Raw genomic sequence first — 72,089 nt, forward strand, 5'->3', positions numbered from 1 at the left:
AAATTAGGCAGCTGATCTGTGTTCCAGACATAGTTGAATTATAGCCTCAAAGAAACCTGGCAGTGTAATTACACTGGCAATGGTAGACCTCAGAGTCAGAGTTTTCTGGATCACGGAGTAACCTGGGCCTCAGCAGGCAAATCCTAGTCACCTAAAAATACCAGTGTGGTCCTTCTATACGGTGAAACATTTCCGAAACACAATGAGCCCACACCGTTACCCTTGTTATCTCAACCTACACCCACCCTGCTCGGGTTCATCATGTCCACATCAGCCTTTTGTCCAAAGTTGATGTTCAAATAAAAGTAGTTTCCCTAGCAACTTTATCCTTCTTCAAGTGTTCAAGACATTCCCTCAGCCAGGACCTCTCAGTGAGCTTCACCTGCCCAAAATTATGCCTAGTCACACTTACAATGTGGCCTCTCTGAAGGACGTGAAGGCATTAAAAATGATGCAGATTCATGAGAATGGTTCCAGTGATGAGGAATTTAAACTTTATAGTGAAGTCAGGACTCATTTCCTTGGCGAAGATTAAGAAGAGATTTGATAGAGGAGTCCAGAATCATGTGGTGACATGAGTAGACAGAAAGAAACTGATCTCATTGGTGAGAGGATTGAGAACCAGAGGGCACACATTCAGGAGATTGAGAAAAGGAACAAAGCCAACATTCCTTTTTTTTAATAGAGACCATGGTTAGTATCTGGAATGCATTATCTGGGAATGTGATGGAAGCTGACTCAATCATGAATTGGACAAATACCTGAGGAGGAAAGAATTGGCAGGGTTATAGGGAGAAGGGACAAGGTGAATTGCTCTTGCAGACAGCTAGCACAAACGTGATGGCCCATATGTCCTCCTTCTGTGCTGTAACCATTCTATGATGTATGTCCCACCCTTACAAGCAGGCCAGAAGTAATGGATATTCTGTCATATCCCAGTAGCATCTATGTTATCGCTACATAGTTACTGTAGATCAGACTTGGAGGTGTTCCCAGGGAGTAGTAACATATTGTGCAGATAAATGTGTTTATATAATAACAAAACAAAGAACTGCAGATGCTGGAAATCTGAAACAAAAACAGAATCTCAGCAGGTCTGGCAGCATCGGTGGAGGGAAAGTAGAGTTAACGTTTTTGGGTCCAATGACTCTTCTTCAGAAATGTATGCTTATGTCTGACTCCATAACTGGTTTCTTTTCTGGAACAATTCACCCATCATCCAGAGGCTACAGTTCTAGGGACATCAGTCTGTATAAATATAGCTGACGTGAAGACTTTTGCAGTTCTTACCAATTACTATTGCATATTGGAGAGTTTTACAGGCTGATCATTGACCTGTCCAGCAACATCGCCAATGCACTTTCCATTGTCATCATGTTCTGGATTGGGACTCAAATGCCTAGGGTGGCTCAGTGGTTAGCACTGCTGCCTCACTGCACTGTAAGACCTTTACAGCAAATGAGTAGACCTCCACTAATCTTCGGAGCTGCAAATGATAATTGCTTAACCACTTCTTTTGGCATGTTAAGGAAAGGATAGAAATTAAGGATTTAGTCACTACTTGGACATCTCTCAAGGGGAGCTGCACACATAGGAAGCCTGTGTCTGACTCAGGGCTGTGACATCTGAACACCAATACGCCGACACAGGCACCTTTCAATTGTGGCTCCTCCTTCTATTGCTGGATCAGTGTTTGCCCGCATGTGTTCATTAAAGTAGTTGATCAATGAGTAATGATAACTCTGGGCCCATCTGCATGTGCTCCTGTTTCACAATCTGATTACATCCACTTCCAAACTCAAAACTTGCTACACTGCCTCCAGATCTTGCCGCTAACATGCAGAAACAACTTATTACTGGTTTTCCAGATATAAACTTGTTATTCCACACTCAATCTCAAGTGCTTTAGCGTGTCGTCCTCCCCTCCCACCCACCATCAGTCCGACAGGTGCAATGAGCAAACTGCCTCTGTTATAATTTCATCGGCATCAATTCTGCCATTAGAGTAAAGTCAGCAATTCCTTCACAGGAGTTATTACATATAGAAGTGCCTCTTTGTACGTAATTAATTAAAACATGGTATTTATCTGGTGAATGTACCAAACAAACCAATAAAACAAAGGAAGGAAGGGAAAAGAAATCACATATTAGCAATGTAAGGGAAATAAATTTATTTTAATCCCTTGGAGATTTAATTTGATACATACATTACTGCTAGGCATTCACATAAAGCATTGTTATACAATAATTGGTACAGCTGATTAGAGAATGGTACATACTGTTGAAGTTATTTTTGCTAATACCGTCAATCTTGAAATAACCTTTATTTTTTCTTCCCTGCCAATAAATATATCATTTTAAAAGTGACATGTTAACGCAAGTGGATTGGTTTGGCATTTTCCTAACAATATTTAACTACTTCACACAATATGAACATTCCACAAACACTATATTAACAATAATTTGAATGAAGTGAGAGAGTTGAATTAGTTTAATACATACTTTTTCCACATGCTTAACCTTAGAGTGCTCCACCAAGATAAATATAGATATTTCACAGGTTTCAATAATTTCATATATTTTAATAAAGTATATTTTAGTGCAGTGGTACAGTCTCCAACTGCTCTTTCTTTTTAGGTCATTTGATTTTCAACAAAATACAGCAATCTGAATTTAGGATTTGAAAAAAAATAATCATTTCTTAGTGAAAATATTAAATTGAGATTAAAGTGCCACATAGAGAGATATATGTTCAAATCTGTACTCAGTTCCCTTAGTATGATCTCAAACATTCCTCATTGTACTAGACAGCACTTAAAGTGTCATTGGCCAACAGTGCAGGGAGAGATTTGAGGATTCAATTCTCAAATGGGGTATTGACAGATCAAATCAGATATCAGAGTAAAAGAACCCTCTTCCACATGGAGCAATTTCATGCTTACAACCTCCAGGTTGCATTCTTTAAAAATATCTTCATTTTTATATACACACAACCGAGGCTGCATTCCAGACTAGGATTCAGAGTACATATTTTATATATTAGGCAAAAATATTCAGTTATTTTATACATTTTCACAACTACAAGGTTTCTTCAGCAAGGAAGAATTAGAAACTTCTAATTAGCTTCATATTTTTGGGCTCAAAGTGCAGAGTTTGGATAAGAATGGGTAAACCAGATTAGGCCTCCATCTTGCATTTTCTAGTGATTGGTTGCATAGACTAATATAGATCTGGGAACTGAATTACAACTCCTATCCATCTTGTCCAGAGAAGGGGAGTAAAAGGAGAAAGCATTTTGGCATGAAATCTCCAGTTTACTAAACTGAAGGGGATGATTTTTAATCTGCTTTCCAGGAGAATGGGTTATAGTATGGTACTACTGTGATTATGTATCATGATGAAAATTGCCCAAGTTTCATTTCTTTTGAACCCAACAGGATTGAAACAAGGACAGTTTCTGTAATTTGAAGTCAATTCCAGATGGCAGTCGTACCCCAGGTCATCAGGTTGCCAACCTCCCCTGATATATCTGAATGTTGATTCTTATAGCTTTGGGAGAATAAAGTGGTCATCCTTATCAAACGCTATATACCGAACCTCCTAGCTTTCTACTTTGGACACCATATGTCCATTGAACTTCCTACCACTTCATCTGGGATTAGCATGAGTAGTGATGCATAGCACCACCAAGTGGTAAACAAACAGGTTTGCATCAGTGAGTTCCCCAGACCCCTGGTTGCTGTTCAGAGCAGGTCCAATGGTGCAGAGGCTAAGTGGGTTCCAAAATGAGCAAGGAAAGAAAGAAAACTGGACCATTCCATCAGATGGCCTGTGCAACTTCACAAAGAAGTGGTTTTTCCATGTTAGTCATTGAGAAAGTACTACTTGCATTAGAATTGTGGGGAGGGGGTGGTCTTGGGGGGGAATCGAACAGTAACAATAACTTGGATCTGCATTGCACCAATTTTGAAAAAAAGTCTAAGATGCCTTCAGATACACAAAGAAAACACAAACAAACTTGCATTTATTTAGACTGAAGCAGAATATGCTGGGAATACTCAACAGGTCAGGCAGCATCTGTGGAGCTCCATCTGAGCTAATAATGGAAGGCCACAGAGCTGAAACATTAACTCAGTTTCTCTCTCCATCAATGCTGCCTCACCTGCTGAGAGTTTTTCACTCCTTTACTGTCTTGCATGTGCTCAGGATATTCCAAAAGTATTCTACAGCCAGTGAATTACTTTAGAACTGCAGTCACTGTTGTTAGTGGGAAATCAGAGCTGCCAATCTGTGCACAGAAATATCTTGCAAACATCAAATGAGTAGTCATGATTCGGAGATGCCGGTGTTGGACTGGGGTGTACAAAGTTAAAAATCACACAACATCAGGTTATAGTCCAACTGGTTGAATTGGAAGCACTAGCTTTCGAAGCGCTGCTCCTTCACAACCACCTGATGAAGGAGCGGTGCTCCGAAAGCTAGTGCTTCCAATTAAGCCTGTTGGACTATAACCTGGTGTTGTGTGATCAAATGAGTAGTTATGCAGTTTTGGTTGAATTGTGAAATGTTGGCCAGGGCACTGGGATAGATTGCAAAAGATAAATAAACTCTTTTGGAGAATTGACAAAGGTACAAAGGTAAAATTATTTCCTTCCGTACTGTCAGCTTGAAGCTGAATAGTGTGCTTAAATTCTGGAAAATTCTCATACAGTACAGAAATGTGTGTTGAACCGGTAAATGGCATTGTAGATTTAAGATCATTCATGTTTATGTCACCAGTGCATCGTTCTAACACTCAACATTAACCCTCACCTTCAGGGGATATTCCCAGAGATTCATGCCATATTAAGAATGTCTTCAGTTCCAGATCAGAAGAGCTAATGTTGCAATAAGCAGCCAGGCAAGAACATTAATAGAGATCAGAATGTGGTGGGATATTAGGCTGATGGAAACAGGAGCCTCAGAGAGACTGAAATAAAACAAGGAGCTACCAATGCTGGAGATTTGAAATGAGAACAGAAACAAAAAATAAAAACTGAAACACAGTTTCTCCAGCAACTGCCTTAGAGTGTCTAATCTATTGGACCAAAAGAATTTTAAAAATATTTTTGTTCAGTTGTGATTCTGCCATTCAGATGAATTCCTTGCACAAACTAACTGAAGCACAAGCTCATGTTCGGCTGCTTTCTAACAGTGACTGCACTTCACTGGTCTGGAAAGTGCTTTGGGTCCTCTGGAAGTCATGACAGGTGCTATATAAAGGCAAAGTCTTTCTTTTTTCTCATGATCTGGGCAGTGAATGCAAACTTTATTTCAGTTCAGGCACAGATGTTGGAAAAGATATTTATCCTCCCAATCTGGGCTTCAACCCAAATTCCAAACAGGAATTGTCAACGACCCAACTCATAGCACCACCTGCCATTCAGCCCCACACACCTTCAGACCTCCTGTGCCATTCAGTGCTGTGGTACCACTGATTGTCGCACATTTTATCCATACAGTGTTGGCATATTTCATTGCATTGGCATAAACCATAGGACCACGCCAAATAGTATATTTACCCATCATTGAAGAGTCAGAGATGCATAAATTCTTGACAGTTACTTGATGTCAAAGTTAAGAGCATCATAAATGGATTTACCTCAAATATGATTGTCTCTGAATGGGAGGCTCAAAATCAGAAACAAAACATAAATTTGGGAAAAGTCTTACACCAGTAAACAAATTGACCATTTTACAGACATTTCATTCAAAGATCCACAATTGTCACAAGGGAATACAGAAAAAAAACTCGAACACGTTCACAATAATGGCCCACAATGAAGAGATGGGGACACATTTTACGCTGCGTTTCTTTCTGGTAAGTGAAGTAAAAAGCAATTATTACAATTTCAGCATAAGCTATTTCACAGTGTGCTGCTGTTGCTAAATAAGGGCATTCAGTTTCTGCTTTATTTTCTGAACAGGTATAGAACACAGTTGATAGATGTTGCATTCTCTCCTCTGCAAACACATTAGCATTTGGCTGCCTTGCACACATAATGAATCTGAAGACATGAACAGAGACCATAACATATTGCACAACGTGCTCATGCTTGGTAATTTGCAGTATTTATATTCTGTTACCGCAATTCATCAATGCTCAGCGTGTGTCAGCCCTCCTATCTCCCACCACCCAGCTGGCTAGCAAGTCATTTACAAACCTGTCACAAACCCTCCTCTCAGTCTGAGACAAGTTTTACCCCCCCCCCCCCCCCACCACATTCGCCATTTGTGTGGCTTCCCTTCTAGTCCTCCTTATATTCGGAATCCTCTGTCTGTCTTCTGAAATTTTAAATGTGTACTCACTTTCAAGATCATGTTAGCTCTCCAAAGTGAAAGACCACATTTGGTAGAGGGTACATTTGAAACCCCAGCCTGCCCATCCCTCGGAGTGGAAGTAGCTACAAGATCACAGCGCTCTCTCCCTGTCTATCCTCTCCATTTCACCTCCAGAACATGACAGAACATCTCACAAAACAAATGCCATTTTTTAAAAAATCTGTTCCGAGGATAAAGCACCCAGCATTATGTAAGTGGTTCAAATGTTGCCGGCACATTTATATAGACTTTTCAGATCAGAAGATTTCTTTCCCTGCAAGTGCTGCAAATGCGGTAGATAACCAGGTTGCATGTCCTGGAAGAAGCCCAGAAGCAAGAGTCTGGCTCCTTTAACCAAAGGGATTAAAAGATTAAGAACAAAACTGAGGAATCATGGAAAAGGAAGTGCAGCAAATTTATCAAATCAGGCCCTGAAGAAAAGATGAAATGTAAGGGTGGATTAACAGACAGAATAAATTGGCAAACTATTTTTGTTTTTTAAATTTTGCAGCCACTTAAATCTCCAACAAGAATTTGCTATCTGTGGGAATGAGACGTGACAGTACTGGGTCAGAGGCTGAGAGTATTGCAGAAGCATACATTTCCAAGGTATGCGCTGGGGGGGGGGGGGGGGGGTGTCTCTAGAGCACGTCTTGTTGAGGGATCCACCAGTGGGAAGATGGGAGTTCGCAGAGAGTCACTCTCCCACCCTTATTGCTGATCCCTTCCCTCTCCCTGTAACTCCCCCCTACTTCCCTTCCCTGTGCTTAGCTCCCTCCTTGGCCAAGCTTTTGGCTGGTGTGGTACAGGCAGAAGACACCAGCTCCCCACTGCTGATGTTGGCTATAAAAACAACTTCAACCTTTGACTACAAAATCAGCCACTTCCCACTTGGGCTCGATTTTGAATCAGGAGGAGCAAGTTGAAGCCCACCCGGTTTACTTGGTTTGGGGCCTGGGCAGGGAGAGTGGGCATTGTACCTCAAAGTTCCCCTTTCCACATTGGGCATTCCACTACCCCTCCCTCAAAGTCTGCCACCCCCTGTGGAGGCCGTCAGCCCATCTCCAACCCCCTCAGCTCAGTCTCTCAATGGAGACCCAGAATCCTGTGGTCCTCTCCTTTGGGCCTCACTCCCTTCCCGGCCAGGAAAGCCCCCGACCGGGTCTGCCCTGATCTCCGGGGACCCAGCCCTGGCCATTGGAGCTGCCGAAGCTGAGGCAGAGTGCGTGCCAGACAAGTCCTGCCTGCAATCAACTAACACTTTTTGTAGTGTTAAATGGCATGGCCACAGGGGAGCTGTGATCAGTGGGGGGATTCCTTCTCTGCCACATCTTTGGTTGGTGGGGGCAAACATTTCTGCCATCTGAAAAATCCTGCCCAAGTGGCACAAGACACAATGAGCTTGCAGTAGGCAGCCCAGACACCCATCCACTTGGTAACAGCTAATTGAGGTGGAGTATGGGTTGAATGGGAAATAAATCTTCCTCCACTCTACTATTCCTTTAAAAGAGCTCGATCTAATTGCATCGGTTTTTATTTTCACTTCCCCCACTTGCATTCTCCACTTGGAATTCTGAACTGCTTTGTACTCAAGTCCCAGGCCCCTGGATTGAGATTGCCAAATTTTCAGAGCCTGACGAGCTCTCTCGAGGAGAAAGCTGCTCACTTAGTTGTGCCAGTTTTCGACTCACATGCTGGAGGTGAAAGGACAGTTTTACTGCATTGTGCCCTTCAGCATCTATAATACTACACCGCACAATCAAACAGCAGTAAAGGAAAATATACACACTGTACAGCTGAACTGTAATTTTGTTTCAAGATAATGGTCGTTCTCACGTAAAACTTTAAATGTGAAGTCAATGATTTCTTACCATGAGATGCATCTTTCAAAGGTTTTTAAAAACAGAATCACCAACCCATTGCGGCTGATTGATTCATGAGACTTGTACCACCTGAAATGAAATGCGAACCATTTATTTAATGTGGGGAGTGTAACTCCTCCCATATGTACGCTTAAAGGAGTGCCCCCAAATTTCAAAGTCTACGTCTTCCTTCTTTACCAAAGAATAACTGTACACACATACACACGGATCGTAAATAAACATTGAGGACCACCAACGATTGCAGTTAACGCTCATATTTAGCCCGACGTGAGCTCTGGACCTTTAAAAAATTTTGCTGTGCTCTCCACAAGCACTTGGCGAACTACCAAGCAGTGGAGAGCACTTTGTCAGAACTCATGGGCGTCACTGTGTGTGACTTGGGCACCTTCCTTAAATCTGACTCGTTTGCATGCAGCCATTTGGTTCAGCCAATCTCTGTGTCATGCATGTATCTGGAAATCGACTCTTCTCTTGCTTCTGTTCAGTTGTATCTTCAACACCATTAGGCTTGCATGAGCACAGAACTTTCTGGAAACTCTTCTTGAAGTTGTCTGACAGGAACCCATAGAGCACAGGATTGGCGCAACTGTTGGCATAGGAGAGGACCACCACAAAGAAATATATTCCCACAGAAACGGGTTCCTCTGGCAAGGTGAAAATTAGATTAATAATATTCAGGATGTAAAATGGGAGCCAGCAAATTACAAACACAACTACGATGACGATCACCATTCTGGTGACCTTTCTCTCAGACTTTCTTCGTTTGGTTGATCCAACACGTAAACCAGAAGATTTAACTTTGATTATAATGAGTAGGTAACAGAGGCATATTATTAACAGTGGGCCAAAGAAGCCCAGAACTGCTGTGTATATGATAAAGGCTGCACTCCAAACTGACTTGGGCTCTGGCCAGTTAATGTTGCAAGTGTTAATGTCAGTTTGGACCTCGGAGTATATGATAACTGGAAGAACGACCACGATGGATGATATCCACACTGAAGCATTAATCATCTTGGCAATCCGTGGACAGCGCCATTTGGTGGATCTGATCGGGTGCACTACCGCAAGGTAGCGATCAATGCTCATGACGGTCAGGCAGAAGATGCTGGTGAACTGGTTAATGCCATCGACAGTCAGGACCAGCCTGCACATAAAGGATCCAAACGGCCAATAGCTCAAGGCATTTTGAGCAGCAATAAACGGCAGTCCAAGCATAAAGAGTTCATCTGCCACAGCTAGGTTCAGGATATAGATATTGGTCACTGTCTTCATCTTGGCATAGCATACAACAACATAGATAACTAGAGTATTCCCACTGAGACCTATTACACAAACAATGAAGTAAATTACAGGAAGCACAATGGTGCTGACACTCGACATGAATGGTTCTCCATGCGTCCCATTATGGGATTCATTCCTAAATGCCGAACCATTGATCTTCTCAGTGCTTTGTTCCCAGAGGGGGACAGTGGATATCTTTAGAGGCTCCATCTCTTGCAGTGTAGTCCTCAAGGTTTCACTCTGGACAAAACTGTACTCATGTCCAATGTGCCCCTAGGAAAAGAATGAAAGGAAATGTTGAAGGTTTGAAAGATGGAGAAAAAAACATTCCCTCTGGTGGAGGACATTCAGGACAAGGTAATATTCAGATCTAATTGATTGAATAGACTCAACTCACTGAATGGTCTATGTAAGAATTTTCCATTCGTTAAATGTTAACGTGAAGTGTATTTAATTCAATCCATACAGGATGTTGATTTAGTATATAATGCATGAGTGGCAAAGCTCCATACATCTATATCAAGTCTTCCTGGTGTTCAAAACATGCAATGGCTTTTGTTTTGATGGTGGAAACTTTTGTAAGTTTTTGGTGATCTAAACCCGAGGAAATGGGAGGTGACTTGTGACATTTGACTTTCGGGAAGAGAAGAGACTGACTGATGGGGAATGAAATAACGCTCCTGTCAAGTGATTGATTGCAAAACGCATATAGTTAAACTAACCGCATGTGGAGGAGAGGTCACTGTGCTGTCAGTTCACTCTCTATGTTCTGAACTGTACTCCTCATGTTGCATTCTGTTCATTCTCACAGCTCCTGGAGTTTCTTTGTGGAATCCTGAACGTATCCATTTTATGAGGTTGGACGCAATGGGATAACATTGGCAACCTCGTCAACCATGACTCGTGGACTCAAAACTCATTGCCACACCCTTGAGTATAACACCTAGGCCAATGTTCCAGTGCTGTACTGAGGCAATGCTATACAATGTGAAGTGCTGCCTTTCAGCTGAGATGTTAAACAAATGTTGAGAGATGTAAAAGATAACACATATTAAAACAATATGTGTGTGTAAATGGAGTCTGATCCAGGAGGTCAACTGCCTCCAGAGGGAAGTTGATAGATTCTCCCTGAAACAGGAAGAAGGAGTCAAACTCAGCTTTGAATTTGCCCACTGATGCACAGTTTACAGTATGTGGGTTTAACATTAACAAGAAGCTCAAATTAGGGCTACCACATCTCTATGGTATTGATCTAGAGATGACATTCCATGCTATGCATTCCATGATGTTGATGGGTAATGATTCCCAATGAGGAATTAATGATTCCGACAGTGATTTAATTTTCAATAAATTAGCAGTCATTACTGAGAATCTCTGAAGGCAGCAGTAAAGTAATCTGATCATTAGCTTATTTTTCAACTCATAACATTGTTTTAATCAGGAAATATCGCTATGAATAATTCAATACATGTAGCAAGTCTGTATGATTATCGATGGATCTGTCTTAAACAATGGGTCACTGTTTTGTACCGAATGAACCAGACATGGTTTTAACCACTTCAGAAGTAATGAGGCAAAAGCAGGCCAATTGCCTGAATATCTCAGTGAACTCCCTGCTTGTCTTTATCTGCAATTGAAATTCACTGTACTGTCCATTGCTGATGTGTCTGTAACATGAGGCATGGGTTTAATCTCATCCCTTTTTGAGAGGTTTGCCAGACTGATACCGGAAATGAAGGGGCTTCAGTTTACATGTAAAGACTTACAGCAGGGAAGAACATTGAGAAACGTTTCACTGGTGAGTAACCAAAGGACATATGTTTACGGGGAGCTGAGGAGAATCTTTTGAATGCAGTGGATTGTTATGACCTGGAATGCACAACCTAAATGAATGATAGTAACAGATCTAACGGTAATGTTCAAAAGGGAACTGGATATATTTTTGAAGGAGAACAACTTGTCAGGCTACGGGGTTGTGTTTGGGGATAGGGACTCTTTCAAACAGCTAGCACTGGCCCGATGGATCAAATGACCTTTCTTTACACTATAACTGATTGCCTACTGTTCATTTTTGGAAAATAAGACAATAAGATATGAAAGTGCATCATGTTTTAGTAAGGCTAAGTGACTCATGCAAATTAGACTTACACATTTCTCAACTGTATTGAAGGGCAACTACAAATCACTGTGTGAAGGCCTACCTGGTTTGAATAGAAGATTTTGTCATCTGGGAACACAGGAGAGTGGGGACCCAAAGACAATCTATTCCCCAATGTTTTTATCAAAATGTTTTACTAATTCTCACTTTAAATTGTATCTGCTGATATCTGAACTCGTCATCAAACTGAGAGAAAGTAACTGAGACAAAGGAATTATAATCATGTCTCATTATTTTCATGGCACTAGATTTGATTCTTCGTCCTTGATGCTGTCTGGTAGAGCAGATTTGTTGGAAACCTTCCCATTTATATCAAATAAATCTGAAAACCAATGGAAAGGAAAAAAACGTTGCATTTATGTCGCTGCTTCCATGACCTCAGGATGTCCCAGAAATGTAATCGGGGTTTTAACATAGGAAATGCACCAGCCAGTTTGTATATGAGGAGTTTTTAAAAACAACATTGAGGCCATGGAGCACTTGTTTTAGTTCTAAAGAAGGGTCAGTGGACCCAAAATGTTAACTGCTTTCTCTCCGTAGATGCTGTCAGATCTGCTGAGTCTCTCCAGCAATTTCTGCACTTATTTTAGTGATGTGTTAGTTGGAAGGCGAGTATCCATCAGATCACCAGGAGAAACTCCTCTGAACATTTGCGAAATGACACTATGGGATCTTTTGCGTCCACCTGAAAGGGCAGATTAAGCCTCAGTGTAATGGCTCATCCAAAAGGCAGTACCTCTGCCAGCCGGTGCAGTGATCTCTGAATAATTATGATGTGCAGGTGCCTATGTTGGACTGGAGTGGACTATGTCAGAAGGCGCACAACATGAGGTTAGTGTCCAACAGGTTTATTTGAAATCGCAAGCTTTTGGAGCGATGTTCCTTCAGTTGTTGGACTATAACCTGGTGTCATGTGACTTCTGACTCTGAGTAATTCAGGGAGACTTGTGCTTATTTAGATGTTTCAATCACACTTACACTTCTGAAGATACAAGCTTAGTTTGTCCGATCCTTCCTCAGAAGATAGCCTGCTTATACCAGGTACAAGTCTGGTAAACCTTCTCTGAATTGCCTCCAATATATTTACAGCCTTCCTTACATAAGGTGACCAATACAGCAGACTTTACTCCATTAATCAATTACTCAATTAATAATCTACCAGGCTTATTGAACAAATAGTAAAATGTGTGAAGGGGCACTGTATGGCATCAGTTGGTTCAACAGGACCTCAGTGCATTCCTGGAGATTGCTTATACCTTAAACTTTAACAATTCACATTTCTGCTGTTTGAAGCTTTACAAATCGAATTTGTCCTTGTGGGTGTATAGCGTCTAAAGCTCTATATTTGACAAACTTCATAATAATGGATTGCTCTGTCTCTATGTTCCAAAGTTATTAAACGCAGAGATGCCGCTTTTCCTTTGAGACATTAAATCGAGTCTCCCATCTGCCCTCTCAAATGGATGGGCAAGATCTACTTGAGGGGTAACCTGATGGAGATTTATTAAATCATGAGGGGCATAGATAAGGTGAATAGCAAAGGTGTCTTCCCCAGGGTGGGGGAGTTCAAAACTAGGAGGCATATTTTTAAGGTGAGAGGAGAAAGTTTTAAAAAGGACATGACAGCAACTTTGTTTACACAGAGAGTATTTCGTGTGTGGAATGAACTGTCAGAGGAAATGGTGGATACGGGTACAGTTACAACATTCTAAAGACATTTGGATAGGAAACATTTGGAGGAATATGGGCCAAACACAGGCAAGTGGGACTAGTTTAGTTTAGTTTAGGAACATGGTCAGTGTGGACTAGTTGAACTGTTTCCATGCTGTATAATTCTGTGAATCTATGGTCAGGTATACACAAGAACTCTGTGAGAAACCTGGGAAGTGATTACTGGGTCTCTTGCTGAGATGTTTGTATCATTGATAATCACAGGTAAGGTGCTGGAAGATTGGAGGTTGGCTAACATGTGCCACTGTTTAAGAAGGGTGGTAAGGACAAGCCAGGGAACTATAGACTAGTGAGCTGGACTTCAGTGGTGAGTAAGTTGTTGGAGGGAATACCGAGGGAGAGGATGTGCATGTATTTGGAAAGGCAAAGACTGATTAGGGATAGTCAAAATGGCTTTGTGCGTGGGAAATCATGTCTCACAAAAACTTGATTGAGTTTTTTTGAAGAAGTAACAAAGAAGATTGATGAGGGCAGAATGGTGGAAGTGATCTATATGGACTTCAGTAAGGCGTTCGACAAGGTTCCCCATGGGAGACTTGTTAGCAAGGTTAGATCTCATGGAATACAGGGAGAACTAGCCATTTGGATACAGAACTGGCTCAAAGGTAGAAAACTGGAGGCCTGTGAGCAGTGGAGTGCCAGAAGGATCGGTGCTGGGTCCACTACTTTTCGTCATTTATATACATGATTTGGATGTGAGCATAAGAGGTATAGTTAGTAAATTTACAGATGACACCAAAATTGGAGGTGTCGTGGACAGCAAAGAAGGTTACCTCAGATTACAATGGGATCTTGATCAGATGGGCCAATGGGCTGAGAAGTGGCAGATGGAGTTTAATTCAGATAAATGCAAAGTGGTGCATTTTGGGAAAGCAAATCTTAGCAGGACTTATACACTTAATGGTATGGTCCTAGGGAGTGTTGCGGAACAAAGAGACCTTGGAGTGCAGGTTTATAGCTCCTTGAAAGTGGAGTCGCAGATAGACAGGATAGTTAAGAAGGCATTTGGTATGCTTTTCTTTATTGGTCAGAGTACTGAGTACAGGAGTTGGGAGGTCATGTTGCGGCTGTACAGGACATTGGTTAGGCCACTGTTGGAATATTGCATGCAATTCTGGTCTCCTTCCTATCGGAAAGATGTTGTGCAACTTGAAAGGGTTCAGAAAAGATTTACAAGGATGTTGCCAGGGTTGGAAGATTTGAACTATAGGGAGAGGCTGAACAGGCTGGGGCTGTTTTCCCTGGAGCGTCGGAGGCTGAGTGGTGACCTTACAGAAGTTTATAAAATCATGAGGGGCATGAATAGGATAAATAGGCAAAGTCTTTTCCTTGGGGTGGGGGAGTCCAGAGCTAGAGGGCACAGGCTTAGGGTGAGAGGGGAAAGATATAAAAGAGACATAAGGGGCAACTTTTTCACACAAAGGGTGGTATGTGTATAGAATGAGCTGCCAGAGGAAATGGTGGAGGTTAGTACAATTGTGACATTTAAAAGGCATTTAAAAGGAAGGGTTTGGAGGGATATGGGCTGGGTGGACTAGATTGGGTTGGGATATCTGATCGGCATGGATGAGTTTGACTGAAGGGTCTGTTTCCATGCTGTACATCTCTACGACTCTAAGCTGCAGAGATGTTTGCTCAAGGGCCCTGACAAATAGGTACCTCTCAAGCAACAATGCAGACACAATATTTTTAGTCATTATGACATTGTTGTTTGCGTGGGGTTCCTGTGTACAAATTGACTCATGTTTCTTCTACATTACAACAGTGACTACATTTCAAAAATCCTCCTTTGGCTGCAAAGTATTTTGGACATCCTAGGTTTGTACATCAAAAGCAAACATTTTTTTTCGATGCAAGACTTACTTAGTAAGTAATATTAAGATATTACCATAGGCTCAGTGTTAAAGGGGGAAGAATTGATCAGAGTCTTGCTCCTGACTGATCAGTACTGTTTCCTTAAGAAGTGCATATGTGTAGTTGTCAGGTGGATGATATCTGGAGATGGCTACAATGTACACTAGGCTGTCAGTGCTCAAACCAAGTTTGTTGCACTGTGAAGTCTCTTTAAAGGATGCCCACTTTGAAGAAATTTTCTGCCTCCCTCAGACATGCACTCAGTGAGTCCCTTTCTCACTGCCACAACACTGTGACCTCCTCAGCCCTCCAGCTCTTCGACTGCATGATGCACCACCTTGCTCCCCCTTCATTTGCAGCTCCCCCAACACCCACCCCCAGTCCTGAAGAAGGGTTACACTCGAAACGCTGACTTCTCCATCTCCTGGAGCTGCCTGGCTTGCTGTGTTCGTCCAGCCTCCTGCTTGTCTACTTTGGACTCCAGCACCTGCAGGTTTTTTGCCTCTAACCTGGCTTACCACAAGGCTGCTAGTGTCCATGAGGAAACAAAAACAACATAAATCATTCAATTTCTAACAGTCAATCTGCTCTAATACTGCTCCATCAATGCTAACCCACTGAACTGGACATAACAGTGTAAGTAAAGGCATTGAGGTATTAGAAATAATGTCGCTAATTGGTTAGACACCCAAAAAAATTGATGCAATATTCAGCCAATTGTGCATAGTTTCGATATTGTCGATGAACTTGGGAATAAGTGGCTAAATTCATACAGTTCATGCTAAATGATTACCTAAAGATAAAGTGACCCATTGTAGTAGAAGGCATAGTGTCTGCAAAACCAATCTGAGTTGCTCTATGCTATACGTACAGTCCCATACAAACATGATAAATAGCAGATAAGGACATTAAAGCTTGGAAAAGCAGTATCACAAATGTGCTACATTTATCAAACCATTCCTTTATCTCCCTTTTTACATTTTTCATTTTAAAACATTCACAGAGATGAATGCCTAGTCATTTTCTTGCACACCAGGTGTTCATGTAAAATTCAAAAGTGGACTTTACACTTGGACAAGTGCTGGTGAAGTCCCACCACTGAATCATCAAATCAAACCCAGCTGACAGGAGCAAGTCCCAACACCATCCTGCATTCCCTATCCATCTCAGTACCAACACTGTCCTGCATTCCCTATCAACCCCACTCCCAACATTGTCCCACATTCCCCATCCATCCCAGTCCCAACACCGTCCCACATTCCCTATCCAGCCCAATCCCAACACCGTCCAACATTCCCTATCCACCCCAGTCCCAACACTGTCCTGCATTCCCTATTCATCCCAATCCTGACACTGTCCCACATTCCCTATCCACCCCACTCCCAACAATGTCCAGCATTCCCTATCCATCACAATCTCAACTGTCCCACATTTCCTATCCACCCCAATCCCAACACCATCCTACATTCCCTATCCATCCCAGTCCCAACACCATCCCACATTCCGGATCCATCCCAGTCCTACATTCCCTATCCACCCCAATCCCAACACCGTCCTGCATTCCCTATCCATCCCAATCCCAACACTGTCCCACATTCCCTATCCATCCCAATCCCAACACCGTTCTGCATTCCCTATCCATCCCAATCCCAACACTGTCCCACATTCCCTACCCATCCCAGTCCCAACACCGTCCCACATTCCCTAACCACCTCAATCCCAACATCATCCCGCATTCCCTATCCACCCCAATCCCAACACTGTCCTGCATTCCCTATTCATCCCAATCCCAACACTGTCCCGCATTCCCTGTCCATCCCAATCCGAACAGCGTCCCGCATTCCCTCTCCATTCCAGTCCCAACACCGTCCTGCATTCCCTACATTTCCTATTCGGCTCCGAGCTAACATTGGGCTGCAGCAGCTGACGATGTGAGTGTAAGGACCTATCCTTTCTGACTGGCTAATAACGCTGCCACTAGTGAAAGCTAACACTGACGGAAAGGAACAAGAGCAGTTCACTCCCCGAGCTGGTCGACCTGCAGAGAGGTGTCTGGAGCGCTGCCGTCTCCACCCCTGGACCTAACCCTTTACCTACTGGAATAATTGAACACAGTCAGAATACGAATAGACTTAAAGTCTTTTAACAGAACAATGACCCCGAAAAGTCCCTGTAACCTGATGTCAGTGTTAGATTCTCTGCTCACTCCTGACCTGCTCTCGGTATCTGAGTTAGCATTCCACAACGTCCCCATCAGCATCAAGTCTGGGTCAGATTCTTTAAAACAGCAATCCCGTTCAAATCAAACCTTCACTCCCCCTTTTTTTAAATAGTTGACTGGGAAGGTAATTGGCAAATACAAACTGGCCTCCTGACAGTCCAAATCAAACTTACAGGGTGCTGCAGAAACGTGAGTGAGCAGAGAAATGAAACCTGGTGCGGTAACTCGGACTCTTCCACCTCAGTCAGCTCCTCATGATGAGAGAATGGAACAGCACAAAATGAGGCCGTTCAGCCCATCTGCCGGCTCTTTGGACGAGCTAACCTCCCCTTCCTGTTCCAATGCGGTTTGCAAATGCGGGCTCCTTCAGTATTTAAGCATCCCCCCCCCTTCTTTTTGAAGTTATTAAACAAAAGCCAGCAGTCCAGGTTTATTTTAACAGCAACTTTTCCCTCTCTAGTGATCCCACCAGAATTTAGCAAGCTGACAGCCTGAAGTGAAATGGAGTGACATACACTGACCACTCTGTTCAATGTTAAAACACTGGAACAACTCTCCTATGTCTGCACGTAACATGTGGTCGGCACAGAAATGCTAATTCGTTTGAACTTAACATGAACACATTTCCCCCTCATCGGTCCGCGTCTCCTGTTATTTTACCTGTTGGGTTATTTCCAGCATATGTGCCATCCAATCGTGAAGGTTGGAGATCTGGGATTGCAAAAGATCCGGCAGCAGTGTGCAGGGTAGCGAGGGTTTTCAGTAAAGCTCTTGACCTTTAAACTGGCTTCAGAAAGGTGTTCCAGGACAGTAAGGGGGGGTTGAGCAATAGATCCAAGGGGCTGGTTACAGACAGCTAGCCGGAGACAGCAGCCCTTACTGCCTCGTAGTGCTGTGTTATTCTAAACGAGTTTACAGAATCTCTGAGTTCCTGTCTCAGGCACTCGCTGACGAAGAGAGAGAGAGAGAGAGAGGCATTGGCTGCAGTCAGTGTGTGTGTGTATGTTGGGAGGGGGAGTCTCGGATCTGATGCACTCCCCTCCCCAAACGAACTGTCGAATCAGTAGATGGTGGTGTGTATGAGTCACTGAGGAACAGAAGCACTACATGTGGCACACAGCCTCTCAGCTCTCACAGATACAACCGGGTCCATGCATCAGCCATTATATAGATTCAAATGTGCCCGTTAACCCGTGACTGAATGTGAGAAGTGATTATGGGTGCTCCTTTACTGAATGACATGTCCCCAAACCCTTGAGTTTTCCATTTGGGACAGAACTGCAGACACACTGGAACACGCATGTTCCCTCGCTCCTGAACTCAGGAGCAGTGCTCCGTGTAGGTCTCGCCCCCCTCCCTGCAGGGGGGCACCGCAGTGCCCGCTCCCTCTCACTTGCAGGCCCAACTCTGCATCCAACCAGGTCTTCGGTTCCACAGAGGCTGAAATGTAATGTTTGGGGTGGGGGTCAGTGACGGGCCCGTGCTCTCCGCCTGTATGTTTGTCCAGACAAAAACACAGGTAAGTCAGCTCCTCTCCTCCCCAGGATCAATCACTGCAATAATAATGTACAAACCACAATTGCAATCATTTATTCCCACACCCCCTATGGCGCAGTATTAGACCAATTTTGAAGTCTGAGCGCTATAGTACGATGGTTGTTTATAATGGGGGGGGGGGGGATCTTACTTTGAATAGAACATCTCCCGGAACCGCGATAAAATAGTTTTGGAAATGTAGTCATTGTTACAAACGTATTAACCTAATGCTGGTCATTTACACCCCTGACTATAAATGGGGTGCAGCTTCACTGTAACCGAGTGTTATTAAAAAAAACTTGAATTCCACTAAAAAGGAGTGAGGTTTGATGTTAAAGTGTATTAACATTTGGAAACTGCGCCATCAGTTCGTTTTTATATATTAAAAAAAGCGCGGTCTAAGCTGAAAACTTTCCTCAACCACATTCTACACGCAAGGGAACGAGCTTTTATCCTCCTGTTTTAAACTAAAGGAAATGATGAACAATGTTCACCAACAATATAAAGAGCCGGGGTACAGGCAGCGCCGGAGACCCGGGCAGGGTGGTTTTATTATTATTTTACCGCCCGCTCAGTGTTGAGTGAGAGACACCATCTGTCCTGGGATCGTTTGCGAACTGGAACAGATCAGTGTCTCAGACAAACAATAGCTCCCTCTGGCGACATAGCAATCAGTCTGGGCCACAGAGAGGGGAGGAGACGGAGACGAGAACTAACGTGTTTCAAACAGGAGGGTCAGCGATTGCCGTGTGGGCGCTCGCATTACCGTCATTGATTGTACATCCCTAGTTGCTCTCGTGAGGGTGGGCCGTCTTCTCGAATTTAAAAAAAAAAGCAAAGGCCTGCGCATGCTGCAAATCAGTTCTTCAACTGTTGCAGCTCTTGGGAAGGAGCTTTCACAGGGTTAACAGCAAGGGAGTTCCAAAAGGGTTAAATCTATGCAAGCCATAGTGTGTGAACACGAGAGGAACTTTGGGTTTGTGGTTTCCCCCCCCCCCCCCCCCTTTGCTGTCTCTAGGTGCAGAAGGAAGAGCTTTGGAATATACTATCGATGAATCCGGGGCAAAGTTCCACTGAAGATCTTTCAATCACTGTGCCCTGGGATTGGACGCAATGGAGGTGGTGAATGCAATGTTAATGTGCCAAACTGTTTTGTACTGGTTAATGTCAGTGCCATCCAGACATTGTTATTTGTATTTATAATGTGATTCATCACATTTCAGAACTGAGCTAATGGGAAGTGCACTGACATTCCTATCTTCTCAAGGATACGATAACAAAGACAGTGTCACTTAATCTGGTATTCAGAGGAGCTAATTATTGGAAAGTGACAAGATACTATCTTTATTTTGGCAACAAACTCCATTCCTTCACCACCATTTCCAAACCTGACAACTGACTTTAGCTGAGCTAGATTTTCATGTTGTGTTTGGTCCTGACAGCATTTATCAATCACATATCCATTCTGCCGTGAAACCTCATTCACCTCTAATTCTGACCTTGCCTCAGCTCATCTGCTGCTCATCTTTGACTTTGTTAACTTTGAACATGTTTGTGTCATTGCTGTCTTGGCCAGTCTCTCAGCCATCACCTGCCTCAAACTGTTTCAATCTCATCCAAAACTCTGCTGCCCTTCTTTGCACTTGTTCAGAGCTCCTTTCTTGAGGAATGGCTGTCCTGTGCAGATTCAGGTCTGATAGTGCCTTGCTATTATCTTGCTTTTCAAATTCCTCCATGGTCTCATCCTGGATCTCCACCTGACCCACAACCCTCCAGGATCTCCATGCTAACCTAATTCTAGACTTTTGATTGTCCCAGATTTTAACTGGAGCCTCTGTGTTCACCTTCACTGGCCCTAAACTCTGAAATTCCCTCCCTAACCATCTCTACATTTCACTTTCTCTTTTGTCTGTTTAAGATTCTTTAAGTCTAATATCTTAAAGTCTCAGATTACAACAGGATCTTGATCAGATGGGCCAATGGGCTGAGAAGGAGCAGATTGAGTAGGTAAAAACTCTAATCTAGAAAGTGGCAGATTGAGTTTAATTTAGATAAATGTGAGGTGCTGCATTTTGGGAAAGCAAATCTTAGCAGGACTTATACACTTAATGGTAAGGTCCTAAGGAGTGTTGCTGAACAAAGAGAACTTGCAGTGCAGGTTCATAGCTCCTTGAAAGTGGAGTCTCAGGTAGATAGGATAGTGAGGAAGGCGTTTGGTATGCTTTCCTTTATTGGTCAGAGTACTGAGTATAGGAGTTGGGAGGTCATGTTGCGGCTGTACAGGACATTGGTTCGGCCACTGTTGGAATATTGCGTCTCCTTCCTGTCGGAAAGATGTTGTGAAACTTGAAAGGATTCAGAAAAGATTTACAAGGATGTTGCCAGGGTTGGAGGATTTGAGCTACAGGGAGAGGCTGAATAGGCTGGGGCTGTTTTCCCTGGAGCGTCGGAGGCTGAGAGGTGATGTTATCGAGGTTTATAAAATCATGAGGGGCATAGATAAGATAAATAGACAAAGTCTTTTCCCTGGGCTGGGGGAGTCCAGAACTAAAGGGAGGTTTAGGGTGAGAAGGGAAAGACATAAAAGAGACCCAAAGAGACACAGAGGGTGGCACGTGTATGGAATGAGTTGCCAGAGGAAGTGGTGGAGGCTGGTACAATTGCAATATTTAAAAGGCATCTAGATGGGTATATGAATAGGAATGGTTTGGAGGGATATGGGCCAGGTGGGACTAGATTGGGTTGGGATATCTGGTAGACATGGACGGGTTGGACCAAAGGGTCTGTTTCTGTGCTGTACATCTCTATGACTCTACCTCTTTAAGTATAAGGTAACAGAACTGCTGAGCAAAACCTTGCTCATTATCAAAAATGTATTTATTACTAATACAATTGCTAAGCATGTCGAGACATTTTGCTACATCAAAGGCATTATCTAAACGCATGTAGTTGTTGGATAGATAAACAGGACAACCTTTTCTGAACAACACAAGGTGAATGGTCAGTTTGAAGTGAGGATTGATTACACACTTTGAAGTTGCTGTGTTATGACTGTATGATTTGGGGTCAGTCTGGGGTTGAGTATTAGCATTTGACTTCCTAATGTTGTCCAGGTTAATAACGATCAATCTGCTGTATATTATATGTCAATAAGACACAGGATGCAGCACACTGAGTACTGGTGCCTGCTTCTCACCTTCCTGAGACATTATTATAAAGCTCTCCACTTGTGCCAGTCTGTAAAATGCTCCTTTAGAATCTGCCACTTATGTTTTTAAAAATGTTTTGGGTTGCCCAAGTACTGCTATTTGCTTTCCCTTTGCTTCCCTTTCCTCCAGAATTGCAACTTGTCAATGACAGTCCTCATCTCCAAGTCCCCCAACTGCTTTGTTCCCCCTATCCCTGCATTTCTCTCTAATCCTATGACATATCACATCTCCACTGGTCTTCTGGCTTAGGTCCACTGTCCTCCATTCTCTCCCAGTGATATACATCGCTCCCCAGCCTGCTGTCTTAGAGCAACCTTTATATGACTTAAAATATGTTGGGTGGCATGGTGACTCAATGATTAGCACTGCTGCCTCACAGCGCCAGGGACTCGAGTTCAATCCCAGCCTTGGGTAAATGTCTGTGTGGAGTCTGTCCATTTTCCATGTATCTGTGTGGGTTTCCTCCCACAGTCCAAAGATGGGCAGGTTAGGTGGATTGGCTATGGTAAATTGTCCATAGTGTCCAGGGATGTGCAGACTAGGTGGGTTAGCCATGGGAAATGAGGGAGTTGGGTCTGAGTGGGATGCTCTTTGGAGGGTTGGTATGAACTGAATGAGCTGCTTCCACACTGTAGGGGTTGTATTGGACAAGTGGTAAACAAAAGATGCCTCTCTCTCCTTCATTTTGTCAGTAATATTCTCTGAGACCGATGTTTATAGGTTCAAGTCCCAGCACAAATCTAGGTCCACATTCCCAGTGCAATATTGGAGGCACACCATTCAAATGATGCTCCAATGAGCTCTCAAGTAGACATCAGAGATCTCATAGCAGGGGAGTTTTCCATGGAATCCTCATTAATATGTATCCATGAACTATCATCAAACATGACATACACTAATCATTTCATTTCTGAATCTATGGCGTTTGCAAATTAACTTGCAGTGTATTCTACATTACAAAGTGACTACACTTCAAAAGTTCTTTGTTGACGTTATACCTCTTGAGATATCCTGAGGTGGTGAAATATACTGTAGAGATTCTTTCTTATTTCTTTACCATTGCATAGTTTGAAAAATTCATGTGCAGAGTATTATTTGATAGGTGCATGTTCATGTTTTTAATGACTTTAGCTGAGGGTAACTTTGAGGTGATAGTCCTGATGGTGTTCATGAACATGTTTACTCAGTGATTGCTTCTCTCTAGATTCAGTTGCTTATAGCTTTAGGGCTATGTTTACAATGTATTCCTTTGCTATTTATTTTGTATGTTTTACATTTCCATAAACATTTCAAAACCACTAACTGGTTGTAAATGTAGTGCCATACACTTTATTATGAATCAGAATTGAAAATTACATTTTTGCAACCAGAAGATTATCCCTCGGAGTTAAACTCTCCCCTCAAGTTACTTTCAGCGGGAATTGGAAGATCTAACTCTATTTTTGACCATCAATCTGATCCCTGAAGCTGAGATATATTGATGGTGTGTTTGTCCTTGTGATCAGCTTCCAACAATTATTGGTCTATCATCAAGACTGTAGACTTTCACCTGGAGAACATTACTCAATTTTGATCTTTGCTCAGCTCATCTGCAGCTGAAATCCTGATCCATTCCTTTGTAACGTCTAGACCCGTCTATTACAAAGCTCTTTGGTCTGGCCTCCCATCTTCCCCTCTCTATAAACCCTGTGCTCTTAACTCAGTCTAAATCTTGTTCACCCATCACCTTTTGTTGATTTGTACAGGCATCCAGGCTCTCACTTTAAATCTTTCATCCTGTTTTTAAATCCTTCCCTAATGTCACCCTCTCCGGCTTGAGAAGCCTTTGGTACCTCCAGTTCAGGTATCTGTCTCATTCCCAATTTTAATTTCTGTACTATTGTTGGCAATTCTTTTAGCTGCTAATGTTGTAAAATCTGGAAGACCCTCTGTAGATGTTTCTGCCATTCTTTCCTCTTATAAACTGCTCTCTAAAATTTACCTCTTTTGCTCCGCTTCCAGTCATTTACCTCAATCTCTCTCTCTCTGCAGCTCAATGGTTAAAGCCATGTTAATTAATACCGCTTGTTCCTAGCTCCTTGTTATATTTAAAGATGCCATATAAATGCAAATTATTATGCTGTTGTTGGAAGAAACATAAGAACACGGACAGATCATTCAGCCCCTCAAACAATATCCTACCATTCAATTCAACCATGGTTGACCTAGTCATTGAGTCATACAGCATGGAAACAAATCCTTCGGTCCAACCAGTCCATGCCGAACATAATCCCAAACTAAACTAGTCCCATCTGCCTGCTCTTGGCCCATATTCCTTAAAGCCTTTCCTATTCATGTACTTATCCAAATGTTGGAATTGTTCCCACAACCACCACTTCCTCAGGAAGTTCATTCCACACACAAACCACCCTATGTGTAAAACATTTGCCCCTCATGTCTTGCTTAAATCTTTTCCTCTCATCTTGAAAATGTGCCCCCAGTCTTGAAATCCCCCATCCAACGGAAAAGACAACTACCTTGAACTAGATTCCACAACCCCTTTCCTAACAAATCTATTAATCTGAACTTTCAAACTCACAGGTGTCCATTTGCCACAATGCGTTTGTAGCTCCAAAATCTGTATTGCTGCTATTTGACTACATTTGGAAATTGGTACCTAGTGTGTATTACATTGGGAAGCATTGAGGTGTAAAGCAGAACCAATGTCTAGAGCTTGGCCTTCCTAAAGGAGCATGTGTGATAAATATTGAGCAATCTAATAGCCATTACAAGCTGAATCTTCCATCTCTAACCTTTCATTATGTCATGTCTTGGAATTATTGCATTGCCGAATACAAAAGTAATTTAAATTCATCAGTCTTTCAGGAGAAAATAAGGTTCTGCACCATTTAGTTAAGTGAACCATGATTAAATCTAAAACTAAAAAATGTGCACAGATTGATTTCGGTACCTTGTTGGCTGCTTTACAAGTCCCTTTTTAAAATGGCCTCTGTTTGGCCAACTATTGATTGACTTTACAAACATTGTCACTGATACCTGCTCAGGTATCTCAAGAGCAACTAGGAACAGGCAATAAATAATGCTGGCCAGCCAGTAACCCTCACAGGCCACGAGTGAGTAAATAAAATAAAAAGGTACGGTTGCAAGCTGCGATGATGCCTGGCTTGACACACTCTTTGGGATTGCTCTGGCTTCACTTATTCAAGCCACATGAATGAAGAAACAACATTAGAGTTTCATGCTGTTGCTGGATGAACAAACCATTAACATTTTTACCTGTATTAGGGAGGATTTTCCTTGTTGGGAGTCTGTCATGTTAGTGGTCATGTGCACTTTGCATTGTAGCAAGAGCTGTATCTGCTGTGTAGGGCCCCCTTGTGGCATAGTAGTAGTGTGTCTACCCCTGGATCCGGAGGCACAGATTCTAGTCCTGTCTTCTCCAGAGTTGTGTAATAACATCTCGGAACAGGTTGTTTAGAAAAAATGTGTTAAATTACAAAAAAAAAAGAGAATGAGCTTTGCTACATAGTTTAAAGTGGCTCTGGGTTTCTGTTGGAGGACTTTGCCATCAGAGGATAGTTCAGCAGGTCCAAGTGAGCTTGAAAGGAATCACTTGGACAAGAAAGTAGGGTCTGCATCAAGGACAGAGGATACATATCCATGTCTGTTCATTTTGCAGTTTTTGTAACCAATGAGTTTCTGCAACCTTTCATAATCTCAACCCTCTTCAAACCTCCCTCTACCAAAACCCAACTCTTTAAAATCTATTGCGCTGAAATGCCTCTCTTGCCTTAGCCTAGTCAAGAATAATTTGAGACATCAGAATGGACACAGACAGGGCCCTGTAAGTCATTGTTCCTCTCTATGGCCATTAGGGACAGGGTAACTGCTTATCCCAAATGACAGGAACAGGAAGACCATCCGACCTGATAATCGTCCAAATAGAGATCCCAGAGAGGAGGTCAACAAACATGGGGCTCAATCAAGGTCATCAATATAGTTCTGCAAAACGGTTAGTCTGGCTGGATAAGTGGCCTGTAGGAATGGGTTTGTCTCTCAGGGGAATCATGCTATATATCTGTGGGACTGTCCAAGCTAGACAAGTGAATGTGTGATCAGGCTAAAGATCACATGGCACTTGAGGCCAAAGTGTGTGATAGGCTTGAGTGAGCAATTGGGTTACACATTGATGCATCAGATTTATCAAGTCAGTAAGTCCCTACTTCCTTATGCAGTACAAGCAGACCCACAACGAAACTGAGTTTACGATTGTGCGATTGCTAAATTTGCTAATGACACAAGTAAGTTGTGAAGAGAACATAAGAATGTCACAAACAGATGTAAATAGGCTAAATGTGTGGGCAAAGATCTTGCAAATGAAATGTGAAATGAGCGAATGTGAAATTGTCCATTTTGACAGGAAAGAAACAAAGTATGTTGTCTAAATGGTGAGAGATTACAGAGTTCTGAGGGGGAGAAAGTGAGGACAACAGATGCCGGAGATCAGAGTCGAAAAGTGTGATGCTGGAAAAGCACAGCCGGTCAGGCAGCATCCGAGGAGCAGGAGAGTCGATGTTTCAGCATAAGCCCTTCATCAGGCATTCCTGATTAAGAGCGTATGCCTGAAATGTTGACTCTCCTGCACCTTGGATGCTGCCTGACCGGCTGTGCTTTTCCAGTGCCACACCTTTCATCAGAGTTCTGAAGTGCAAACGTGCCCGAGTGCATGAATCATAGGCTAAATGTGTGGGTATAGATAGATATAGATATAGATAAGCTGCAGAACTGGGCAGAAAGGTGGCAAATGGAGTTCAATGTAGCTAAGTGTGAGGTGATTCACTTTGGTAAGAGTAATAAAAAGATGGGGTACTGGGCTAATGGTCGGATACTTGGTAGTGTGGATGAGCAGAGGGATCTTGGTGTCCATGTACACAAATCTTTGAAAGTTGCCACCCAGGTAAATAGTGCTGTGAAGAAGGCATATGGCGTACTGGCTTTTATTGGTAGAGGAATTGAGTTCCGGAGTACTGAGGTCATGTTGCAGTTGTATAAGACTCTGGTGCGGCCACATCTGGAGTATTGTGTGCAGTTTTGGTCGCCATACTATAGGAAGGATGTGGAGGCACTGGAACAGGTGCAGAGGAGGTTTACCAGGATGTTGCCTGGTATGGTAGAAAGATCGTATGAGGAAAGGCTGAGGCACTTGGGGTTGTTTTCATTGGAGAAAAGAAGGTTTAGGGGTGACTTGATAGAGGTGTATAAGATGATTAGGGGTTTAGATAGGGTCGACAGTGAGAATCTTTTTCCTCGTATGGAGTCAGCTATTACAAGGGGGCATAGCTTTAAATTAAGGGGGGGTAGGTATAGGACAGATGTTAGGGGTAGGTTCTTTACTCAGCGAGTCGTGAGTTCATGGAATGCCCTGCCAGTAGCAGTGGTGGACTCTCCCTCATTATGGGCATTTAAGCGGGCATTGGATAGGCATATGGAGGATAGTGGGCTAGTGTAGGTTAGGTGGGCTTGGATCGGCGCAACATCGAGGGCTGCGCTGCGCTGTATTCTTCTATGTTTTATGTTCTATGTTCTAATCATGAAATGTTTATAAAAAGCACAAGTATACAGGTATATCAGTTAATTAGAACAACCTATAGAATGTTATTATTTGTTGCAAGGGGAATTGAATACAAAATTGGGGAGGTTATGCTTCAGTTATATAGGGCAGTGCTAAGACCATAACTGCAGTATTGTGTGTACAACTAATCTCCTGACTTAAGCGAGGGTGTAATTGTGTTGGAAGTAGTTCTGAGAGGCTTACAAGGCCAATAATTGGAATGGGTGAGTTGTCTTATGAGGAAAAGTTGGACTAGTTGGGCTTATAGCTACTGGAGTATCAAAGAGTAAGAAGCGAATTGATTGAAACATATAAGATCTTGAGAGGTCTTGACAGGATGAATGTGTTTCCACTAGAACTGTTTCAAAAATAAGGGGTTGCCCATTCTTTTCTCCCAGACAGTCTTTTGAAGTTCGTTCCTTAAAAGGTGGTGGAAGCAAATTCCTGAATATGTTGAAGGCAGAGATAGACACATCCTTGCTAAGTAAGGAGATGAAATGTTATCAGGGTTGAATGGGAAGGCGGAACAATCAGATCAGCCACGATTTCATTGAATGGTGGAAGAGGCTTGAAATGCCAGTGGCCTTCTCCTGCTCCTGAGGCTCATCCCATCCATCCTCATATGACTCCATGTTGTCCATGTCGCTTTCCTCCTCTTGTTATTCAAAGGTTGCTGTTGATCTCCCAATCCTGTGCAGATGCTGGTGTCTAGGTCATCGTTTAACACCAAGTTGAATAGTTGGAGGGCATCTCTCAATACATGGATCTATTGTGCGAGATTGAGTAAAACAAGAAATGCAGATTTCTTGACACATCATTGAGCTTCAGTGCCTCTTATAATGATAATTTTGATATAGCCACTTTCATATCTTGCATGTACATTGCCGAGCGATCACAACAGCCATTTAAAGTCCATAGTGTCCTTCTTAAAACAGTTTTTAGTCCATGAAAGTCTCAAGTATTAGTTTCAAATGATGGAAGTTGGATATTGCTAGTCCATTTACGCTATGGTCATTGAAGCTGTTCATTAATATAATGGCAACATGCAGCCAGCATTAATTGGGCTGTTGAGTAGCCGCGCCTTTGTGTAGGGCTTGCAAAACTGGGAGAGACCATCACTGTATAAAGTTAATGTACACCACTTAAAAACAGCCTGCACCTCTTAGAGTAAACATGCATTGTGACCGTAGCAGTCATTCTAAAAGGGATTTTGATTGGTGGAACACTCATTAATCACACATCATGCCATTGAGCAGTGCAGAGCTTTCAGATGCCAGCTGGAGGCCTTGGTACAGAAGGTGGAGGGAAGCAGAATGTGATTTACCTACAGAGATACAGCAGCTCTCCTGACCAACATTACAAAGACAGAGATAGCAGATAACCATGTCAGTCAATAGCAGGGGTCATGTCCTGGGGATCTGGTTTGTGTGCTCCTTCCTGATTTGTGCCTGGTAAATGACAGGCAGACACTGGGGAGACTGGAGGTAAGTTACCTTGAGGTGAGGTAAGGCAGGTAGGGGTAAGTACATTATCTATGTTTCAGAGAAGACGGGAGTAGGGGGAGTGGCTGTGAGGAGAATGAACAGATCTGAGGATACCATGATATTTCATCATTCCATCCCTTCCATTGGCTAATACTTCAGCCTTGATCACTCCAATCATGGCCACCACCACTGCCTTCAACTTTACACAAATGGTCAATGTTGGTATAAAATGCCACTTCTCACCAATAACCCCACTAATCTCACACATTCATCAATTCAGCCCTATTCTGTCATACAGTCATAGAGACATACAGTCATAGAGACAGATCCTTTGGTCCAACGCATCTGCGCCGACCAGACACCCCAATCTGACCTAATCCCATTTACCATCACTTGGCCCATAACGTTCTAAACCTTTCCTACTCATATACCCACCCAGATGCCTTTTAAGTGCTGTAATTGAACCAGTCTCCATCACTTCCTCTGGCAGCTCATTCCATACACACACCACCCTCTGCAACAAAAAGTTACCCCACAGGTTCTTTTTAAATCTTTCCCCTCTCACCCTAAACCTATGCCCTCTAGTTTTGGACTCTGCCTTGGCTACTCCCCCTATCCATGCCCCTCATGATTTTATAAACCTCTGTAAGGTCACCCCTCAGCATCTGACTCTCCAGGGAGAAAAGTTCCAGCCAATTCAGCCTCTCCCTATAGCACAAACCCACCAGTCCTGGCAACATCCTGGGAAATCTTTTCTGTAACCACTCAAGTTTAACAACATCCTCCCTATAGAAGGGTGACCTGCCAACAATCTATCAATTATGGCTCTGACTTAAATTTCCTAACTTCACATCACCCTAGTGGTAAACCTCTTACCCAATATCTACCACTTTACACAGATTGCCAACTTCTGAATAATGATAACGGAATCACCCAAATACATTATGGCACATTCACTGACAGCACTGTCTTGCAGGACATAATCCCTTATAACTAGAAACAGCAAGATTGAACTTCCAGGAGAACTTCCAGGATACCTGCCCTTCTCCCATGGAAGGTGTTGGTGGTGGCCATGATTGGAATGATTGTGGCAGAGGTATTGGCCAAAATGGAAAGGCTGGAATGATGAAAGATAGTGGTATCTTCAGATCTGTTCATCCTCCTCACAGCCACTCCCCCCATCTCCTACTTACCCCTACCTGCCTTACCTCACCTCAAACCCACCCTGGTGTCTTTCTCATTTTGTATCCCCAAGAATTGCATTCCAGTGAGACTGTGGTGGTTGAGTGACACATGGAGAGGCTGGGAGTAACTTACCTCCTGTCTCTCCAGTGCCTGCATGTCATTTACCAGGGACAACTTAGGAAGGAGATAGAATTCTCTCAGTTGCCTGGGTGAGCACAGCTTGAGACTCAAGAAGCTCAATGCCATCCGGCACAAAGTAACAGGCTTCTTTGGCACTTCAGCCACCATTTTAAAAACTTGTTAAACCCACAGCCACCACCATCCAGAGGAACAAAGGAGTTTGTACATGGGAATGACACCACCTTTGGGGTGGCATGGTGGCTGAGTGGTTAGCATTGCTGACTCACAGCGGCAGGGACCTGGGTTCGATTCCAGCCTTGAGCGGCTGTCTGTGTTGAGTTTGCATATTCTCCCCATGTCTTTGTGGATTTCCTTCCACAGGTTAGGTTGGCCATGCTAAGTTGTCCATAGTGTCCAGGGATGTGTGGGCTAGGTGGATTAGCCATGGGAAATGCAGGGTTGCAGGGATAGGGTAGAGGAATAGCATGGGTGGCATGCTCTTCAGAGGGTCGGTATGGACTCAAAGGGCCAAATGGCCTATTTCCACACTGTAGGGATATTATGATTAAAGTTGCCCTCCAAGCCATGCAGCATCCCGACATGGAAATATATCGCCATTCCTTCATTGTGGTTAGTTCACTGTCGGGGGAAGTTTTGATTTTTAGACTTAAAAGCCTAAATACTATGTCCATACTGGAAATGGAAGACATGTTTTAATTGTTGTATGGAGTGAACCTAATGCAGCTTAGAGTGGAGTGTGAGTAGGATCTCTGTAGGCAACTATATAAACAGGAGGAAGTGTTGATAAAAACATTCTAATATTAGCTGGAAGGAAACAGGGTAGCACAGACACAGGTAAAGGAAGAGACAGCAACACTCAGGGCGAGATTGATTGTTTCCATCGTGGCTGGGTGAAAGAGACCTTAACACATTAACCTATTTAACCTTATATTTACTGTGTATGAAGGAAGACTGGAATGTGGGTAATGAGATCCTGACAATATAAAGATAATCAACTCTTCTGTATGCTACACAGTTTTGCTTCAGTCTCATAACTGAGGTGGATCTTTCCTTATGTCACTCCAACAAAATGACTGTTAAACCTACACTCGATTTTTAAATAATCAGCTGTGGGAGACTGAGTGTAGAGAACTCCCTCCGTAAGAGCAGTGTGGATGTAATGACACCCTAAGGACTGCAACAGTTCAAGGAGGCAGCTCACCACCACCTTCTCTGGGACAATTAGGTATGAGCAATGCATGTTGGCTCGGCCAGGAACACCCACATCGCATGAAAGAATAAATTTAAAAAACCCAGTAGGCAGAGTCTTCTGGGGGTCTGAGTGATGTAATTAATGGCAAGATGTGAGGCTGAACTGGCCAGTAAGTGTGGTGAGGCTCATCGCAATATTGAGTTCATCCCATTTCATCTTTTATACTTTTCACAAGCAGTGTGGAGAAGGTTTGGCTAGCTGCCAATTGATAGGGACTAATGCTTGTTACATACTTTGTAATGCCCACAATTCTCTTCACTACTTACTTATTTGGTAGGAAATGGGTGCTCCTGTGTTCCCACAGGAGTGGTTCTGGTCTTATCCCCTTCTCTCTTTTTACTGAACGCAGTGAGGACATGAATGTTGGGAAACCTCGCACATATACAGGCTCTCACTGTCTGGAATAGGCTGTTCTCTCCCTTTAATGCGAACAAAGGGAGTAATGAAGGAGAGAATGCCACAGTTGTTGGTCCTGGTGCATATGGGGGGAAGGTGGTGAAGGTACTGAAGGACTGAGAGGACAGCATGCACAGTTAATGCTGCAAGGGGAGGAGCAGGTGATGGAAAGTATTGCAGGCAACAGTGAGGGTGGTGAGGGATGAGCCTTGTTGGGAGATTTGGGTGCAGTAGCAAGTGTGAGAGAGCAGAGAGAAGAGTGTGGCACTTACCCTCATAGAGCAGAGAAGGCTATTGAGTTTCTTTCTGCAATATAGAGTCATAGAGATGTACAGCATGGAAACAGACCCTTCGGTCCAACCCGTCCATGCCGATCAGATATCCCAACCCAATCTGCCAGCACCCAACCCATACCCCTCCAAACCCTTCCTATTCATATACCCATCTAAATGTTGCAATTGTACCAGCCTCCACCACTTCCTCTGGCAGCTTATTCCAAACACATACCACCCTCTGTGTGAAAAAATTGCCCCTTAGGTCTCTTTTATATCGTTCCCCTCTTACCCTAAACCTATGCCCTCTACTTCTGGACTCCCCGACCCCATCTTCCACTCTCTAGATATATCAGTGACAAGGTTGGTGATCTCAGACCCAGAATTCTCTGTCACAGAAAGCAGTTGAGGCCAAAACATTGAATGTTTTCGAGATGGTGATAGATATAGGTGATAGGATTCAAAGGATCAAACAGTATTGGGGGAAAGTATGAAGAGAACACTGAGCTGGATGATCAGCCGTGATGATATTGAATGACAAAGAAGGCTCAATGGCCTTCTAGTTTCTAGGTTTCTTACACTCAGCCACCAAATTCCAATTCTGATATTTTCAGGGGTAGCTCAGATGTAGGAACTCCAGATGGTCAGACACTGCAGGGGAAAGGATAGTGTCCTGCTCCTGTTTATTGCTTATGGATCTGCTGCTGATGGTTGAGACAAGAGTTTCGTACAGATGATGTCTGATGAGAGGCAGTGGTGTAGTTATAATGCCACTGGACTAATTATCCAGAGACTTATGCTAATGATTTGGGGACATGGGTTTGAATCCCAGTTGGTGAAATGTGAATCTATGAATATCTACTGAAAGCCCATGCAATGGAGATCATGCAACCATGGTCAATCTTTGTTAAAAACCATCTGATTCATTAAGGTCCTGCAGGGAAGGAAATCTGTCATCCTGATCTGTTCTGGCCTACATATGACACTGACCTACAGCAATGTGTCTTAATGACTCTTACATAGAACAATACATAGAACATAGAACAATACAGCGCAGAACAGGCCCTTCGGCCCTCGATGTTGCGCCAATCTGTGAACTATTCTCAGCTCATCCCCCTACACTATCCCATCATCATCCATGTGCTTATCTAAGAATTGCTTAAGTCTCCCTAGTGTGGCTGAGTTGACTACATTAGCAGATCGGGCATTCCATGCCCTTACCACTCTCTGTATAAAGAACCTGCCTCTGACATCTGTCTTAAATCTATCACCTCTCAATTTGTAGTTAGACCCCCTTGTACAAGCTGACGTCATCATCCTAGGAAAAAGACTTTCACTGTCTACCTTATCTAATCCTCTGATCATCTTGTATGTCTCTATCAAATCCCCTCTTAGCCTTCTTCTTTCCAATGAGAACAGACCCAAGTCTCAGCCTTTCCTCATAAGACCTTCCCTCCAGACCAGGCAACATCTTGGTAAATCTCCTCTGCACCTTTTCTAATGCTTCCATATCCTTCCTGAAATATGGGGACCAGAACTGTACATAATATTCCAAGTGTGGCCGGACCAGCATTTAACTGCCCTCTAAAATAGTCCGAGCAGCTAATCATTTCAAGTGGCAACTAGAGATGGGCAATAAATGCTGGTGCAGCCAGCAACCCCCATGTCTGATCAATGACTAAAAGGTAGGCAGAATGTAATACTTGTACTTGCAGACCTGACTGAAACTCAATGATCATTAGCAACAGCAACAACCTGCATTTATATGGTGCCTGCAATGTAGTCAAACTTTCAAAATACATCACAGGAGGATTATACATGATATTTTATGTAGCTCACACATGATGCTTAGGTATTTTGGATCAAAAAGGAACTCACATCGCCATAAAATGGGACATTAAGGAATCAGATTTCACAGCTACAATGGTTTAATTTGGATGCCTAAAGATTAGCATCAATGATCTGTCTTCTGAGGTTTACACAGCTAAATCCAACTCTCTTATAGTGAAAGCTGACTCATTTATCTACAAGTGAATAAGGATAAATTCAGGGCTGCCAGTCAGAATTGTGTATGAACGCTTTATAAAATATTGATTAGATCTTATTTTGTCTATTTCTAGGCACCGTACCTTAGGAAGAATATCAGTGTCTTGGGTTGAGTAGGGAAAAGTTTGACTAGAATAGTAACAGGGGCTTCAATTCTGTTGAAAGATAAAGGGAGTTGATGTTCTTGAAGATTAAGTTGTGAGTAGACGGGTCCAAAATTATGATGCAACAATTATTGGAGCAATTAAGGGAAATTGTTTCCAGTGGCAGATGAAAATGACAAAAGAACCAGAGGGGAAATACCAAGATATATGCAAACAGCAAGATGCCATGATGTGGAATGCACTACTTGAAAGGATAATGAAAGATAGAAATCCAGGAGCAGATTTAGGCCATTCAGCCCTTCAAACCTTCTCTACCACTCTAGATCATGACTAATCATCTACCTTGACAGCATTTTCCCACATTGTCAATATTATCTTTCCAAAGGGAGTAAGGTATACAAATGGAAAGGTTTGTAAGGCTTGGGGGAGGGGAGTGGTTAGAGCAAGGAACTATTAATTGGCTAGCTGTTTTATAGAGTTCACACAGATATTTTGGGTTAGTTGGCCTAGAGAGAGGTCAATTGACCCAACATATCTGTGTAAATTCTATAAAATCTTAACATCTCTCTAGGCCAATTGAATATATGTGAATGCACTCAATGGCAGTACAGACAGAGGTAGAGTTTAGTGGTGGTGTTGATGTCCGCTTTGGTCTGAGTGCTGAGGTATGGCAATCACCTAAAGAAGCTTTCACCATCTCAGCATTAGATGTAGAATGCTAGTCTTCATCCCATTTACGAATACTTTATCCACTTGCCTGGATGAGTGTCACTTCACTCAAGAGACAAAGGAGAGAGTTTAGCACCCCTTTAACAATCACTCCTTCCCACACCAATGCATAGTGATTACTACCACCGAAATGCACCTCAGCACCATGCAGCAACTCCTGCAATGTCACCTTCCAAACCTGCAATCTCGATCACTGACTCAGCCAAGAACATAAGATGCACAGGAACATCAGCACCTGAATATTCTCACCCAAGTCACACACCATCCTAACTTAGAGCTACATCACTGTTCATTGATTCATAGAGTGTACAGCACAGAAACAGACTCTTCAGTCCAACTTGTCCATGCTGACCAGATATCCCAACCTAATCTAGTCCCACTTGCCAGCACCCGGCCCATATCCCTCCAAACCCTTCCTATACCTATTCATATACCCATCCAGATGCCTTTTAAATGTTGCAATTGGACCAGTGTCCACCACATCCTCTGGCAGCTCATTCCATACACATGCCACCCTCAGTGTGAAAACATTGCCCCTTGGGTCTTTTTTATATCTTTCCCTTCTCAGCTAAAACCTATGCCGTCTAGTTCTGGACTCCTCCACCTTGGAAAATACTTTGTCTATCCTATCCATGACCTTCATGATTTTATAAACCTCTGTAAGGTCGCCCCTCAGCCTCTGACACTCCAGGGAAAATAGCCCCAGCCTATTCAACCTCTCCCTATAGCTCAAATCCTCCAACCCTGGCAACATCCTTGTAAATCTTTTCTGAACCCTTTCAAGTTTCACAACATCCTTCCGATAGGAAGGAGACCAGAATTGCACGCAATATTTAAAAGTAGCCGAACCAACATCCTGTACAGCCGCAACATGACCTCCTAACTCTGATACTCAATGCTCTGACCAATAAAGGAAAGCATACCAAACACCTTCTTCATTATTCTATCTACCTGCAACTCTATTTTCAAGGAACTATGAACCTGCACTGCAAGGTCTCTTTGTTCAGCAACACTCCTGAGGCACTTTACCATTTAGTGTGTAAGTCCTGCTAAGACTTCTTTCCCAAAATGTAACACCTCGCATTTATCTAAATTAAACTTCATCTGCCACTGCATAGCCCATTGGCCCATCTAATCAAGATCCCGTTGTAAATTGAGGTAACCTTCTTCACTATCCATTACACTTCCAATTTTTGTGTCATCTGCAAACTTACTAACTATACCTCCTATGTTCATATCCAAATCATTTATATAAACAATGAAAAGTAGTGAAACCAGCACTGATCCTTGTGGCACTCCACTGGGCACAGGCCTTCAGTCTGAAAATAAACCTCCACCACCACCCTCTGTCTTCTACCTTCAAGTCAGTTCTGATGTATGTAACACATCACCCTTGCATATCATTTTCAATCTATGCCCTTTCATTCTTATTTCTTTTACGAGCAGAAACAGCTTTATCCTATTTATCCCAGCTGCTCATGATTTTGAAAACCCCATTCAAATCTTCCCTCAGTTCCTTATCTCCATAGACAGCCCAACTTTTTCAATCTGTCCTCAAAGCAGAAGTTTCTCATAGCCGGACTACAGAGTTATTAGGGTATGGAAGCACTGCCTGAAAGTGAGTTGGAGGGATGTTCAATTGGGGCATTCGAGAGGGTATTATATGATTATTTGGATTGTAATGTTTTGCAGGGTTATGAGGAAAAGGCAGGAGATTGGCACTAGACAATAGAGCTGGATTGGGTAGTAGAACTGGTCCAGGCATGATGGACTGGACATAATAGAACTTAAAAATGTGTTGCTGGAAAAGTGCAGCCGGTCAGGCAGCATCAAAGGAACAGGAGAATCGACATTTCTCCTGTTCCTTGGATGCTGTCTGACCTGCTGCACTTTTCCAGCAACACATTTTTAAGCTCTGATCTCCAGCATCTGCAGTCCTCACTTTCTCCTAGTGGACACAATAGAATCATGGAATCCCTAAAGTGTAGAAACAGACCATTTGGCCCAACAAGTCTGCACCGACCCTCCGAAAAGTATCCCACCCAGACCCATTCCCCTACCCTATTTCTTTACATTTCCCCTGACTAACACACCTAACCTGCACATCACTGAACACTATGGGCAATTTAGCATGGCCAGTTCACATAACCTGCATATTTTGGATTGTGGGAGCAAACTGGAGGAAACCCGGAGGAAACCCACGCAGACGCAAGGGTGAATATGCATACTCCACACAGACAGTTGATAATCCTGTGATTCAGTTCAGGGCGACAGCTCACCACCTTCTCAAGGGAAGATAGGAATGGATATTACTGTAAATGTTGCCCGAGCCAGTGCTGCACACCTCCCCAGAATAAATATAAAAAGATGATGGGCAGGTTCTAGACCCGGAGCGTAAGTCAGTCCATCAGGTTAATGTGTAAGCCAAATATGATTTTCCAAAGAAAGCAGACATTTATAAGTCTAAATAATAGAAAGAATATGGAACAACACAACAAAAGCTTGGATTTACGTAGTGCCTTTAATTTCAGAAAACACCCCAAAGTGCTTCACAGGAGTACAGTCGATAGAATTTAACACCCAGGTGGCTTAGTCAAAGAAGTAAGTTTTAGGCAATGGCATAAAGCAGAGGCAGAGAGATGAGAGTTTTTAGGAGGAAGTGCAGAGTTTAAGGTCCAGGCGTGGAGGTTAGGGCTGTCACTGATGGCTGACGGATGTAGCGATACGGAAGTGACCTGACTTAAACGATTATGGAATCCTCAGTGGATTGTAGGGTTGTGCCGAGTTAAGGAGGATTTAAACATAAAATAAAGAAACTTAAAAATAAGGCATTGGAGGCATTAAGTATAATATAAAGACATTTTTTAAATAAGGCATTCATGGATTGAGGTTCAGTTTAAATCAGCTATCACGGGGATGAGGAGTGAATGCCATTTGGCGTGACCTGTGACATAGGAAAAAGGCTGAAGCTTACCAAGTACAGTATAAATAACAATCTATTCCCTTCACTGTTTGTGTGGGGCAGTGTATCACCAGATGAGTCAAATTGTCCAAGTTGTGCTGGAAGTGAAGGAGTCAGGTAAAGACAATCTGAGCGCAAACTGTTTCAAAATGTGCCTTCCCTCTCCTTTGAAACCAGTACAAGGGACAAAAATATAATGCTGAGTCTGCCACAGGAAAGAAACCACACACTCCAAAGATTTCAAATGTCCAACTGAAAATTAGAGCAGAAGACAAGGAAAAGGATATGTCAACTTGTTTGTACACTTAAACTCCACCCTGTCGAGTTGGCCGAAGTGTCAGTATGGCTTGTTTGGAAATGTGCTTGCCTTTGAATCTTGCTGTGGATTGAAGTACATGTTATTCTTTAGTTCAGTGTTTCTGATGTTGTATGTAGGAATGCCTTTCAGCAAAGGCTTTTCCTGGCAGTTTGGGTCGTTATCAAAGATCCCTTTGAGTGCTTTGAAAAAGACAGCTTCCCTGATGGCCTTAACAACATTACGCCTGTTTATGAGACTGCAGTGTGTGTGTCCGTCGACGAGTGCGTAGTTAATTCAACACTGTTGCAACCGAAAAAATAACTAACTGTTGGGGATGCCAGAAGGAATACCATAAAGTACTAAGTAAAAGCAAGTCTTCCCTCTTCATCTTCCTCTCTGTTACTGAGAGCAGACTTTCAGTGCCTTTGCAGTGCCGAACTGCCAAAAGGGCGATCTTTCAGATAAGACTTTAAACCCAGGTTTCATCTGCCCTTTGAATTGGAACTAAAAGTCACCATGGCATTATTCCAAAGAAGCAGTGGGGATTGTCTCACTGCCTTGACTAACATTTATCCTTCCGCCAACAATGCAGAGAAATGCATCAACTGGTCACTTACCTCATTGCAGTGTCGAGAGTGTGGTGCTGGTCAGGCAGCATCCGAGGAACAAGAGAGTCGACATTTCAGGTTGGCCTGATGAAGGGCTTATGCCCGAGACGTCAACTCTCCTGCTCCTTGGATGCTGCCTGACCTGCTGTGCTTTTCCAGCACCACACCCTTGACACTGATCTCCAGCATCTGCAGTCCTCACTTTCCCCTACCTACCTCATTGTAGCCTATGTGATCTTGCTGTGCTTAAATTGGTTGCTTTGTTTAGTTCACATCTTGGCACCACCTCATCTACCTTACCTCGTCTGCTCTTCACAACTTTGGTAGTTGCCTGCAGTACTGAGATTTTGCAGTATAGGTGTTTATTTTTTCGGAAAAAGAATTACACTAACAGACGGGGAACAACTCGGAGGCAAGTTCCTTGGGTTTCCTGAAATGAACAAACTAGGAAATAATTGCATCTCCTTTCTATATCACAGATGATTGAATAGATTTCCACGGAAGAAAAATATGAACAGCCAGGAGCAATAACAGATCACAAGCAGTGACGTGACAATGTAAGAGGGAGAAATGAAACAAGTACTAAACCTCTTTAAAATAAAAACAAAAAGGTTATCTTTCAATAACTCTTTAAAAAGTATTGTTTAAATCAAGGGACCATTTCATGAACAGCACCAGATTGGCCTGAAGTCTCCCGGTATTAAAGAATGACCACTAGATGTTTCCGCAAACAATCAGAACAATGGGGTCGCGGTGGAGGATATAAACAAAACATCAACACATTTGCTTCTCCCTGGTCCGACTCAGGATGGAATTAGCTGCCACAGTTCCCTTATCACAAATGAACAGTGATGACATCTTATATTAACCATGACAAGATGTGAAGTGCCACATTACCTTGGTACTGATGATGTTCATTGTTTTATCAAGAAGAGAGAAATAGCAGGAATTTCCATGCTGTCCATACTTTGAGTTGGTGGGTTGGGTTCAGAATGCAAATATCTCAAGAAGGAGCAGGAGTGGACCATTCAGCCCCTTGAGCCTGGTCTGCTATCAACCTCAAATCTGCACTTTCAAATGGGTCTAAATTGTGTATAACCCCAAATCTAACCATTGTTAGTTAGATTGAGTCAATAGAATGTACTGTATAGAAAGATGCATTCAGCCCTGCTGGTCGATATGAGTCTCATCCCAACATCTCCCATATGATGTTATCAGTATATCTTTCTATTTCTTGATCCCGTGTGAATATAATTTAGCTCCCCCTACTCTTTGTGGTAGTGAGTTTCACGTTTCTTTATTCATTCACGGGATGAGGCCATCGCTGACCAGACAGCATTTATTTCCCATCCCTAATTGCCCAGAGGGCAGTTAAGAGTCAATCACATTGCTGTGGGTCTGGAGTCACATATAAGCCAGACCAAGTAAGAATGGCAGTTTCCTTCCCTAAAGGACATTAGTGACCAAGATGGGTTTTTCTGACAATCGACAATGGATTCATGGTCATCATTAGACTCTTGATTCCAGATATTTATTGAATTCAAATTCCACCATCTTCCGTGGACAGTATTTGAACCTCCCAGGACATTATCTAGGTCTCTGTGTTAACATATGGTCTATGGGTATTATTCGGTGATAATACCACGAGGCCATTGCCTTCCCTAACTATGGTCTTGCTGAAGACATTTCTCCTAAATTAACAAAACAACAAGAGGAAGATCTTAGTAAGTATTATTAATTTTCATTTTAAAATAGCATCATTATTTTATGAACATTTTCACAGGTACATCAAAATTTGACACAATGAGAGTGTACTTCTTCAGAAAACCTCAGCAGGTCTGGCAGCATCTGTGGAGAGAAAGCAGAGTTAACATTTCAAGTCCAGTGACCCTTTTTAAAGATTTAGAATATAGTGAATGCATTCTTGCCTGGGTTTGTTCTTGTCTTGCCATTTGAGGCCAGACAATCATCTACAATGGTTTCTCCTCCAGTTCCTGGAACATTGTCCCTGGAGCTCTCCTGAATGCTCTCTTTTTGGCCATCCCTATTTCTTATCTACACAATGCTCCTACAATCTAAAGCATGTTTGACATAGAACATAGAAAGATGTTGCGCCGATCCAAGCCCACCTAACCTACACTAGCCCACTATCCTCCATATGCCTATCCAATGCCCGTTTAAATGCCCATAAAGAGGGAGAGTCCACCACTGCTACTGGCAGGGCATTCCATGAACTCACGACTAGCTGGGTAAAGAATCTACCCCTAACATCTGTCCTATACCAACCACCCCTTAAATTAAAGCTATGCCCCCTCGTAATAGCTGACTCCATACGTGGAAAAAGGTTCTCATGGTCAACCCTATCTAAACCCCTAATCATCTTGTACATCTCTATCAAGTCACGCCTAAACATTCTTTTCTCCAATGAAAACACCCCCAAGTGCCTCAGCCTTTCCTCATACGATCTTCCTACCATACCAGGCAACATCCTGGTAAACCTCCTCTGCACCCGTTCCAGTGCCTCCACATCCTTCCTATAGTATGGCGACCAAAACTGCACACAATACTCCAGATGCGGCCGCACCAGAGTCTTATACAACTGCAACATGACCTCAGGACTCCGGAACTCAATTCCTCTACCAATAAAAGCCAGTATGCCATATGCCTTCTTCATCGCACTATTTACCTGGGTGGCAACTTTCAGAGATCTGTGTACATGGACACCAAGATCCCTCTGCTCATCCATACTACCAAGTATCCGACCATTAGCCCAGTACCCCATCTTCTTGTTACTCTTACCAAAGTGAATCACTTCACACTTACCTACATTGTTCTCCATTTGCCACCTTTCTGCCCAGCTCTGCAGCTTATCTATATCCCGCTGTAACCTGCCACATCCTTCCTCACTGTCAACAACTCCACCGACTTTTGTATCATCCGCAAACTTGCTCACCCAACCTTCTAGCCCCTCCTCCAGGTCATTTATGAAAATGACAAACAGCAATGGTCCCAAAACAGATTCTTGCGGAACACCGCTAGTAACTGCACTCCAAGATGAACCTTTACCATCAACTACTACCCTCTGTCTTCTTCCAGCCAGCCAATTTCTAATCCAAACCTCCAACTCACCCTCAATGCCATACCTCCGTATTTTTTGCAGTAGTCTACCATGGGGAACCTTATCAAACGCCTTACTAAAATCCATATACACCACATCTACCGCTTTATCCTCGTCCACCTCCTTAGTCACCTTCTCAAATACTTCAATAAGGTTTGTGAGGCATGACCTGCCCTTCACAAAACCATGCTGACTATCCTTGATCACATTATTCCTATCCAGATGTTCATAAATCCTTTCCCTTACAATTCTCTCTAAGACTTTGCCCACAACAAAAATGAGACTCACCTGCCTATAGTTATTAGGGTTATCCCTACTCCCCTTCTTGAACAAGGGAACCACATTTGCTATCCTCCAGTCTTCTGGCACTATTCTTGTAGACAATGAGGACATAAAAATCAAGGCCAATGGCTCTGGAATCTCCTCCCTTGCTTCTCAGAGAATCCTAGGATAAATGCCATCAGGCCCAGGGGATTTATCTATTTTCACCCTTTCCAGAATTTCCAACACCTCTTCCCTACGTACCTCAAAGCCATCCATTCTAATTAATTGTGACTCAGTATTCACATCGGCAACAATGTCCTGTTCCTGAGTGAATACTGACGAAAAGTATTCATTCAGTGTCTCCCCAATCTCTTCAGCCTCCACACGTAACTTCCCACTACTATCCTTGACTGGACCTATTCCTACCCTAGTCATTCTTTTATTCCTGACATACCTATAGAAAGCCTTAGGGTTTTTCCTAATCCTACCAACTAAGGACTTTTCATGTCCCCTCCTTGCTCTTAACTCTCTCTTCAGATCCTTCCTGGCTACCTTATAACTCTCAATCGCCCCAATTGAACCTTCACACCTCAACTTTACATAGGCCGCCCTCTTCCCTTTAACAAGGGATTCCAATTCCTTATTAAACCACGGCTCCCTCACATGACCCTTTCCTCCCTGCCTGACAGGTACATACTTATCAAGGACACTCAATAGTTGCTCCTTGAACAAGCTCCACATATCAATTGCGCCCTTCCCTTGAAGCCTACTTTTCCAAGCCACGCATCCTAAGTCATGCCTCATTGCATCATAATTTCCCTGCCCCCAGCTATAACTCTTGCCCTGCAGTGCACACTTATCCCTCTCCATCACTAGAGTAAAAGTCACCGAATTGTGGTCACTCTCCCCAAAGTGCTCACCTACATGTTTGCTGACCACAGCCACGTCGACCTCACTAATACCCTTCTCCACTCGCTGATTGGTCACAGACCGATATGTAGCACTGGATAAGCAGGCATTTCCTTTAACTGAATACTGGGAAGACTGAAGCCATACTTCAGTCATTCACTAGCCACCAACTCCATCCTTCTGCCTGTAGCTGAACCAGACCTTTCACAGCGCTATTGCTCTATTTGACCCAGAGATGAGCGTCTACCATTATCATTATCAACTGCTTCCTGTCCTGTAAAATCACCCAACTCCTACCCTCCAAACTCACTCGCTGCTGAACCCCCTTTGTCACGCCAGACTCAACCATTTCAATGCACTCCTGGCCGGATGATACACTCCCCTCTCCAGAAACATGAGTTTATCCAAAGCTCTGCTGCTCATATCCTGATTAACATCAAGTTCCATTCACTCCTGGCTCAGAGTCTGACAACTTCTATCTTACAATTCTCATCCTTGCTCTCAAGGCCCTTCGCTACTGACCTTGGCCTGGCGTACCTTCCTGAGATCTTTGCACAATTCCAATTTTGGCCTCTTTTGTATTCCTGATTTATATCAGCCTATAATTGGTAGTGACACCTTCAGTTATTGACACCTGAAACTCTGCAATTCCCTCCATAAATCACTCCACTTCTCTATCTCCTTTTAAAATGTTCCATAAAATCTATGGAAGGCCTCATGGTATTATCACTTACCCGTTAGTTCAGATGTTCTGGGGGCCTGAGTTTGAATCCCGCCACAGCAAAGGGTGGAATTTGAATTCAATTTTTAAAAAAACTCGAATTAAGGGTGTGATGATGACCATGCCTCCATTGTTGATTGTCAGGAAAAACTCATCTGTTTCACTAATGTCCTTCAGGGAAGGAAACTGCCACCCTTACCTGGTCTGGCCTACATGTAACAACAGACCCACAGCCATGTGATTGACACTTAACTGCTCTCTGGGCAATAAGAATAGGAAATAAATGCTGGCTTAGCCAGTCATGCCCACATCCCATGAATGAATAAAAAAAAGAGCTTTCAGTCTATTGTCCCAATGTCTTAGTGACTCATTGTCAAATTTTGTCTGATAACATTCCTGTGAAGTGGCTTGTTGTTTTAAACTGTCTTAAATGCACTACATAAATGCAAGTTGTTGTTGTTGTTGTTCATTTGTGCATTCTTCAGATGTCCTATATCTTGCTTGCAATGAGCTGTTCACTGCTCATTGCTCCTCCCTGCAGTAATTCTGGGCATCTCAGGACCATTTGACTCTGCATGAAATCAACTGTAAATTGACAAATTGCCCTTAAAGGAAATATTGTAGCTCTTCCCACGTCTATAAGATCCTGCAGAACATTACTGACATAAAAATGCTTTCCCATTACTGTCTATGTTGAAATAGATGACTTTTTTTTCCTGAACACTATTGAAAATACTTCAAGAATCTGAAATTATGTTTGAAAATAAATATCTTCAGTTCTGTTTTGGGACCCTTTAGAGTTATGTTTACTTATTGAAATACATAGCAATTACATATATATAGTACATGCATATACTTATAAGTGTCACCTTGGAAGCAAACATATCTCTGACTTAGACGATTGGAAATTGGAGACCTATTTTCAAGAGTTCAACTCAAAACCTGAGCTATTATTTCAGTGAGGTATTGAGGAAGTTCTGTACTGTCAGGTCGTCATTTTCAGTTAAGATGTTGAAATAAGATCATGTTTGACTTCTCAGGTGAATGTGAAAGCAACCTTTCCCTTGTCAGCATTCTTCCATCAGCAACAAGAATCTCTGCTAAAAGAGAGTGTGCATTAGTCACTCATTCACTCCTTGATGTTGGATCTGGTTATTTGCAAAATAACTGCCATGTTTTCCTTCACAGAGCTACATATTCAGAAGGCATTCGTTAATTAAAAAAAATGAGGAAACTTTGAAGATATAAGGTCCAACACAAAGTTCATTCATTCTTTCTTCTCATGGCATTTGCATGTAGTGTGGTAGCTTTGCTCAGTTAGCAGTACTCTCATCTGTCATTATAAAGATTTTTGTTTATGGCAATATTTGTGGAGTGTTGGTTAGTTAGCAACACCATTGTTGGATGGCACACAAATTACAAGTCAAAGGCAAAATACTGTGTATGTTGGAACCTAGGATATAAGAACAAAAACAGGCTTCTAATGGGAGATCACTGGCTTGAAACACCCCTTTTTCTCTCACTATAGACAGTCTCTGGCCTGTTAAATATTCCTCGCATTTGCTGTTTATGTTAGGTTGAAGTGCCTGTTCTAGTGATTCAGCTATTTGTTGAAAATTGCACGGTATGACTTGAAGAAACATTATATATGATCCTGTTGCTGTGACAACCCTCCTCGTGAATTTGCAGTTTCTGGGATATTGTCGCTGCCCTGTGGCTGCTCTGCGTGTCTACATAACAACAGTCCCGACACTTCAAAAAGCAACTTGCAATATGAAAGACATTGAGGAGCTCAGACATACTGGGCAGAGTTTTCCCAAAAAGGACACAATCCCAACAGCAGCCACAAGTATGTGTCGACATGGACAATTAGTCGATAGAGATTTCCCCTTGATTTTACAGGTAACAGGATCTGAAGAAGCTACTGCCATTATTGCCACCCTGAGCAGAATGGTCACCTGCTGCAAAACATAATCAGATGGACAGTAACTTCAGTAGCATCAACAAGAACAATAGCCAGCACTGAGGAAGGCAGGGTCCCTCTAGCCTACACCAGGTAGACTGAAGAAATTTAACTGTGTTGCCGTGTGAGAATTCCTTCAATCCTGCAGTGCTATATTGAGATAAGGGTTGGCACTCTTCTGGTCTAAGCTTCAGTTAATATTTCAATAAGTTAAAGGAATATGAGGTTTATTGCATTTGTGCAACTTTTTATAGATTCCATGATGATGAGCTACATTACTACAGAGACAGGAGAACACTAGCCTCAGGTCTGTCTCTTTCCAGTTCCATCTTAAAGCTGCCCAAGTCTTCCTGTAATCATGATAGTCGGTGGTGGTGACTGCACTCAGTGTATTGTTAAGCCTTTCAGACCTATATACAACAAAAAGAAATACCAAAATGATTTTGGTTGAGGGGAAATCCCTCCAAGCAAATGCCTGAGGCCTTGTGAGTTTCCCTGCCCCCCTGTTTGAGTACAAACACTATTCCTGCATCTCGTATTGCAGCTGCTGTTGCTGTTGGTTTTCAGCCTGACTTCAGTCATCATTGACTGGTGCATGCTTCAGGATAATGCCTCCACCAACCAGAATCTACTTGCCAACCAATCACTGCTAATCTCTCATCCCTCTTTACTTTGGTATTCTTGTGAGGGTAAGATGAAATGATTTAACAAAATGTCCTTCTTTTAGTGATATTAGGCCATCCTGAAAGCCCCGAGAGCCATATTGGAACACATGGAGACCCTTCAGCCCCTTGAGCCTTTCCTATCATCGATAGCCATGCGGTAAGGTTCTCTGGCACAGAGTCTGTCCCTGTTGCTTAGAAGGGAAGGGTGAAGAGGAGCAGAACATTAGTCATTGGGGACTCCATAGTTAGGGGGACAGATAGGAGGTTCTCTGGGAACGAGAGAGACTCACGGTTGGTGTGTTGCCTCCCAGGTGCCAGGGTTCGTGATGTCTTGGATCGTGTTTTTAGGATCCTTAAGGGGGAGGGGGTGCAGCCCTAAGTCGTGGTTCACATTTGTACTCACAGAATTACATTTTACTTTGCTCAAAAACTGCATGAATCCATGTAAGATTCTGTAAATCCGTTTTTTAGATTAGAATCAGTCTGACCATTGTGGTAAAGATAACCTCACAGAGAGTTATCACCTTCAATACCTTATCTGGGCTGACATGACACGAATTGTTAAAGTGCACTTGAGAATGTAACTTTTAAAAAAGTTTTGCGATCTACCTGTGAAAGAACTGAAAGCAACATGACCATTCCAAAAGATAAGAGACTTAACAAACAATCCAGGTCTTTTTCAATATATAATTTCAGTTACATCACACTGGAAACTTTTGCAATAAATTCTTTGTCTTACAATCTTATTTTCCACAATCACTTGATGAAGGAGCAGCACTCCGAAAGCTAGTGCTTCCAAATGGACTGTAACCTAGTGTTGTGTGATTTTTAACTTTGTCCATCCCAGTCCAACATCGGCGTCTCTAAATTGTGGTCCACATAGGCACTAATGATATAGGTAGGAAAAGAGATGGGGATTTAAGGCAGAAATTCAGGGAGCTAGGGTGGAAGCTTAGAGCTAGAATAAACAGTGTTGTTATCTCTGGTTTGTTACCCTAGCGAGGCGAAGAATAGAGAGAGAGAGAGAGAGGAGTTGAACACATGGCTACAGGGATGGTGCAGGAGGAAGGGTTTACCTGGATAATTGGGGCTCATTCTGGGATAGGTGGGACCTCTACAAGCAGAACAGTCTACCAGGGGTATCAATATCCTGGGGGAGAGATTTGCTAATGCTTTTGGGAGGGTTTTAACTAATTCAGCAGGGGAATGGGAACCTAAATGTTAGTTGTATTGTCCAGGAGGTTGAGAGTAGTGAGGTCATCAATAAAGTTTCAAGGTTACAAGAGTGCACCAGCAAGCAGGAAGGAGGTTTGAAGTGTGTCTGCTTCACCGTCAGGAGCGTCCAGAATAAGGTGTGTGAACTTGCAACATGGGTTAGTACCTGGGACTTCGATGTTGTGGCCATTTCAGAGACATGGATAGAGCAAGGACAGGAATGGTTGTTGCAGGTTCCGGGATTTAGATGTTTCAGTAAGAACAGAGAAGATGGTAAAAGAGGGGGAGGTATGGCATTGTTAGTTGAGGACAGTATTATGGTGGCAGAAAGGAATTTTGAGGACTCGTCTACTGAGGTAATATGGGCTGAGATTAGAAACAGGAAAGGAGAGGTCACCCTGTTGGGAATTTTCTATAGGCCTCCGAATAGTTCTACAGATGTAGAAGAAAGGATAGCAAAGATGATTCTGAATAGGAGTGAGAGTAACAGGGTAGTTATTATGAGAGACTTTAACTTTCCAGATTCTGGCTGAAAATGCTGTAGTTCGAGCATTTTAGATGGGTCAGTTTTTGTCCAATGTGTGCAGGATGGTTTCCTGACACAGTATGTAGACAGACCAACAAGGGGTGATGCCACATTGGATTTGGTTTTGGGTAATGAACCCGGCCAGGTGTTAGATTTGGAGGTAGGTGAGCGCTTTGGTGATAGTGACCACAATTCGGTTATGCTTACTTTACTTTACTTTAGTGATAGAAAGGGATAGGTTTATACAGTCTGGCAAGAGTTATAGCTGGGGGAAAGGCAATTATGATGTGATGAGGCAAGATGTAGGATGCATGGGATGGGGAAGGAAACTGCACGGGGTGGGCACAATTGAAATGTGGAGCATATTCAAGGAACAGCTACTGCATGTCCTTGATAAGTATGCACCTGTCAGGCAGGGAGGCTGTGATCGAGCAAGGGAACTGTGGTTTACTAAAGAAGTTGAATCTCTTGCTAAGAGGAAGAAGAAGGTTTATGTTAGGTGAGACATGAAGACTCAGTTAGGGTGCTTGAGAGTTACAAGTTAGCCAGGAAAGACCTAAAGAGAGAGCTAAGAAGAGACAGGAGGGGATCTGAGAAGTCATTGGCAGATAGGATCAGTGAAAATCCTAAAGCTTTCTATAGGTAGATCAGGAATAAAACAATGACTAGAGTAAGATTCGGGTCAATCAAGGACAGTGTCGAAAGTTGTACGTGGAGTCTGAGGAGATAGAGAAACATGAAATGATTGTCTTTTTCCATTGTGAATACTGATGAAAAATAATGTTGCAGAGGAGAATACAGAGATGCAGGCTACTAGACTAGATGGGATTGAGGTTCACAAGGAGGAGATGTTAGAAATCCTGGAAAGTGTGAAAATAGATAAGTCCCTTGGGCTGGATGGAATTTATCCCAGAATTCTCTGGGAAGCAGGGAGGAGATTGCTGAGTCTTTGGCTTTGATCTGTATGTCATCATTGTCTACAGGAATAGTGCCAGAAAACTGGAGGATAGCAAATGTTCCCCTGTTCAAGAAGGGAAGTAGAGACAACCCAAGTAATTATAGACCAGTGAGCCTTACTTCAGTTGTGGGTAAAGTGTTAGAAAAGGTTATAAGAGATAGGCTTTATAATCACCTAGAAAGGAATAAATTGATTAGGGATAGTCAACACAGTTTTGTGAAGGGTAGGTTGGGCCTCACAAATCTTATTGAGTTCTTTGAGAAGGTGACCAAACAGATGAATGAGGGTAAAGCAGTTGATTTGTTGCAAATGGATTTCAATAAGGTGTTTTTCTAAGGTTGCCCATGATAGGCTTTTGCACAAAATATGGAGGCATGGGATTGAGCGTGATTTAGCAGTTTGGATCAGATATTGGCTAGCTGAAAGAAGACAGAGGGTGGTAGGCAATGGGAAATGTTCATCCTGGAGTTCAGTTACTAATGGTGTACTGCAAGGATCTATTTTGGGTCCACTGCTATTTGTCATTTTATAAATGACTTGGATGAGGGCATAGAAGGATGACATTAAGGTCGATGAAGTTATAGATAGTGCCGAAGAATGTTGCAGGTTACAGAGGGACACAGATAAGCTACAGAGCTGGGCTGAGAGGTGGCAAATGGAGTTTAATGTGGAAAAGTGTGAGGTGATTCACTTTGGAAGGAGCAACAGGAATAAAGAGTACTGGGAGTACTCAGATTTGTAGCGGTGTGGAATGCCCTGCCTGCAACAATAGTAGCCTCACCAACATTAAGGGCATTTAAATGGTCATTGGGTAAATATATGGCTGAGAATGGAATAGTGTATGTTAGATGGGCTTCAGATTGGCTCCACATATCGACGCAACATTGATGGCCGAAGGGCCTGTACAGTGCTGTAATATTCTGTGTTCTCAGGTCTATATAGTAGATCAAGATGACTGGAACCTTAACTCCATTTATCTGCTGCAATTCCATAAACCACTATTTCCTTGTCTAACAAAAATCTATCAATTTCAGAATTGAAATTTTTAGTTGTCATATAGCATCCCTACAGTGCAGACAGACCATCCAGTCTGAAATCCTCTAAACAGCATTTCATTCTGTCCCTGCATTTATCCTGGTTAATCCACCCAGCCTGTAAGTTATGGAATAATCTAGCAGAGCCACTCCTGGACATCAGGAGGAAACTTGACAAGCCAATGTAGACACAGGGAGAACATGCAAGCACCACATAGACAGTGCCCAAAGCTGGAAGTGAACCTGGGTACCTGGTGCTGTGAGCTACCAGTGCTAATCACTGAGCCACTGTGCAACTCCTCACTTCAGTCTCTGGTGGGGATAGTGATTCAGATTCCACTATCCTTTGTGTGCTTCTTGACCATCTTTGAATGGCCCAGGGCTAATTTTAAGGTCTTACCTCTTTCTGGAGTCCCCCAATGGAGGAAATGGTTTATCTCCACTTATTGGATTGAATATTTAATCATCTTTAACACCTTAATCATATCACTCCTTAATATTCTATACTCAAGGAAATAGAAGTCAAATCTATGAAATCTGTCTTCCTAATGTAGCCTTTTAACTCTCTGGTATCATTCTGACGAATCACCATGGCACAAGGTAAATGCATCTTGTTGTTGTTGTATTCTGCCCCTGTTTTCTCCAAAACTAGAAGATGATAAGCAGAAGTAATTTGACATTCCTCAGAATCCACAGTCCTTAGAATTGACAGTAAGTAACAAGTTACAGGGATAACAACAAAAGATGATAACTTCAGCCAGAATAATAAACCCCTCTCCACTTCCCCAAGAGAAATGCAGCAAATTCTTCAAAAATAATATTAACTGGAAAGTAAAATAAAGCAAGGATCTAGTTTTCTGTTTAAAGCACATTATTACTCAGTTACTGCTATAATATTGCACCAATTGGATGAATCATTGAGAGGAGATTAATGCACAAACCAAACTGTAATTTCCATACCACTTTTATTATGATTTATCTGTTTATTGAGTTGGAAACAGATTTTTTTTTCCACACACAACTCGTGGATGCAAAGACAAAAGTGAATGTGATCTGGAGAAGTGGAAATTTCTCTACAGGCCGTGATTTGGTTGCCAATCACACTGGAGACCATCGTTTGTAGTAAAGAGGCAGTTTGTCTCTACCTTGGCTGATGAAGCTGGGTAAGAGAGCAGACAAAACAGGAAAAATATTGGACACGATATTCAGTTTGTTTGCATGAACCCGATGCTTCTGGCTTGGTGCCCTGTGCTTAGAAAATTACTTGTGCAGCTACCCCTGTGTGTACTGCAAGCCTTCTATAAATTCGTTCTTGGAATCTGGGTGACTCTGACTGGACCAGCATTTATTGTCTGTCACTAGTAGCTCTTGAGAAGATGATGGCGAGCTGCCTTCTTGAACAGCTACTGTCAATTTTGTTCAGGTAGACCCACAATGCCGTTAGGGAGAGAGTTCCAGGATTTTGACCCAGCAGCGATGAAGGAACGGTGATATGTTTCCAAGTCAGCAGAGTGAATGGTTTGAGGGGAATGTACAGGGGGTGGTATTCCCATGTATCTGCTGCCCTTGTCCTACGAGATGGAAGTTGTTGTCGGTTTGGAAGATGCTGTCTGACGAACCTTTGTGAATTTCTGCAGTACATCTCGGGGATAGTTTCACCAACAGCCAAAGCAATATCTTTGAACCAGCTGTAGGCCAGCAACAGGCAGATTGGTGAACAGTTAGTAAATGTGTCATAGAGTCATAGAGATGTACAGCATGGAAACAGACTCTTCGGTCCAACCCATCCATGCCGACCAGATATCCCAACCCAATCTAGTCCCACCTGCCAGCATCCGGCTCATATCCCTTGAAACTCTTCCTATTCATACATCCATCCAAATGCCTTTTAAATGTTACAATTGTACCAACCTCCACGTCCTTGATGATAGTCCAGGAAATAAAGGCAGGGAACCTCAGCCCAGTCAGAATGCCACGTCAGAAACCCTGGGCACTGCTTATGGCCTGGATAACCACGTACAGAAAGTACCACCCACTTGAGCTGCAGGTTTCAGCGCTGGAATAACTATGGAATCTCTGCAAATCTGGGAGTTTCATGGACACTGGAGAATCTGGAGATAGACAAGCTGCAGGCTGGAAATGGGTGGTTGCCAGAAACACAAAAGGAACCATATTTGTGTGCAGGGAGCATGAGGATCCCATAAGCTCATCTCACTAGTGTTCAGTTCTGAATGTTGATGAGAGTGATAGTCCATCTGAGGTGTGCTGTCAGAGCCAAGGGCTCAGCAGTATGGGTGGCTTAGATGCGTGGGCTGGGGGAGGAAGAGGAGTAGATGAGCAAATGTGGCAGGGTTTGTGAAGAATCTACCTGTGGGCAGAGTTGACTAGAGGATGGCATGTTGCTTCCCTGGTGCCAGGCAAGGTAAAGGATGTCACTGAGTGGCAGCAGGATACTCTGAGGGAAGTGAATGAACAGCTCAAGGTCATGAGCAATCAGTTCCAATGTCATTGGATGGAAGATGGACAAGGTCCCACATGCAGAGCTTGGGGAGCTGGAGGGAGGTTCAAATGGATTGTCAAATTATCCCTGGTTTCGTGTGTTAGTGAGCACAGAAATGGGAATTGGGGAGAGGTAGTGTGAGAGAACAAAAAGAACAAAGAAAATTTACAGCCTGGGAACAGGCCCTTCAGCCCTCTAAGCCTGAGACAATCCAAATCCACTGTCTAAACCTATCGATCAAGAGCTGGAGGACTTTAGATACTTGACACACTGGCCTCCTGTGGAGAGGTAAGATCTAAACAGTCCAGATAAATTGCATCTTACCATAGCTGGAATCAAAGTTCTTGCTGTGGAATTTGCTAGTCTTGCAAGGGAGGGAGAATTTGAACTGGCTTGATTTGGGGATGGGAGCCAAGAGTAGATACATAAGGAAGAAAAATTGGAAATTGCAAGCAGGAAGCTAGTTGGTATGCTTGCAAAGCTAGAAAATAGATAGCAAAGGCATTTGGCAATACCTCAATGCTGAAATTGGGGATTAAGGGAGATGAACTGAAGGCAGAGGCTAATGTGTGTGCTTTCAGCCAATATTTTAAGCATGCATATTGAGATACACAGTCTGGAATATCTCAGGCAAATACACTCTCTTTGAAGCTGTTTACTCGTTATCTCCAAGTAACGTTCTTCAATTCCTGAGATAGCACAACACTCCTTTATTTGCATTGTATGTAATACGTTATCAATTTCAGCTCTTTCGTGTACTGTTTAAGACCTCCCTTTTCACATGCTGTCTCTGCACTAGTGTCTTCCATTTGCTTGATGTCGGAGTCATGTGATCAGTTACATCATCATGATTTACATGGATCTCATTATACCACATAGAATCTTAGAGTCATAGAAATGTACAGCATGGAAACAGGCCCTTCAGTCCAACCTGTCCATGCTGACCAGATATCGTAATATAATCTAGTCCCACTTGCCAGCACTCGGCCCATATCCCTCCAAACCTTTCATATTCATATACCCATCCAGATATCTTTAAAATATTGCAATTATACCAGCCTCCACCACTTCCTCTGGCAGCTCATTCCATACACGTACCACCCTCTGCGTGAAAACGTTGCCCCTTAAATCTCTTTTATATCTTTCCCCTCTCACCCTGGTTCTGTGCCCTCTAGTTCTGGACTCCCCCACTCCAGGGAAAAGACTTTGTCTATTTATCCGATCCATGCCTCTCATGATTTTGTAAACCTTTATAAGGTCACCCCTCAGCCTCCGACGCTCCAGGGAAAGCAACCCCAGCCTGTTCAGCCTCTCCCTATAGCTCAAATCCTCCAATCCTGCAACATCCTTGAAAATCTTTTCTGAACCCTTTCAAGTTTCACAACATCTTTCCAATAGGAAGGAGACCAGAATTGCACACAGTATTCCAAAAGTGGTCTAAACAACGTCATGTACAGCTGCAACATGACCTCCCAACTTCTTTATCTGCTCTGACCAATAAAAGAAAGCATACCAAACACTTTCTTCACTATCCTAGCTACCTGCAACTCCACTTTCAAGGAACTATGAACCTGCACTCCAAGTCTCTTTGTTCAACAACACTCCCTAGGACCTTACCATTAAGTGTATAAGCCCTGCTAAGATTTGCTTTTCCAAAATACAGCACCTCGCATTTATCTAAATTAAACTCTATCTGCCACTCCTCAGCCCATTGGCCCATCTGATCAAGATTCCATTGTAATCTGAGGTAACCTTCTTCTCTGTCCACTATACCTCCAATTTTGGTGTCATCTGCAAACTTACTAACTATACCTCCTATGTTCACATCCAAATCATTTATATAAACGATGAAAAGTAGAGGGCCCAGCACCGATCCTTGTGGCACTCCACTGGTCACAGGCCTCCAGTTTGAAAAACAATCCTCCACCACCATCCTCTGTCTTCTACCTTCGAGCTACTTCTGTATCCAAATGGCTAAATGAGACATGATTTCCCATGCACAAAGCCACGTTGACTATCCCTAATCAGTCCTTGCCTTTCCAAATACATGTAAATCTTGTCCCTCAGGATTCCCTTGAACAACTTGCCCACCACCGACATCAGACTTACTGGTCAATAGTTCCCTGGCTTGTCCTTACCACCCTTCTTAAACAGTGGCACCACGTTAGCCAATCTCCAGTCTTCTGGCACCTGACCTGTGACTATCGATGATACAGATATCTCAGCAAGGGGCCCAGCAATCACTTCCCGAGCTTCCCACATGGTTCTAGGGTACACCTGATCAGGTCCAGAGGATTTATCCATCTTTATGCATTTCAAGGCATCCAGCACTTCCTCCTCTGTAATATGGACATTTTTCAAGGTGTCACTATCTATTTCCCCACATTCTATATCTTCTATGTCCTTCTCCACAGTAAATACCAATGCAAAATACTTGTTTCGTATTTCCCCCATCTCCTGTGGCTTCACACGTAGGCAGCCTTGCTGATCTTTGAGGGGCCTTATTCGCTCCCTAGTTATCCTTTTGTCCTTAATGTATTTGTAAATACCCTTTGGATTCTCCTTAACCCTATTTGCCAAAGTTCTCTTATGTCCCCTTTTTGCCCTCCTGACTTCCCTGTTAAGTATACTCCTCCTGCCTTTATACTCTCCTAAGGATTCACTCGATCTCGCATCATGAAAATATAACTGTTGCTGGGACATGATTGAATGAATTGCAGGCAGACAGAGAGATTAAGAAGGATGGGTACTCATAACATTAATCAGAGAAGCAATTGTAGCTGTGTGGATGGAAGATATGTGGAAAGATCAGCAAATGAGGACATTTGGATTGACCCGAATTGCAAAAAAAGTGACATACAGACATCTGGGTGTTTACCTAGACTCCAAACTATCAGAGAGAGAAGGGGAAAGTAAATGTATAAGCAAGTCTCTGAGAAATTCAACAGGACAATAATAGAGGGAGATTTCAATAATCCTAATAATTAACTGAGGTAGCATTCTTGTGGAAGGCACAGAGCGAGCAGAATCCTTTTCAAAAAAACTACTGAGGAGTACATTCCTTTTTGTCCAGTGTGTAAAAAGTCCAGAAGGAGAAGAGCTGATTCTGAATTTCATCTTCGGAAGTGAAGTGTGTGGAAGGAGTACCTCTCTCAGAGAGCTTTAGATTAGATTACTTTTTTTAACTTCCTTATAATGTGGAAACAGGCCCTTCGGCCCAACAAGTCCACACTGGCCCGCAACCCACCCCCCTACATTTACCCCTTCACCTAACACTATGGGCAATTTAGCATCGCCAATTCACCTAACCTGCACATTTTTGGACTGAGGGAGGAAACCGGAGCACATGCAAACTCCACACAGTCAGTTGCCTGAGGCAGGAATCGAACCCGGCTAACCACTGTGCCACCGTGCCACCTATATGCAAGTGAGCATAATTTAGTTAGATTTAGGGTAGATACAGAAAAGGACTAAGATAAATGAAGAATAAAAAAGGCCTCGGTTAGGGCAAGTCTGATTTTACTCAGCTACAATATGATTGAACTTAAATGAAGGACCAGTCTGTGTGAGCCATTTAAGAAAGACGTTGTGAGAGTTCAGAGCAAGAATATTCTCCACAGAAGAAAGTGGGACGAACTTATCCGGAGCCTCCTAGATATCAAGGAATTAAAGGAGAAGATAAAGAAACAAAAAGGGAGAGCTTAATAATGTAGAAAAGTGTGAATTAAAAAAAATGTCAGGGTGAAATTAAAAAGGAAATTCATCCAGCAGTACATTGATTTCAACTTGGTGTCTACTCAAGGTTGCACGTTTCTACTGGGGGTCTTAATGTGACTGTGTAGGCTGATTCTTAACCTGTAAAACATTGGATACACGGGATTGAATCTGCCACTTGATAATGAAATCCACAATACAAGATGTGTTTCGTATTCTTTCCTTCTCTGCTCCTACTTTGCCCCATCGCTAAGTCATTGGGATTCCATGTGTAATGCAGATTGATGGACAAGTTGTCATCTCACCATTTTGGATGATTGATAGTTCATCCCAATAATTAATGTCATTGCCTCCATGCTTCAAGGAGACTTTCAGAATATCTTTGTCCAATGTGCAATGCAATTTCTCTTACACTGTCCCTGTTATATAGTCCAGGTCACACTGCAGCACATTAAACTAGGACTTTAAATGACCCACAGTGGCCTTGGTTGTCAAACACTTGCTCCTGTAGTTTGTACAAGGCTGAGGTCATGTGTCTGACCCACCTTTCGATCTCCTTGTCAATGGTGGCCTCTTGAGAGAGGCAGATGTGAAGGTAGGGAGTGCTCAATATTTCAGAGTCTGACCTTGACATGTTTGTCAGGTGGAATATTTTACCAACCAATGTGAAATGTTATATGAGGAAATTAGGAAGATGGCTGATAACTCAAAAAACAAATAGAGGGCTTGAAGAAAATACTGACAGGTAACGCCAAAGAAAATGCAAATTTTTTTTATAAATACATAAAAAGCAAGAGGATAACTAAAAAGGAAACTAAAGAAACTAAATCAGGACCATAAGCTATCCCGATGTAAAGGCAGAAAACAGTGGTATGGATCACAATGAATATTTTGTGCCTATTTTCACAAAAAGATGGAAAAATACAATTGGGGCAGGAATATGAAATATGAGATGAAATCAACGTATTGAGAGAGGGAGTAGTAAGGGGCTTAATGTCTTCAAAAGTGTTTAAATCCCAGGCCCAGGTGAAATGTAACCTAGGCTCTTCAGGGAAACAAGGAAAGAAGTAAAGGAGGCTCTAGATATCATTTTTGAATCTCTGACTATAGGTGTGCTCCCAGAGGACTGGCAGGTAGCTGACATTATATCATTGTTATAAAAATGAAGAGAGGAATGGACTGAGAAATAAGCCATCCCAACCTCAATGCTTAGGAAATTATCGGGAGAAGAGTTACAGGATAAATATACATTTAGAAAAATACAGATTAATCAAAGACAATCAGGATGGATTTGTGAAAGGATAGTCATGTCTGAATAACATGACTGAAGTTTTTGAAAAGGAATCAAGGAGATTTGACTGTAACAGAGCAATTAATGTAATCTTTATTAACTTTAGCAAAACTTTTCATATTCCCTGCATGGTATTCTGGCAATGAAAGTAAAATCCCAAGGGATTCAAGGAAATGGCAAGTTGGATCCAAACTTCTCTTAAAGGAAAGTAACAAAGAGTCATGTTTGACAGATGCTTTTGTTACTGAAAGGGAATTTCCAGTGGGGTTTTGTGGATCTCAGTAGTTGGTCCCTTGTTTTTGAAAGAATGTATCAGTGGATTAGATTTGAACATAGGGAATATGATTTGGAGGTTTGTAGAAGAGACAAAAGCTGGAAGTGTGGTTCATGATGAAGAAGGAAGCTACAGACTGCAGGATGATATGAATGCACAAGTCTGATTGGGAAAAAGGTATCAAATACAGGTCTATCCAGAGAAGTGTGAATAATGTATTTCAGAAAAGCTAACAAGGCAAGGGGATAGACGAGAATGGTAGAATGCTCGTAAGTATAGAAGAAGAGTGATATCCACAGATCCTTCGGGGAAGCAGGGGAAGGAGACAGGTGGGTCAGATGTCAAACAGGATACTTCTCTTTATTAGTTGAGGCATGTCATGCACAAGCTGGGAAATACTGCTAAAACTGTTGTGATGATCTCCTTGGAGACCAACAAACCTAAAGAATGAATTTACCAAATGACCACAAAGAGAAAGTCAATAGATAAGAATTTTTAAAACTTTCACTACGATAATCAAGCTCAAAATTAACATGGTTTAAGGATGAATTGTTGGGGAAATTGTAGTCAATTATAAACTATAAATTACACAATAAATGACAGATGCAAAGAAGCTAGATCCCAACTACCTACCATACACACTTGTGTAAAAGTTGAGATTTCAAGATTAAATGTTTTGTCAGGAAATAGGGTTTGACTTTTATATGAGTAACATGTTGCAGGCGATGAAATCCATCCCGCCACATCACCTCACTATCACAGAGTTGACAGATCGGAGTCTGTTCCCTGCCTCAAAAAATAGCAAGGGACTGAAGTGTATTTATGATGTTTTTCAGTTTAGATTTATGTGAAATCTTGGTCTTTCTATTAGAATAAAAATGTAGCTTCTCTTCATAAATTTGGTGTGATATCCAAGGCTGACTTTGAAAGCTGCAATGCCTCATTTTCTTTTCGGATCAAAGATTTGAATAGATCCTCAAAAATGGAGGGTCTGTTCTGGCAATTTTCATTCATGTGGTTTGATACTTCATTTTCTAACTGCAGCCATCGACTAGCCTTTATCTGTTTGCATGTTTATTCTGAGGCATACCCTGAACTGTGTAGAGAACTTCCTCTAATCTCTAACATTCCTCTCCAAAATCTTCAGTTTTCCAGTGCGGCATAATTACTTGTCTGCTCAGCAATTTCAATGACTTTAAGTTTGAACTGGGCCATGTATCAACCATTACTTTTTAATACAACTGTATTGTCATATTAGTGGGGGCAGGCTTGGTAAGAATGCAGTGCACACCAGTAAGAGGGTATCTTTGATGATACAAACTGGTATATGCAGACAGGAAGAACTAAACAGCCACCTACAATAGTATGCTATTCTATAATTCTATCAATGGGTGAGTTTGTATCAGGGTAAATTTGACTTCAGTGGCGAGTGGCTGATCAGTAGAAAGAGAAGGAATTTTCTGTGCCGTGATCGGGGGTTGAATTACATGCAAGATTGACCACTATTTGAGTATATTTGGTACTTAACAATCCCCTTCACATGTTTTTCATCAATCTCTGTCCTAAAGTCCTTCAAACCTCTGTCATTTTTCACAGATTTTCAGTTTCTTCTCCTCGGACTCACCCTGATTCTCAACCAAAAACAATGTGCAACCAATCTGCTTTCCATGGGCACACAGACTCCCCCCAAAATGGTGCAGAATTTCTAAGATCTTGTACGGATACACTGATGTTATTTTCAAGTATTTCAGAAGCAGCTACAGCGACTGACTATTTGCCTATTCCCAACTCCTGGATCGATTCTCAGTGCTCTCTGTACTCCAAAGATCGGATTGTCATCTGAGCTCAGGTGGCACTGTGTCCTTTTATGTGCTTTCACCCAGTTTCTATTTCCCAGAGGTTTTGGTTTCCAATCTCAGTTTCAGAACAGTATCCCCAGAAATCAAAGTACCATTTTCTTTCTTAATTTCCCATTTCAGTTGGGATCTGTCTCAAAGGCTACAGGCTTTGAAAACAGAGACTCCTTCGGACTGCGTAAACCTTTAGTTTGGCCATAGCTGGATTACTGTACACTGTTCTGGCCACCAATGCGACAGGAGGATGTGATTGCACGAGAGACGGTACAAAAGAGTTGTGGGAGAGATGGTGACTGGACTGAAGAGTGTCAGTTGTGAGGAAAAATTGAGTAAGCTCAATGGCTGATTTCTTTGGAACAGAAGACACTGATTGGAGGCCTAATGGAAGTGCAGTAAATTCTGAGGGACCTGGGTATAATCAATCATGGGTTTTTGCGCTGAAGTTGGGTATTGTTCCAGAGCCAAAAATGGCATGTTCATGTTCCAATTGTGAATTTGACCGTTCAGACAGGTTGATTATCAACCTATAAACCTATTGCAGGAAGTAAGAATAGGAGAGTCACCTGGTCAGCCATGTTTGATGTGAAGTGGCACCCCTTAAACTAGCGACTCTGGTAACAGGCTGGCCTTTCCTGGGACATCTATCAATCGAAACAGGCATCAGGATATTCCCTGTCTGGCTCATATGCCTCTAGTTGTGAGAAAAGGAAATGAGAAAAATGAACAGATAGGAAGGTTTGCGTTTCCCGAGGTTGAGGGATCGACAACGAGGGGGCATAGACTGTAGGTAACAGGGAGGAGATTTCAAGGAGATTCAAGGGGAAATATCTTTTACTGTGATGGCCAGGAAATGACTGCCTGAAAGGGTTGAACAGACAGAAACCTTCATTGCATTTAAAAAGTACAAAATATACATGGACATTAACTTAAAGAGTAGTAACTTCCCAAGCTATGTAGAAACTGCAATCAGGCTGGATGGCTACTTGTTGGCTGGCACTGATAGCATGGGCAGAATGGACTTCTTCCTTGCTGTAAATGTTTCTGATTCGGACATCAATCTGAAACCCTATCTTGAGTTTTAAAGTTTTAAGCCCCTGTTCTGTGCTGGTCAACAAGGAGAAATAATTTCTCTCTGTCAAATCCTTTCATCAGTTTAAATACGTCAGTTGGATCTTCTGTAATCTTTTACATTAAAAGGATGACAGTGCCCCCTAACATAAGATACAGCTGTTTTGTGTGTTATCCGCCCACTCTTAATTAGGAAGCTATTTCTTAGAATGCGGAGGTGTGCCTCACATATTTCGTACTTATACCAAGCATGGGAGGTATAAGTTTCAGCATGTAACTTTTATTTTACAGGTCAAACGTTCTAACACTGGAAACAGATCCAGTTCCCTTATCTTTCCATTATGTTTGAACATGTCTCATGTTTTTTCCTTATCAGATGAAAGGAGGCATTTTGTGTATTTGCTGTATGTACGACTTATTGAAATCGAAACCATCATCATAAAATTTGCCCTTCTATATTTATCTGTGAATAGAATGAAATATATTGTGGAAACCACCCATAAAGCCCATTCTCTGGACTGAGTGAGGAAGAAACTGAGAACTCCCTTAGAAGCAATGTGAGCATTTCCATAGCATTGTGTTTGTATTTGCAATATATCCCACTTTGAGTCTTGAATATAACATGGTCAAACATATTCGGGAATTTGGTTGTTTGGCTGCTGCTTCCTCCTCTGACAGCCATATATCATCCTAAGTACCTAACAGATTTAGATCATTTTACATAGGCTTTGCTTTTACATAGGCTGCTTGTAAGTTCAGATTCCACTCCAGGGACATGAGCTCAGAATGTAGGCTAACACTCGAGTGCAGGACTGAGAAATGCTACATTTTCAGAGCAATCGTCTTTCGTTTGAGGTATAAGGTAATGGTTCGGAAAGAGTTCATGTTGAAGATGCATTGAGCTCCACTATTCTGATGATGTCACATAGAATGAAGAGAAAAGAGTCCTCTCTTATTCCCAATTGTTTTTTGTAATTATACCAAAATAGTCAAAAAACTTGACCCTTTTGCTATCGTGCAATAAAACCCGATAAATCCTGATAGGAGAGGGACAGCCTTACCACAGGAGATCAACAGAAATTATTCACTTAAAAAAATGCACTCTACACACACGTGTCAAGCCAATTCACCCAACAGATACTCAGAGTCAGTGTCAATGGTGTGGAATAAAAGGGTCTCATAAACAGTACCAAAACTATGACAAAAGAATGATGCATCTCTAAAACTATAGGTGTAAAGTCACTGTAGTCCCACTGTCTCACTAGACAGAGACAACTGTTGGTGGTTTAACCAAGGGTCATTGCTTCTCAGGTAAGGGGAGAGGTTGTGAAAGAAGGACCTTCATAGTACCTTTGCCAATATGGGAATTGATCCCATGCTGTTGGTGTCACTGTGCATTACAGAACAGCTAGGCAGCATGCAGTTTCAGATCAGCAAAAAGCTAATACTTCCAGAAGATAGTCATATACAATAGAAGAGTGAACTGGATGATATGAAACAGAATTATCTGTTGTGTACATCAACACATAGGCTGGTGCTATCATTCACTTGCAAAATCAGGGTATGTTTTGGACACAAATTAAGTTAATCTTTCTTGAAAGAGATGCCCATGTAAAATTCCAACATTACAGAAAGGTCCAGTGGATGCAGCTGTTAGATATCAAATGCATATATAGTTATCTGTAACTGCAAAATGTAATCTAAACTGTTAGATTAACCTGTGTGAGATTTTCAGGTGAATTACATCCACACTGTTTAATCTGTTCTACTTTCCAGTGACACAAGGAATATGACACATGCTCATTCCCCTTCCCTCATCTAACCTTCCAACTCCTATGTTCTACTTTAAGACATCAAAGAGATATCCTGTCCAATAACAGCAGCTCAAGGAAGAAAAGAGAAAGCAACAAGACAATTGTAATAAAGAGGCCATATCACTGGACTCTTGCAACCGCCAGATGAAGTACTGCTACTGCATGCACTGTGGAGGCTACAGGGGACTGACATGAGCTAAGTTATCCAGCACAGTGGACTGTAGCCGGGCTAAGAATGGTTTGTTTGTCACCTACTGGATGATGAGGTTACCGATGAGCTTGGCTACAGAGGATTCAGATGTCAACCTCTCAGTGACGCAGCATAGAGAAGAGCACTGATGGAAACTGGGTAGGCATGTGTGAAAGTCTGCTGGCACTGGTAAGTAGCATGGAGGAGTCTGGTTGATAGAGGGGACAGAAGCCTCAACTGTATCTCCTTGTCAGACCATAAGCTCTCTGTGGGCAGGTCAGCAGATTCACTGCCCTCTCTGTCAGGATTCATAAACACTAGTTGGCATGTTCACACACCATAACATCCCTAAAAATATTCTAGCGCATGTCCATATACTTGTCAAAGCAGAAGTTCATGGAGTCTTTTCCATGCAATCCAGGTGCCTGGCACTTTGAGGAGTTCTAGTGCAGGATCCTCTGTACCAGTGTGGTATCTGAGTGATAAATTAGTTGCCTGGACCTGCATGCTCCAAATGTGGTACACTGTACTCTGGTGTCACATCAGGCAGCTTGCTACAGAGATGTCAGTGTCCATGCTTGTGAACTTTACCTGCCATTGCTGCAAAGTGACAAGAGTCCTTCAAGTGCCAACTCCAGTGGTGTTATTTGGATGAATTTCTTGCCTGCTGTATTCACGTTTAAGAGTGTCATACATAGATTGTAGGAAGAAGCAAAGACTGAGGAAGCTAATTAATTCATTGCTTTACAAATCACTCTGAAAGCATTATTAATATTCATGAGTTCCAATTAGATTTATTTTGACAGAGTCACCAGGGACATGATCAATAATATCTTTCTAAGCTGCAGTAGCAGGAATGTCTTGTCTTTTGATTTTCTTATCGTTAATATTTTCATTGATTTGCATATATCTTTGCTGTCATTACTAGGTAGTTGCTAGCAAGGTGAAGATAACCAGGGAAATAGGACTAGTGGGCAGCTCTTCCAAAGAATATGTGCAGGCACAATGATAGAAACACGGCGTGGTTCCAGCACAGCAGGAAGCCAATGAATCCCTCAAATCAGCAGCAGCTCTCTGAGAGAGCAAGTCACTTAGTTTTATTGCCCCACCATTTCCCTACAAATCAGCCCTTTTTCTTACTTTCAAGTTTTCCAAGTCCATTTTGAAAGCCTCAATTAAATCTGCCTCCACCTCACTCTTAGCTCAAGCATTTCACACTCATTGAGGTCTTTGATGAACACCTTAAATCAGTGTCCTGTGGTTCTCAACCCTGAACCAATGGCAACAGTTATGCCTTAGTTATTCTGTCTACATCCGTCAAGACTTTGAATATCTCTATCCAATCTCTTCACAACCTACTCTTCAATAAGGAGACCATTGTCAGCGTTAGTAATCTTTCCTCATAACTATATTCCCTTATCTATGTATCACTCATGTTTATTTTTTATTCACTTGTGGGACATGTGCCAGCATTTATTACCCACCCATAGTTGCTCTTGAGAACTTGGTGATGAGCTGCATTGTTGAACCGCTGCAGAACAAGTAATGTAGGTTGCACTTTGGAAGGGAATTATAGAACATAGAACATAGAAAAATACAGCGCAGTACAGGCCCTTTGGCCCTCGATGTTGCGCCGATCCAAGCCCACCTAACCTACACTAGCCCACTATCCTCCATATGCCTATCCAATGCCCGTTTAAATGCCCATAAAGAGGGAGAGTCCACCACTGCTACTGGCAGGGCATTCCATGAACTCACGACTCGCTGAGTAAAGAATCTACCCCTAACATCTGTCCTATACCTACCACCCCTTAATTTAAAGCTATGCCCCCTCATAATAGCTGACTCCATACGTGGAAAAAGGTTCTCATGGATTTTGACCCAGTGACAGGTGTAAGATCAATGATATATTTCCCAAGTGAGGATGTTGGTAACATTCTGATGTATATGCTGCCTGTGTACACTTTGAAATGGCAGTGGTCATGGTTTTAGAAGATGCTCTCTGGGCATCTTTGGCAACTTTCTGTAGTGCATCTTGTAGGTAGTACACACTACTAATTGAACTGAATTAACTTTATTGTCACATGTATTCAAATGAGTCCAGTGAAAAGTTTACAAGGTGCTATCTTCAGCACAAGTTCTTAGGGAAAAAAATTTAGAAAAATAATGAAATAAAAAGTCCAGCATTATAGATCATAGGAATAAATTAAAAATAGAGAAATTGAAAGTTCAGAACAACAGTCCTTCCAACTTAGTCTGTGCTGGTACCTAGCCTCTACTCCACACCAGGCCTTGACTCCAGACCACTCGGGGCTCCAACTCAAGACTTTCAAGGCCGGAAGACCACTCTGGAATCACATTGAGGCCAGGACTCCACGCTAAGTCATACCTGAAGGATGACCGCCACACCATGCCGAGAGACTGTCACTCCAGACCAAGAGGATACCTTGTCCAGTCCGTGCTGAGGCTGAGAGTCCAAGTCCACACTGAGGCCAGGAGTTCAACACTTCTACTGCTGCTACTGAGTCCCTCAAATCTGAGGGACTCATTCAGTGCAGCTACTAAGCATTGGTGTTGGAGGCAGTGCATGTTAATGCGTATAGTGCCAATCAAATGGGCTGTTTTGTCCTGGATGACGTAAAGCTTCTTGAGTGTTGTTGGAGCAAGTGGGGAGTATTCCATCATGCTCTTCACTTGTGCCTTGTAGATGGCACACAGGCTTTGAGTGACTCGCTGCAGTATTCCTAGCCTCTGGCCTGCTATTGTAGGCACCGTGCTATGTGGCAAGTCCAGATGAGTTTCTGGTCAATGGTAACCCCCAGGATGTTGATAGTGGGGATTTGACTGATGGTAACAGTAAAGAATGTTGTTCAGATTCTCTCTTTGTGTGCTGAATGGCCTATTTCTGTGCTGTAATTTCTATGTCATACTTTGTGCATATTTAATGAAGGGCTAGTTATAAAATGAAGATTCACTGTCAGTTTGTGGTGTCTTAATGCCTTCATGAGATGGTCATTTAGATTTCGACAGTAGATGTGTAGATGTGAGGTGCGTGGGCCACTTTCACCTCAACGTGAATCAATATTGCAAATTAGCTCTCGTAGTGCTATTTCAGAACTTGCTGTGGGAGCAATTCTATCACTAGATGCATTTTCTATGATTCTGTGATGAGTACAAAAGGTTAATGCAGCATTAGTCAGCTACAGATAGAGTCGATGAGTCCAGAAAAAAAGTTTCACAAAGTGCAAAATTTCTATTTGAAAATTGCTCAGATTAGGGATAACATTTGAACAAAGAATAAAGAACAATGCACCACCAAGACTGCGCCAGCACATAATGGCTTTTTTAGACTAAAAGCCTTTTACTTCTATGCAGTCTATATCCCTCTATTCCCTGCCTATTCATGTGTCAAGATGCATTTTAAACATTGCTATTGTATATGTCTCCATCACCTCCTCTGGCAGTGCATTTTACCACCTTCTGTGGAAAAAAAAATGCCTCTCACATTTCCTTTAAACTTTTCCCATTTTACCTTAAACCTTTGCCGCCCAGTAATTGATATTTCTACTCTCGGGAAAAAAGTCTCTGACTATGCATTCTACCCATGCCTCTCATAATTTTGAAAACTTCTCAAGCTTTGACATTCAAGTAAAAACAAGCCAAGTTTGTCCAGTCTCTCCTCACAGTTAATACCAACCAAACAAGGCAACATCCTATAAACAATTTCTGTACACTCTCCAAAGCCTCCACATCCTTTTGGTAGTGTGGCAACCGGAACTGTATGCAGTATTCCAAATGTGGCCAAACTAAAGTTCTAGACAGTTGCAACATGACTTGTTAATTTTTGTACACTATGCCCTAACCGATGCAGCTAAGCATACCGTTTGCCTTCTTGACCACCTTATCACTGTGCTGCCACTTTCAGGGAACTATGGACTTGCCTGCCTAGTCCCTCTGTATGTTGATGCCCTCTGAGGATTCTGCCATTTACTGTATTCTTCCCTCCTGTATTAGATCATCCACAATGCATCACCTCACATTTGCCCAGATTAAGCACCATCTGCCATTTCTCCACCCAAGCCCCCAGTCTATCTATATCCTGGTGTATCCTCTGGAAATCTTCCTCACTATCTGCAGCTCCCCCAATCTTTGTGTTACCCACAGACTTACCAATCAGACCACCTACATTCTCCTGCAAATCGTTTATTTATATTACACACACAACAGCGGTCTCAGCACTGATCCTGAGGAACACCACTAGTCACAGGTCTCTGGTCAGAAAAACACCCACTCTCTTCCTTCTATGACTAAGCCAATTTTGTATCCGTCTTACCAGCTCACTGCAGATCCTGTATGACTCACCTGTTGTATCAGCCTGCCGTGGCGGACTTGTCAAAGCCTTGCTAAAGTCCATGTAGTCAACATTTCAAGCCTTGGGCTCATAATCATCTTTGTCACTTCTTCAAAAAGCACAAACAAGTTGGTGAGCTGCAACCTTCCCTGCACAAAGCTGGGCTGCCTATCGCTGACAAGTTCATAGATCCCATCAGGTCCCATTTAGAACAAATGGTTCTCCTTGTGGAAGACAATACTCATTTTCCCTCTGAATTAACATTGAGGCTGAATAAATGAAAGTCATACCCGCGCAATTCAGATCACCTTTTCTCACATCAGTTTACTGTAGCCAGTGCTGAGCTCCTTCTGAAATGTAGAGAACTTTATAGCATCATGGGAACCAATAATGAGATCAATTCCATTCCAAAAGCAAGCCACTCATTGCTTCCTTCAATGAAGGCTCACCAAATTGGGTGCCACTCAAGCATTTAATGGGACAGCGACAATCCTTCCACAGAATCAAGGAGTTCAGAGCCAGATCATTAAGAGTTGGAGGCCAATCCATGATTGACAGTTCCGTTGAATAGCAGGATATCAATGGCTGTTGTTGGTATCACATCCTCCTGAGGCCTCGTATTGTCACTAGATCCCATGATCCAGGTGAGTGATACCAGGTGAGGGTCATGGAGAAAGGTGGGGAGAGCCAACAAGGTATGTGCAATTCTAGTTTCCTTCCTATCGGAAAGATGTTGTGAAACTTGAAAGAGTTCAGAAAAGATTTACAAGGATGTTGCCAGGAGTTGGAGGATTTGAGCTATAGGGAGAGGCTGAACAGGCTGGGGCTGTTTTTCATGGAGCGTCAGAGGCTGAGGGGTGACCTTAGTGAGGTTTACAAAATTATGAGGGACATGGATAAGATAAATAGACAAAGTCTTTATCCTGGGGTGGGGGAGTCCAGAAGTAGAGGGCATAGATTTAGGGTGAGAGGGGAAAGATATAAAAATGACCTAAGGGGCAACGTTTTCATGCAGAGGGTGGTACGTGTATGGAATGAGCTGCCAGAGGAAGTGGTGGAGGCTGGTACAATTGCAACATTTAAAAGGCATTTGGATGAGTATATGAATAAGAAGGGTTTGGAGGGATATGGGCCGGGTGCTGGCAGGTCACCACTCTCTGGGGAAATACCTTTCTCCTACAATGATTATTGGATTCAGTAGTGTCTATCTTGTCTATCATAAATCCTTGTTGTGAAATCCTCACAAGTGAAAGCATTTTCTCTTCAACTACCCTATAAATCTGCTTCAAGATTTTAAAGACTTCCATCAAATCATCCCTGAGTCTTTCCTTTTTTCAAAATGAGATCCTTAGCCTGTTTAATCTTTCCTAATAAGTCAAACTGCTCAGTTCTAGGATAGATTTAAACTCAGTCTGAAGGATGTATTTCTACGCTATAGGAATTGGCTTTGCAGTTAACTACAGCACTTGATGTACGTTTAGATCTTCTACATGAGAAACAAATCTCACAGATTGTGCTTGGACATGTGTGAGAGATGGGGTTGAAAATGGTGCTGTTAATGACATGTTTTTAATGACATGTTATCCAGGAGAGATTGGAGGAGGGATTTCTTAAAATTCATTCATGGGAAGTGGATATCACTGGCTAGGCTGAGTCAGCATTTACCACCCATCCCTAGTTGTTTCTGAGACAATGGCCAGTTGCCTCCTCGACCAACTGCTGTCCATTTAGTGTATAAAGACCCACAATGCCATGAGGGTGGGAGTTGTGGAGAGAAATCTGTGACCTATGACCTATCAGCTCTTCCACCAAGTTGTGCTGTTTCTACAGTGATTGTAATAAGATCAGCCAGATGTTCATCACAGGATATGAGCTCCTAACTGGGGCTGTTAATCTGGTCCAATCAGGGAGCCTTGGCTGACAGATATAAACAGGAATGTGAAGGAGCACGCGGTGTCGACAAACACCCTGGAGTTGTTCAGGGAGAGGTGGGCGCCGCAGGGAGTGGAGTGCATCATTTCTCCCTCCAATTCTATTTTGATTTAGTCCCTACCCTCCCCCTCACTGTTTTGATCACACAGCATTGCCCTTTGATGTGAAGGGCAGTGTTTATCACTGGCCACCCGGGTGTTTCCCTATCTTCCTGGTGGTGGAAATTGAATAAAGATTGGTGCACTTTGTGTCTTTCACTGTGTCTCACACCTGCACACACACACCATGGGTGCTGGGGATAAAATAAGCACTACCGCACTTAGGTGGTAGTGTGGGGGCTAAAAAAGAAAGGGAAAAAAAAAATAAAATGGTGTCAAAAAAAAAAATAAACAGGAATGTCAGACATCTTATTCATTCTGAGAGCTGGCTCTGAGGGAACTGGATCAGTGTCAAGGACTCTGCATGTGTAAATGAAGGGTGACTTGGTGATGGGATACCTACCTCTGTGGAGTTATTTCATTTTTCTTCTTGGTAATTGCACTAGAAAGTGTGGTGGAGAACTTTCTTCTTATACTGTGCATGTCCTGGGCGCATAGAGATATCCAAAGGGCTGTTGAGAGATACCCACAGGCTGTTCAGGAGTGGGTTGGTGGCATGTCACCATCCTAATGTCACCTGATGAAGGAGAGTCACTCTGAAAGGTAGTGTGCTTCCAATTAAACCTGCTGGACTATAACCTGGTGTTGTGTGATTTTTAACTTTGTACACCCCAGTCCAACACCGGCATTTCCAAATCCTAATTTCTCAACTTTAAACCTGTAAATGTACATCCAATGTGTTGATGTTGTCCTCGACTGCAATTGTTCAGACACAAATCAAGTGAGACATAATCTTATAATAGAGTGGGAGGGAGGCAGAATGTCTGCAGGGTAAAATTGAGTCCCACATCCATCTATTACTTTATTGGCCTCGAGTTTGCATTAGTAATGATGGCCCAACTTCCCACATTCACTGTTGTTATCGTCTGGAGATTGCACCTGCCGATGTGTTTCCCTCCCTGGCCTGTCCTGTCCATGTCACTATGCGACATCTCCCTCTGCCTTTCACAGGGCCTTCCAAACAGACTCCCCTTAGAGTCTGGCCTGTGTACCTCATTTGCCTTAGGCTTGGTCCTACCAACAGACCCAGGAGCGGTCCCATTCCCGCTGCCTCTGCTGGGCGCAGAGCTGCTAGCCATTTGATCAACGAGCAGCATCTTTCAGAGACAGGACCTTCTTCCAGATGGCGGGGCAGGAGGTCCATCTTTAGACAAAACCACCCAGTGACTGCAAGGTGGATCAGCCAAGCGAGTGGGCTCACCCCCGAACTTTTACTTTGTTTCGCCCTCAGCCTGTAAAAAGCAACTCTGTGTCCGGATAAAACATGTTGTAAATAAGTGCAACTTTAAGAGAGCTACCTTCTGGAATTGTCTAACAGCTGCCATCAGAGCCTGCAGCTAACTGTCCCTCGGGGAAATGTATTGGTACATCTAATGGCTTAAGCTCTACCTCAGACTGATGTTAATTTTATCTGAAATGGGTTTGATCTTCCTTCTCTTGTTCTGCCTGTTCTCTCCCTCTTGCTCATCTCTCCTGTCAGATCATTATCACAGGCTCACTCTGCCCAGAAATAAATGATGAGAAGAACATGTGGGTGGATATTTGTGAACAGTGCAAACTTTAATGGACATGCCTGTCCTCGGAAAGCATTTGGCTGTAATAGAGGGACCACTTTGTCTTTTAAATGCAACTGATCAGTGACAAGAGTCAGGAGAGTCTTTCGCTTTGAACGGCTAAGGGAAGAATGTGCTGATAATGAATCAAGTCTGTTATTTGATGGAATGTATCTGAAAAGCTATTAGCTGTTGTTATAGATATTCTTAACAATTACATAAGTTGAGCAATTCAATATAATGGAGCAATATTAACCTCTTTTTTGTTGATCTAACCATTTTAATTATCCAGGCCTTTACTTAAAAGATTATTTGGCCAGCAGAGAATCTGGGGACATAGTCCTGAGTGCTGAGGTATTTCTGCAAAGCCATAACTAAAGTGCATTATGTTGGGACAGATAACTTTAACATGCCCTCTTTTTGAAGGCCAAGAGACCTTATGCAGCCTGTGTGTGCTTGCTAGTAGGATAAGCACACTGACTCAAAACCTTACCCCCACAATGTCTCAGTTTGCATGTAGCAGTAATTTTTGTTGATGGGTACTGAATCAAATCATATGGAGCAGAAATCCCACCATGTCCTCTTAGTAGTGCTTTCAAAGTGCAAAGTTATGCTTTAATTAACATTTCCCAAACATTGCTGGAAGTGAGAACATAAGATCACAAGACAGAAATTGGTCATTTGGTCCTTCAGA

At 42.6% G+C, this 72,089-nt stretch overlaps 1 protein-coding gene across 1 annotated transcript; it reads right to left on the reverse strand.

The window, feature by feature from the left end:
• Positions 1 to 2,156: 2,156 nt before the first annotated feature.
• On the reverse strand, positions 2,157 to 18,417 carry LOC122560786 (somatostatin receptor type 5-like). Its single transcript, XM_043711871.2, has 2 exons — positions 18,149 to 18,417; positions 2,157 to 9,797 (listed from the first exon to the last, which is right to left on the reverse strand). The coding sequence occupies exons 1-2, from the start codon at positions 18,176 to 18,178 to the stop codon at positions 8,634 to 8,636; spliced, it is 1,194 nt and encodes a 397-aa protein (XP_043567806.2). The 5' UTR covers positions 18,179 to 18,417; the 3' UTR covers positions 2,157 to 8,633.
• Positions 18,418 to 72,089: the final 53,672 nt, after the last annotated feature.

This window comes from Chiloscyllium plagiosum, unplaced genomic scaffold (assembly GCF_037043375.1).
Source record: "Chiloscyllium plagiosum isolate Xiang-an unplaced genomic scaffold, Cpla_swu_hap1 HiC_scaffold_20, whole genome shotgun sequence".
NCBI classification, from domain to species: Eukaryota; Metazoa; Chordata; class Chondrichthyes; order Orectolobiformes; family Hemiscylliidae; genus Chiloscyllium; species Chiloscyllium plagiosum.

Bases quoted from the DNA above. Each gene is read 5' to 3' on its own strand.
- LOC122560786 (XM_043711871.2), bottom strand. From the start codon at position 18,178: ATGGCACATATGCTGGAAATAACCCAACAG. The intron at 9,798-18,148 runs GTAAAATAACAG...TTCTTTTCCTAG, and splicing joins TGCTGGAAATAACCCAACAG to GGGCACATTGGACATGAGTA.